We start from the raw sequence: 71679 nt of genomic DNA, 5'->3' as shown, positions 1-71679 counted from the left end.
CGAGGGAAAACATGAGGAGGCCTGCAAACAAGGTGATACAGAGCCACCCGTTAGCCAAAGTCGCAGATATCGTCACTTTCACAGCTAGGCAGAGCAGACAAGATGAGATTTTGACCACTAAGGTGTACAAATTCCTCTACAGTCCAGATACCAGCAGCATAGGAGGAAACTAGAACAATGCTTGTTGAACAGGATTTCACTGCCTTCAAAGCTTGCCCAGCCTCTGTATCACCAGCTGCCCCAACAAGTGACCAGAGACGTGGTTTTGAGTAGTTACACTGAGGGCACGATAAATGCACAGCCCAGCTCCTGGATCAGATTGAAGGCACCCCCAACCTCTGTCTACTCTAACAGTACCCAGTAACAGATATTTGGTGGATTATTAAGAATTCAAGCTCCTCCTTTTGAAATACTTTCTCAACTGCTGGAAGTTAATTAACACAAAGACAAGCCACTTTCAAACACACACAGCAAAACCCAAGTCAGTGGTAAAAGCCTAGACCAGAATATTAAGCTACAGAGTTTAAAAACATAGAAGTAGACTATCACACAACCTAACCTCCCAGCCAGCACAACAAAACTAAACTACCCTCCCTTCTTCTTTACTCTGCTTTAAGTAATTTGCCCAATTAGGGCAATTAGCTTTCGGCTGCACCTTGTTCTCCACACAGGTGGGAGGATGTCTCAAATGAGAATTCCTCAGGTTAATCACTCTTCTCTGTGCAAACCACATGGTTTACATTTTGCCTAGATTAGGCTGATTTCTACCAGTGCATCTCAGGCCTTCCTCCAGTAACGAAAAAAACTTTCTGTTTTTTTTCCCCAGCAATGGTAGCTATGAGCCAGAATTTAATTTCTTCTCAGCGATTCCTTAAACCCTTCAGTTTAAGTTGCAGTCTCACTCCAAGGTAGATACTGCAGAAGTTGGCTGAGAGGTTAGAGGAATGAAAGTCACCCACTGCTGCTTTTGGTCTCTGCTCCTCTGTTTCAGCTCAGACTTCTCTGCTGCCTGCCAGGGGTAAGCCACAAGTAGTTGATTGCCCAGGGCAATCTTAGAGGCTCTCCAGGGCCACTTCATCTCAGAGAGTGAGTTTGTATCATAGTAGAGGGTTGCAAACCCTGTGCTGGGGTTTGCACTGACAAATGATTCAGTAGCAGTTGCCACCTAGGTGTAGGTCACCTCCCAGGGCTGCCGCCCTCTCTGATCTGCTATTACTTGTCCATTCCCACATATTTGCAGGGGAAATTTGACCAGTCACATCACTGATTTGGAGACCCTCTGAAGAATCTAAACCTCTTTTATGTATCTTTTTGCTGTCTTTTTAGAAATAGTTCGGAACTCTTAAGGAGTGCAGACACAGGTTGAAATTAAAAGCATCTGCAAGCCAAGCCTGCAGACAATAAAGCAGTTCTAGAGGACACCTTTGAGCCATTCAGATTGTGGAGACCTCTTCAGCTCTTCCCTCTTGACTGAGTGGGGATTGGACCCTGTTAAGATTTCCAATACTCTCTGAAGTGCAATGTTAGTTCTTTAGCCTCTGTTACACCAGCTGCCACATGTCACTGGTACGTTCCCAGTCTCTGGAATTTCCCTTTCTTCTGAGGATTCACAGTTAGCACACATTTTCTCACCCAGCTCTTTCAGACTCTTAGATACAACTCCCTGAGCCAGGGCAGAAATCACTGAAAAAATTCTTATTACTGACAGAGTTGTTTTCTTCTCTCAGTCCTACTTCTCACAGCAAGTCCTGCTTACCCAAACAATACAGTCTTTTCCAAACTTGGGGCAGTTTTGTTACAAATGCTTGACTTTTTCAGGATTTTTTTTTTTTTTTAATGTTAGCAATGAAAACAAGAATGACCCATCTCTTGGTAAGGACATTTCAGTTAAACAGGTTACCAAAGGCAGAGGAAGCGCAATGGGAGGCTGAAAAATACATCCAGGGAAGACTTATCATAGGATGTCTCTTCTGTGCGCTTAGGCCCTTTGCTTTTACTTAGATACTGAGCACTTTGCTGATAAGCCTACGTAAATCTTTCAATTCACTTCACATCACAGTCAGCCCACACTGATCCCAAGAGACCTGTGTGGCAAATCTTCAAAAGAACTAGGAAAGCTCCATCTATCAGGTAGTTTAATATTACCTTGTTCATCTAAAGCTCTGCAGGGCTACAGCTGGGGGTAATATTGTTGTGGCTAGCTGGTGAAAAGTCTTGACATGCAACACTGGCAATAGCCATCTCTAACTTCTTTGGTCTCAGTCAGATGCTTATTTGGATCTGTATCTACTCTCTGGAGGATTTTACTTTTAAGATTACTCTGAACTGATCTTCCCATTTAACACTTTAAAAGCAATCCAGGAACAGTGTTGCCAAAACTCACTTTGACACAGTCACATTTGACATCTGCATCCACAAGCCACATATTAACAAGTCTATAAATTTGCATGTGTAAAGCAGGGTGTTCATTTAAATTGTGCCTTTCAAACCTCCCTGCTCCAGGCTTCAAGGCTTCCTTCTATTTCACCACAGCCATTCATAAACTGTCCTGACTTCAACTCCTCCCCTGCAGAGCGCTTCCTAGGAGCACCCATCTAGCCATGGCTGCGAAGTGCAGGATGCAAAGTGGACTACTGTCTCAGGCTACAGGCCTGAAAGCCCTGCTCCCTGTCACCAAAGCCCTTTGAGGCTCCTGAGTACCACCAGGAATTTTAGATTGTGGCAATTCTTTGAAGTAGCAGTGGATTAAGACTGCCACTAGAAGCATGCAAAACCCTGTTGGCTGTCCTGTCCCTGTCCTCGGTAACCTCTGCTTCCTGCCCAAGGTAGCTCAATTTCCTGTAGCTGTGTTTACACCAAATAAAGAGGAAATGTTTTCTGTTTGCATCTGCTGTTCTAATAAGCCACAAGCTGTTTATCATAATTGGTACTGTTACACTCTCTTCCAGGTGGCAGAGTGGCATCACGGGATGGACTGCTGCACGTACCTATGAGTGGAACAACCCTGTCACCCCAAAGGTGTCTGGAATAGGGTGGTGCTGTTCAGCCCCTCCTGCACATCCTCTCCTCCTCCCTAGCTGCTGGAGGAGAATTTCCAAGTGTGAAAGAATCACCCTGAGTGCAGAGACACTGCACAGAGGAAGGACAATTCTATCCTGGTGTTGAGCCAGACTCTGGTGTCAAGCAAGAGGATAATAAGGTTGGAAGGGCTCTGTGGAGAGCCCCTGTTCAGCTTGCTGCACCAGGGAGGGCAGAGTGCCGGCATGTGTCAGCCCACCCTGCAGCCCCCTGTTCCTGAGTTCCTGGCCTACGTGGAGCCCAAATCTCTTCCTAGGAGATGTCCTCCTGAGCTCAAGGTTCTTCCAGGGAAGCTGCAAGTTTTGCAGAGAACACACATTCATGCAAAAGCCTCATCCTGTAGCCACAAGCCACAACCTCTGTCTCCCAGCTGCAGGACAAGCTTCATTCCTGGCGTTAAGATAAACCCATGCCAAGCCTACCAGACAGACAAGACACTAGGGTAATCCTTCCTCAGACCTCCAAGGACCCACAACCTACCCAAGGCTAAACGTAGCAATCTCAGGAAAGAATGCCTCCTTGCATCTTAGATCATCAGTGCTTCCTGCCATTGCCAAACATCATGGACACATTTGAGCATCACCTCCCACCTGACAGGGAGGGCAGCGCAGGTTGTCACTGCGGCCTTGCAGGAGGCATGAGACCTCTCCACAGTGGCAATATGCCAGCCTACAGCAGCACAGGGGGAGACCAGTTCATGGGTGCTGGTTGACACCACCACACACCGTCAACGCCAACTGAAGCATCCACCTTGCTCAACAGAAGGGAGGAAAGAGTTTCCAAAAGGTCTTCAGCTCAGCACAGGCCATGCTGCCCCAGCACTTGGACTGGAGAAGATTCCATCACCCTTTATGGAAAGAAGGGCCTTATCTCCCCCCAACCCCTCACTGCTAGATGTGATTCACCCATCCCAGCAGAAGTGTCATTTGCAGAATGCAAATATTTATGAATCACCTGTGGGCCTTGCTGCCTCCAGGCTGTTTTGGAAGTATCACACCACACTCTCACAATGCCACAGTGCCCTGGTGAGGGTGCTAACGTCACAGACCACAAGTCCTGCTGGCAGCACTGTGTGGCAGAGCCAAGGAACACAGGCAGAACACAGGAACACTAGCTTAGTTGAGTGTTACTGGTGCATGTGCCACAGAGCTGGAGCCTGGCTGCCCTAGCTACAGCTGGAACCTGTTGTTCAGCCTTCTTTGTGCCACCAAAGAACTCTTCCATGTGGCTGGAAGACCTGCCACTGTCCATTCAAATCCTGCCTCCAAGCTCCTTCTTTTGGCTAATTCCTTTACTACAGGGTTGTGTGTGCGGCCACACTTTTTCTTCTCCCTGCTCCCCTTCAGCTGACAATGTCCCTGTAACCATGCCCTCGCTCACAAACTGCATGCTGAGAATCAGTTCAGGCCAGTGTCCCTCGGATACCAGGCTCTGAGACAGAGATTGTATCTGTGAACTCTAAGCCCTTATGAAGTGAAAGGATGAGCTCTCTGCTCATGCAAGCAGAGTTTGAAGGGCCCCTAAATAGTCCCTCCCTTCTGCATTGCCAGCCCCCCAAAGCTGCCCTTACCGAGTTCCCATTTCCAGGCAAAGAGTTCACGGCATTTCTCACTGCCCAGCAGTTGCTGTTGCACCTATGTGACCTACACTGCCTTCCAAACACATCTTCTGGCTGCTCACCAAGTCACTTCTCTGTCAAGTCCCAAAATCTTGTAAATACAGCCACTGTGGTCTCCATCTCCTTGAGCTTTCAGGCCCCACCTCATGCCAGCAAAGCAAAATTCTGTGACAAAAGGGAAAGATGCTGTAACCTTGCTTACAAGCTACCTGAAGTATTTTAACAGACCAGCTCTTCCCTCCCTCCAGTACTGGAATGTAGCCACCTCTGGGTAGGATAAACAGCCCATACAATATTAACTTCTCTGCCTTGTATTTTCTTCATCAACAGTGCTTCTTTGGGGGCATTCGTGACTCTTCACACATGTTCCCTGTCCCAGGACAAGGGGAGCTGGAGTGCACTAGCAGGAGACTCTCCCAGACACAAGAAGCTGTTCCTTGCTGCTTCTTGCAGCCTATCCTGCACCCTTCAACTTCAGCAGCCATTGCCCCAGCCTTTCAGAGGAAACAACAGCTCCTCACCTCTTCATCTTCCTCTCCCTCCACAACCAGCCATGTACCCTCCTCTGCCTGGGCACAGAGCCAGTTGTTGTACAAACTGCATGGAGAGAAGCTGCCTTTGGAGATGTTGTATCAGGTTTAGGCACTGTGGTAGATGGGAAGTAGTTCCATTTTAGACAATCACCCACATACATACAAGCACAATTGGCTGCCACCCGCCAACATTTGCAACCGAAGCTATTTTTTGCCCACCACAGGCACAGCATCTCTACTCAAGTTCACACTCCCCTCATCCTCAGTAGCATTGCCAGCTACTTATTCCAATACGTAATATAAAGTATCTCCTTGGAGAGAACTTTGAAATAGAGTACATCCTAGACTTGAATTCATACAAACATTAACAATGGTGAAGGAAAAACAAAACAAAACAAAAGGCTAACATGAAAAATATGAGTCACTACAGATTGCTGAGAACACCTCAGTAACACCTGTAGATATGCACATGCACACACCATGATATATCAAAGCACACTAAATGCTGGCAAGAGGCGCATAAATCATTGAACCAGATAGCAATGAGAATCATCTGTCACTTTGAAAGGCATCAAAAAAATATAACCAGAAATAAAGAGCAAAGAACAATACAAGGCAGAGCGCAAACCACAGCTACAGGTTTCAGCTGCCAGTAAAGGCTGTGTGGGAAAATGCTGCCTGGGGATCAAACCTGTGTTGTGCTGGGTGAAAAAGGAACAACTGCTCCCAATTCCACAGTTTTCTAATTTCAAAGGGGAGACTGGCTCCCATGAAAAAAGCCCAGCAGTAAGAAAAGCTCAAGAGACCTGTCGCCCTGTGCTTTTGTACCTACAGTGTCAAACTCCTGCACGCTCCTGATGTGAAAGGGCTTGGTCTCAGGATGTGTGACAGGGTATTCCCAGGATGTCAAGCCAGAAACAGAGGCAACAAGACTCTAACCAACAGCTAGGAAATGCACTTCCTACCAGGGCTCCATAAGGCAGCATCCCATTTGGCTATGGCTGTCTTCCCACCTTGCACCTCACACAGCTGCTGCAGCCGTTTCAAGTGTCACAGGGGGCAGGCATCAGGACCCTCTGCTGCAGGTGCTGGACACCAGTCTAGGGCATGAGAGTAAGACACCCCTGAGGTATTTGTTCGCCGTCCTATGCTTGATGGTTCTGCTCCATACTTGTCAGGGAGGCAGCAGATCTGAGGACCCTCCATCCTTGGGAGGGATGGGCTTCACATGTTGCTTACTGGCTACTCTCTGCTGTTAAGACTTATAGACATCCACTCCTTAAATTCCTCATAAAGCCTCGTGTAAGGGACTTTGTGTGTTCACCATTTCTTACCTGCTTTTAAGAGGAGGTCAGGTGGGAACCTGTCCCATCCTCAGGGAGGTACTGAGCCTTCCTGGAGAAAGGGCCTCAAGACTTTGTGGGGGGGAGGGAAAGGAGCAGGGTGTCAGGCTGTGGGACAAGGACAAGCCTTGGCGTGACAGAGACCTCACAGGGGCTTCAGGGGTACGTTAGTTTCTGGAGGCAAGTCCCGGGGAGCACTGCAGGGAAACCTTTTTCATAAAATCATAGAATAATTAGGGTTGGAAGGGATCTTAAAGATCATCTAGTTCCAACCCTCCATCAGGCTGCCCAAGGCCCCATCCAACCTGGCCTTGAACACCTCCAGGGATGGGGCATCCAAAATTTCCTTTGGCAACCTGTTCCAGTGTCTCACCACTCTCATGGTGAAGAAATTCTTCCTAATGTCTTGCCTAAATCTGCCGCTCTCCAGTTTATACCTGTTCCCCCTCGTCCTATCACCATAAGCCTTTATGAGTAGTCCCTCTCCAGCTTTCTTGTAGGCCCCTTTCAGGTACTGGAAGGCCACTATAAAATCTCCTCAGAGCTTTCTCTTCTCCAGGCTGAACAAGCGCCCCTCTCCCAGCCTGTCCTCATATGGAAGGTGCTCCAGCCCTCTGATCATCCTTGTAGCCCTCCTCTGGACCTGTTCCAACAGGTCCATATCCTTCTTATGCTGAAGATTCCAGAACTGGACACAGTACTCCAGATAAGGTCTCTACAAGAGAAGAATAGAGGAGCACCTCCCTTGCCCTGCTGGCCACGCTTCTTTTGATGCAGCCCAGGATATAGTTGGCCTTCTGGGCTAGCAAGCACACATTGCCAGCTCATGTCAAGCTTCTCATTGACCAGCACCCCCAAGTCCTTCTCTGCTGGGAAGCTCTGAATCATGTTATTCCCCATCATGTACTGAAAATGGGGATTGACCTGACCCAGGCATAGGACCTTGCACTTGGCCTCGTTGAACCTCATGAGGTTCTCAGAGGCCCACTCCTCCAGTTTGTCCAGGTCCCTCTGGATGATGTCCTGTCCTTCCAGTGTGGCAACTGCACCACTCAGCTTGGTGTCATCTGCAAATTTGCTGAGGGAACACTCGATCTCGCTGTCAATATCATTGATGAAAATATTGAACAGCACCAGTCCCAGTACGGACGTCTGAGGGACACCACTTGTCATGGATCTCCATCTGAACTTTGAGCCATTGACCACTACTCTTTGAATGTGACCATCCAACCAATTTCTTATCCACCATACTGTCCACCCATCAAATTCATATCTCTCCAATTTAGAAAGAAGGATGTTGTGGGGGACCGTGTCAAAGGCTTTACAGAAGTCTAGATAGATCACATCCATCAGTTTACCCTTGTCCACTACTGTGGTTACCCCATCATAGAAAGCCACTAAGTTGGTCATACAGGATTTGCCCCTGGTGAAGCTATGCTGGCTGCCATTAATCACTACCATGTCCTCTAGCAGAGCTTCTAGGAGGATCTGTTCCGTGATCTTCCCAGATACAGAGGTGAGGCTGACAGGTCGGTACTTCCCAGGGTCGTCTTTTCTACCCTTTTAAAAAAGGGGCACAACGTTACCCTTCCAGTCACCAGGGACTTCTCCTGATTGCTGTGACTTTTCAAATATCATGGAGAGTGGCTTGGCAATCACATCTGCCAGTTCCCTCAGGACTCTGGGATACATCTCATCAGGTCCCATAGACTTACATATGTTCATGTTCCTCAGGTGTTCACAAATCAGATCCTCCTCTACTGTGGGAGGGGGTTTACTCCCCCTGGTCACCATCTTGCTGTCTCATGAGCCAGGAGGGGTGAGGAGAACGGTTATCAGTGAAGACTGAGGCAAAAAAGTTGTTAAGTACCTCAGCCTTCTCGTCATCTGTTGATAGCATGATCACCATTCCCAACCATCTGTGGAGGTACGCTCTCTTTGACCTTCCTCTTTTGATTGATGTACCTGTAGAAGCCCTTCTTGTTAGTCTTTACGTCCCTTGCCAAATTCAGCTCCAGCTGCACCTTCGCTTTTCTGACCTCATCCCTACACAACTGGGCAGCATCCCTATACACGTCCCAGCTTACCTGTCCCTGCTTGCACTGCCTGTGCAGTTCCCTCCTCTTGAGTTTAACCAGCAGGTCTCGACTCAGTCATGCCAGTCTTTTCCCTTCCATGCCTTGTTTTCTACATAAGGGGACTGAGTGCTCTTGTGCTATATGGAAAGCATCCTTAAATATTTTCTAGCTCTGTTCCATTCCCTTGTCCCTGAGGACCATGTCCCAGGGGGTCCTACTGAGTAACTCCTTGAAGAGCTGGAAGTCTGCTTTCCTGAAATTTAGTGTCCTGGCTGTACTCCTTGCCTGTCCCACATCCCTCTGGACCTTGAACTCCACTAGTGTGTGATCACTACAGCCCAGGCTGCCTCCGATCCTAATGTCACTGATAAGTTCACTTGTATTGGTGACCATCAGGTCCAGTATTGCATCCCCTCAGGTGGGGGTCCCTATCAGCTGGACTAAGAAATTATCTTCAATGCACTCCAGGAATCTCCTGGATTGCCTACAGTTTGCTATGCTACTTTTCCAGCATATGTCAAGGTGGTTGAAGCCCCTGAGTAGGATGAGAGCTTGTGAGTGTGAAGCCTCCTGTAGCTGGAGGAAGAAGACTGCATCAGTTGGCTCTCCTCAATTGGGTGGCCTGTAGTGTACACCAACCACGAGGTCCCCATTGATTCTTCTGTCTCTAATTTTGACCCACAAGCTCTCAATCTGTTTGTGGCTACTCTTCAATGACAGCTCTTTGCATTCTATCCCTTTCCTGAGATAGAGGGCAATGCCTCCACCCCTCCTTCCCAGTTTGTCCCTTCTGAATAGCCTGTAGCTGTCAATAGCCACACTCCCATCGTGAGATTCGTCCCACCATGTTTCCCTGATGGCAACTAGATCATAGCTTTCTAGTAGCACAGTAGCTTCCAGCTCCTCCTGCTTGTTACCCAAGCTTTGTGCATTAGTGTAAAGGCACTTCAGCTGGGCTGCTGGTTGCATCACCTTCCCAGTGGACCCTTTATTACCTATAAGGTGTTTTAGAGAAGTATCCTCCATGACATCTGATCCCCAACACCTGTCCTCCCACCCCTTGTTACAGGCTAGCTTGATGTTATCCTCCTCCCTCTTCATATCTTGTTTAAAGTGATCTAGTTTTCACTTCTCTTTTGTTCTCCTTCCTTGCTCTGAAGTGTCTCTTACTAAAAAGAGATGTTTCTATTCAGACTTTCCTTTTCAGCCACTAGCTCTGCGTTCACACTGGTAAATTGGTTTTTAACAGACATGAGTCTCCTGGCCCATCCTCAACATGTACACAAAGACTTGGTTCAACCTAACTCCAACAGCTCAGGCAGCTCCAGTCAGGAACACAAAACTGACAGAAGTTCCCCATGCAAGTCCTCTAGGCTGGAGGAACTTGAGTCTTGTTTCATCTGTGACAGTAACTGTAATAAGCGACCTCCCTACCTTTATCTCAGCTGTGACCCTTTCCATCTTCTGTTCTCTCCGACCCTGTTAAGGAAGGGAAATGAGAGAGCAGGTAGACGGCTGTCCAGCAGCCAGCCAGAGTCAACCCACCACACATACTATTTAAGTTTCAAGCATTCAGAGGTGTGTGGAGTAATCACCTAGGAAGTATAAAATGTGTCATTTCTATTTGCATATTCCAGGTGAGAATCCGAGTACTTTACACATGGCTTGGCCTTGTTCAGCAGACAGTGATGCTGAGAGGGGAGAAAGCATTTCTGCCTGCATGTCTGGTGTAGACATGTTTGCAATGCGGCCTTGGGAGACCCCGACCCCACGCAGCGTCATCGGGAAGGACAGATTCCCGACAAACACGCTGCCCTGGTGAATCAACAGCTCAGCATAGGGCTGGGGGGGTTACTGGAAGTCAGTACAGGGCTTCACTGCCTACATACTCTCTTTTACACTCAGCAGGCTCGCATCTCTGTGTTTAATGTGCTCTTCAAGGCCACAGGAAATAGCACTTTTAAGAAGTAGGGCTATGGGGGGCAGCACGCTTGGTCTGTCTGGCTTTTTTACTTTTTTATTTTTGCACAGAGGAAATTAAAAGACGAGTAAAAGCGGTTAAAGACAGACTAAATTTCCAAACCAACTACGTGAAGCATACTGCTAACAGGGGATTTAATGATTTTCACACCCTAAGAGCAAAATCAAACTGTTCAGCAGTGGTACAAGACTTGCAAAGGGTACATATCACGAAAAGATGATCACAAGAGTGCAATTTGGTCACAAGTAAGAGGTCAGACTTCTTAAGAAGGCTGTACAAAGATATAACACTTGCTGTCTATGTAAGATTCCTAGAGAGTCAATGACTTAAGACAATACAAATTGGCTTATTTCCTCTAAGCTCTGTCCCTTGTTAATTTAACCTTCTTTGTCTCTCTCTGGATGGCTTGGTGTGCTGATTCAACCTGGCTGTGGGCTGCTGCAGGGGAGAGGCTTGCCAGTGCACCATTTCCTTACGTGCATTTAATGCTGGTCATAACCCCAATATGAGCACTGCAGAGAAATTAGCAAGCTTTTCTTCACAGTGTCCTATAAAGTTAGGTGCTGAGTATGGTTTACAGGCAATGAAGCACAGAGAAACGAAAGTGCTCCTACCAAGTGCCAATTTTAGAGTTGTTTTCAAAGAATTCAGTGGTCATACAGCTTTTGGTGTGGTCTGCATTCAGCTCTAACAGTCCTAACCAGCGTCTTGAGCATGGCAGCCTTTTGTCACTTCTTGTGCACCCCTTCAAGCAACCTGGCTGTATTTTTGTTTACTTGGTCTGTGTGAAAACAAAGGATAGTGATGATGGGGAACAATTCTGGCTGAAATGTTGGTTAGACCTTTCAGGCCAGTTTCCTACAGGAAGAAGGACTCAGCACATGGAGGCAGGAGCTCACAGTACCAGCACTGCCTGCAGCTGCCGCCAGCCCTCAGCAAAGAGCCTGATGCAAGCAGGGATGGGTGCTGTTGGTGCCCTGCTTGCTGCCAGGACGGGCTTGCTCCTGCCCCTCAGTGCATGGTCCCAAACCCATTTTCAGGTTCAATAACGCTTTCTCTTTCTGTGCCCAACCTGTCTGATGAGATAACAAAAAAAAATTACAAAACCCATAGGATGCCTTCTGCTACAACCTGCATCTAGAAGCTTTCTCAATGACATTTCCTAGCACAAAAGAAAGATGGCAGTTCTGTAGCACAGTTTACCTTGGCCTTGTAAGCAGACCATGCCACCAGTCATCACTGCACTGATGTTGGGTGGAGAACTGAGGATAGGGTTCCCCAGGGTTTTATCCCAGGCTGGGGAACCATCTCCACCTCTTTGCTATCCTATGTGTACTCTGGGAATGAGAATCACTCAGAGCAGCAGCTTACACTAGCATCAAAATGAAAGTCGCACATCTCAAGGCCCAGTGTACAGCACTGCTACTTCTCTTATAGCACTGCACAGACAATGCTGGCAGTCACCTTTATTCCATAACTGGGGGGGCACTAGGTACAGAGACTACATGGGTGCATAGACTGACAGATCACACCATGTCTTACCACTGTACTCCTCCCTGAGCAGGATAAAATGCACATGATGACAAAATAAACACTTGAAGGACAGGGAGGCAGTACCTAAGGGTGATTTGAGCTGAATCAAGAAATTACTGTCTTTTTCTCACCCCCAACAGCCTTACCTGAGTCACACCTTCCAGTCCAGCAAGTAGGGTCTCCACAGGTGCAAGTGGGGAGCTTTGAGTGAACATTCAAAGCCGTTGTTCCCTACCCTCACTGCAAATGCACACACCAGGGTAGCAGAGGAGCCCTCATGCATCTCCTTACTGGAGTCCTTCGCAGCACAGATAAACAAGAAAGCAAGCAAGCTTAGCTGCAAGCAGGAGGCAGAAACACCCCTCCGCCCCCAAACTTCAAAGCCTCTGACAACAATACCATGTTTGCTATGGTCGCAGCTCTGCTAACAGACAGTAGCTGGCTAAGCCATTGTAACTCCTTACCACGTCTAAGCCTTAAATTAGCTCTCAGCAGCCAAGCAGGGCATATGCACAGCTGCACACAGCCTGGCAGGGCCACTCGATGGCTACAACATGCAGTACCAACTTCAGAGCACAACAGCAAGGAATGCTGCAAAGGCTGCAACAGCACACTTCTGCTGCTTGTTTTAAAAATAGCCAGGCAGCCTGCCCTTGCTCAGACTGAGTGCAGCAATGCTATTTGTCTACTGAATATGGTGAAATTCTCCTGATTCTTCTCTGTTGAAATTGAGCAGGGATCTAGAGCAAATTACGTCTTCATTTGTAGCTACAGCATTTTTGGTTTGGTTTTGGATTTCTCTTTCAGGACTTTCATAGAGTCATAGAATGGTTTGGGTTGGAAAGGACCATAAAGCCCATCCAGTTCTAACCCCCTGCCATGGGCCGGGTCACCTCCCACTGGATCAGGCTGCTCAAAGCCCATTCAGCCTGGCCGCGAACACCTTCAGGGATGGGGCAGCCATGACTTTCCTGGGCAACCTGTGCTAATGCCTCCTCACCCTCATAGGAACACATTTCTTCCTAAAGTCTCATCCCAGTCTCCCCTTTACCAGCTTAAAACCAATCCCCTTCATCCTATCCCTGCACTCCCTGATCAAGACCCCCTCCCCAGCTTTCCTGTAGCCCCTCTAAGTACTGGAAGGCTGCTACAAGGTCTCCCTGGAGCCTTCTCTTCTCTAGGCTGAACAAGCACAACTCTCACAGCCTTTCCTATTATGGGACGTGCTCCAGCCCTCGGAATTGACTTCAGAATGCCAAATCTTGGACACCTGTTTTCTATGCAGAAACCTTAGCAGGGAGCACAGATAGAGAGAATGGTAGTGAGCCACTCTGTCAATGTGTCCAAAGAGCCTGGACTAAGGATGGGCAACCCGTATCTGTGTTTTGATTGACCTCATGACAGCTGAAAATTGTACCAGCCACAAACAAATTGCGCCCTGCTTAGGGAATTTCATGTTCATCAAACCTCCAGCGTGAACAGCTAGCTTGTAGACAGTTTCAATTAGGAGAGACAAACCTCCCTCTCCGATACCCTTTTCTGACATCTTCTGCCTCTGCGTTGACATGAACCTCACTAGCAATGCCAAGAGAAATGTATGTCCCCGGCACAGGGCTCACACAGTTCGGTTCTGATAGTCATTCAGACAGCTCAAAAGGCCAGCTACTTCCCTGGCCAGTGCAGGTTTCCAAGTCAAAGATCCCAGGGATTTAGCTGACCAGAAGGCTTTCACTCCCCAAGACAGACCTGGCAAAGGGGAATCAGAGGAATACCTAACGATAAAAGGAAATTAGGCAAGGAGACTTCTTCAACTGCTGTTGAAGGAAATTGGTTGTGGAGCACGGGAAAAAGAGAGAGACAGGTAAAATGCCTATGATGGTTTGTAAGAGGGGGAGAGAAGTTGAATCTCTGTAGAGGGGGCTAAGTCATACAGAACATGCTGAGGAACAGTGACACCACTGAGGCAGACGAAAGCATGGTGGGGTCTGTTATTCCACCTAGAGATTTTTGTCTTTTTGCTACCTAAAGCAAAGAGCAGCTTATTTTCCAAACCCCGTTGAGTTTTCACAACAGAAACAGGCACATTGGCTTTCTATGACTGCCAGTGTCCTTCCTGGCAGGGATAACCAGCCAGACTAGTGCCTCCTCGAAAGCTCTTAAAGCAGCACTGCTGGTCACACGGCAGGTAGGGCCAGGGAACACAGCATCTCTTCACACCTCTGTCTGGCAGAAGACACTGTTATAGACACTGCCAGCAGTCCCGCATCTCCTCTGTCAGAGGCTGGGTCACGTGCAGGGCACAGAACATTTGATTCTCTGTGTTGCCCTGAGAGATAAGTCAGCAACAAGTTGTCAAGCTTTTCTTCTTCTCCATTTTTTTTTTCTTTTCATTAAAATCAACAAGAAATTCACATGCAACTTGCCTCACCTTGCATCAAAGCTACCCCTCTCTCTTTACTCACTTCATCCTGTCTTTTGCGTTAAACCTCAGACACTTAGTCATGCCTATTTACACTTCTGCAACCATGACGTAATATGCCCACATGTCGGAGTCCTAGAAAAATAACCGCAATATTTCAGTTTACCTCCCTTCCCTTTTCTCCCCTCTCCAACCACTAGCCAATGCTCCTTCCAACGCGGTAAAGATTTGGCAGAGTCTTTACAGCTCCATGGGCTGGAAGAGGCAACACCACAAGACATCGTAGCAGAACCTTAGAAAGCCCAAGGCTGGCTTCAGGGAAATGAATAAGCAAAAAAAAAAAAAAAAAAAGGAGAAAATAAATCAATGCCCCCGAACTCAGGATTTGAGTGGCTTCAGACATATCAGTTCTTCCATTTTTTACTCATGCTCTCTCTTCTCCTCAGAAGGGCTTCCGAAACAGTTGTATAGAACATACCTTGACAGGGACAGTTCCAGCAAATCACAGCTACTAAGCTGTGAGGTTTCTGAGACAAGATGTGTTTCCGAGCAAGCCTACCAAGAGCTATAGTCTATCTTGCAACACTACTTCTTGTCTCTGACACTGCCAACCCAGCAGATGCTGGGGATCAGCTGGAGATCAGCAACTGCTCCTACTGGTTTTGAATTGTAGGTGCCCTTCAGGCCTTTGCTGTGCACCAGTCACCTTCCTCCCCATCATGAAGGAACACAGACCAGTAAAGAGTCAGGACACAGAGATGTAGTATGCGGTATTGATGTGAGGGACACTGGCCACAGCTGTCCAGGGGACATTTTTCCCTCTCTGACCGGGGTTTGTCCACTGAGGAAAGCAGAGCTCTAGCAGGCACTGGCAGGCTGTTTGCCAGCACACCACCTGCTATCTCCGAGGTTCTCTGAGAAACAGGACCAGCTGTACAGCAGCACCCATTGCACAGCAGCCCTGCTTGTTGCTCATCCTGCCTCCCTATCTGCTTCTGCTCTGTCTCCCAGAGTTCACTGCATGTCCCTTTGCTTCCACTGCACTTCCACTGTAGAAGCAGCAATGACCCTATCCATATAGTTCTTGCTACCATGCAGTTCTTTCTACCACCTTGGTTACTGCACGTGCAGAGCCTACCCAAGGTTTTTAAGACACCAGCAGCATACCCTCCCCTTTCCTCCACTCGAGTGGGTAAATAGATGCAGCATCTGATACACATCAGCCACAAAGGAGTCCATATCTCTGTCAAGCAGCTCACTGTGCTTACCACATAGCAGCACAAAATTTTCTATGATGTCATGCAGAGCCCCTGTTCGGCCAGCTGCACACCCCAAGTACACAAGAATGCCTGGAAAGGGCTCAGCTGACCACAAGAGCTGTCTGCAGCATGCCAGCTGTCTCAGTGCTGGCCATGTCCCTCAGGCAGAAAGCATGTAAGAAAGCATGCCAGAACATAGGAAGAAAGGACGGAACTCCAGAAGACCGCTGGGCAGCAGCAGCAGACCAGAAACCTCCCATAAGGAGAAGACCTGGGCTTGTCACTTCTTGTCAGCCACATTCTCCACAGAGAAGGGTCTTTCTGGAGCCCAGTCAAACAGAGCCCAAACCCTGGAGTAGCTCCACACACAGCCCAGGCTGCTCCATCAGGAGAGAGGAGCTCAGCTCAGACCACTGCAGTCCAGAACATGACCTGAAGGGAAGAGACGTTTATTTCCCTCAAGATAAGAAGGAAAAAGTACTTTTTTTTTAAAAAAATGCCAACAGCCAGGACTGCTGATGGAGCTGGGATATCCTTTTGAGTGCAGCTACCCTTCCCTTGCTGGGGAGGGAACAAAATACTTTTAAAAGAAAATGTTAATAATTTGAATACTTATTAAATAATTTAAAATATGCTCCCTGAGCTATTAGTAATGTCAGCATTAAATATTCATTAAGTATTTAATGCTAACAATAAGCAAGTATTTCACTAAATGAACAGCTCGTTAGCTAGATAAACAGACTATTACAATAAAGCCGTTGTGGCACAAGCAGCCTATAAATTAACAGTGTGATTTGAAAGGGTATAATCCTGTCATGGCCTTACCTTGAATCTTTAGTCAGAGCCCACAAGCCAAGCAGTGGATTTGCTCTTGGCAGTTTAGAGTGAGATTTAAGGAAAGGATCACAAAGAAACATGCCTTCCTGTTAGCCCTGCTGCTGATTCAATGCAGCCCCAGCTGCTCTCTGACTTGGGAGCAAGCCTCCAGCACTGCTTTATCCCACATAGATAAGCCAGCTCTGTCTACCTTGGGAGATCCCAGCACTATTTGTAATGCTCACGCCACTGTCTCTGAAATTTGGAGTTCTGCCTTGCCTTTAGCATTTCAGACAGACTAACAGATCCTTGCCCTGAGTCCTGATGTGCAGCGACAGCAACTGCTTCAGAGCCCCAGAGCTGACTTGCAGGCATGGTCTAACCAAGCTATTGTGTGCTGATGGATAGAAACTTCTAGGAACTTTCCCACCCTTTGCTGATACAGTACTAGCAGAGAGTGTAACCCCAGCATGAGCTTCCTCTGGGCACTTAATGACCTGTCTCTCTCTAAGCTGCTTGCCAGTAATGAAAGGAACCATGCAATGTGCTCAGCTAGTTTAGCTACAGAAATAGCTGCAGGCGTGCAGGTATGTGTGTATACGGGTGCACCCTCCCCACTGGGATGTCTTCCCCACTGGGAAAGCAAACACAGCACAAATAGCAATCAGAAGGGTAGCTTCCAGCCTTTCCTGGCAAGGTCTGGACCCAGCGCCTCCACACCTCTGCTATGTGGTTTGCCCCTCTGACACTAGAAGGGGGTGCAGGCAACAAGAGAGCATTAATCCAGCAAAAAGGTCCCTAAATTTTGACCTTTTGTGGCATTTTCCATCCTGAGGAATGCCACAGAAATATCTAAGTTCAGCAACCACATGTGAGCAGAGGTGCTGTGTTTGCCTCACACTGGCTGCACTAGTAGCCAGTCCACTTCAAAGTTTTGAAGAAATTGGTATCCCCAAAGCAAGCAACAGCAAACCACAGGCCACACACCACTGAGCCAAAAGCAGCACTGTGGAAAAGGAAATAAATGCTGGAGGCTGAAGAGCCACTGTTCACTGTGACCAACATCAGAACTGCGAGAAGGCTGGACCACAGGCAAGGCTGATGATGCAGCACACCCACACCATTCAGGTACTGCCTTGTGGAAACGTGGCAGGTAGGCCTGGGGTTAACTATTGCAAGGGGAGAGCTCTGTGGATCAGGCGCTAGAGTGAACAAACAGGGTGTGTTTTATAAGATCAAAGCACTACTTCCTTTCCTTGCCGTGCAGACTGCCACGTGGGAAGTGCTGCTGGGCCCAGAGGGCACGTGGAAGAGCGTGGTTTCTCTGGGGATGGCAGTGCAACTGCTTAGCAGCAAGTGTTTTGCTCCACTCAAGCTCAAGCCTGTGTTTTGAGGTCAATTCCTTCCTGATGACCAAACTGGGCTTTGGCTGCTGCATCTGTGCTGCCCACGTCATACATCCCTCATGCCCAAATCCTGATGTTTTGATGCGGGAGCCCCAGAGCTCCATGGCAGGGACCTTGCACCCCACTGAGCAGACAGAAAAGCAGGGTGAAGCTTCCAGATTTCTGCCATGCTGCTGACCCCTGATCACAGATGCCTTCAGGGCTTTGGGCACTGCAGAAACCTGCTGCCCTAAATGAGGAGAGGACTGTACCACTTACTAGAAAAATATACCTTTATTCACCATCTGTGTTTTGCTCAGGAGAGAATATCCCACAACAAGGGGGCCAGCCAAAGCTATGCCTTTGACGTTGGCTGGCACAGTCCACCTGTATCTTGCAGGAGGTGGCAGGACCAGATCTCCATGGAGGACACTGATATGTCAAAAAGGTGCAAAGAGGGTTGGAGATGCTGCTTTTATCCTGGGCCTCACTGCCCTCCACTGCTGTGTTGTTCAGGTCCTGTCAGCAAGGCACATGGCCTTCCCACCAGCCGCACAGTGTGGCTGTCATTTCTCTCCAGGGTTGGTACCTCACTCATAGCACTGCTGCTTCTAGCACGTTCCTTGCAAGGCAGTCAGGATGTGTTAAATAAAGGGGTTGGGGGACATTTTCCAGAATGGGAATGATCAATAACTTAACTCAAAAGAACATAGGTGGTTTGTTACGTGTGATAACAGACAAGTATCTGTCGTACAGCAGTCACAGGGCTGAATGCCCTGGCAGGGTGGCCAGCCATGGCTTTGGGCAGGCAGTTGAAGCTTTTGCAGTACGCATTATCACACCACTGCCCCCAGTATGACACAGCACGGCCCAGACACTCACAGCCTTGGCTCAAGGGACCTCCTCAATGTCCACCAGCTGTCCCCACATGTCTGCTGGCCCAAGCTCACTAGGGCTATGACACCATGTGGGGCCACCAGCACCAACATCTTCTCAGGTATCAAGTAGTGAGTTCCAATGGGGTCTTCACCACATTGCATTTTGGAGTTTGCTGGGTTTTTTGGAGGGGAAAAATGTGCGATTCTCTTCAGGTTGACAATGTACAGCCCCAGTGCTTCCCAGAGGTCCACTTTTGAGCCTTTACCAGTTGTTTGAGCCCTCTTCACAGTGAAGGCCAAAACATTGTTTCTTGATGGACTTTGGGGTCCTGGCTTGGCTGCTGCCGCTCAGGCAGCATTCACCCCTCATGCATCCTCGTGGGGAGGGCTTCCAGTCTCGCTCCAACAGCCCCATTTAAAGCTTAAACAAGCCAAAGAATGTATTGGATTCCTCAAAATTAACTAGAGCGATTTTGGAGACATTGACGTGCAAACTGTCCATATTCCTGAGCTTGAACAAAGCACCCAGGTAGCTTTTATGGGCCCATATTTTCTGACTTGTACAGTAGTTGATGCTTTTGTCCTCCATCAGCACGTGGCTGCCTGGCAAGGATGGGTTTTTCTTGTAGACGATGTGGGTCAACACCTGGTTGCTGCAGACACTGCCCCGGAAGAGCACATTGGAGTACACAAAGTACAGGCCAGTCTCATTGATGACAAGTCCCTGATCGCGATACTGAATGCCACTGGTGAAGGCATGGCCAGAGATGGGTTCCCACTCCAGAGGAAGGTCCTGCTGGGCCGGGTTTCCTGGAAGACGAAAAAAGGGAAAAAGTGCAGTGCATACAAGCGGTTGTGTGTTTTTTCCTCAAGTCACAGCCCATGTCACAAGTCAACTGTTCTTCAAGTCCTTGACAGCAGCATGGAAGACCCCCCCTGACCTTGCACTGGTAGGAGCTCTCACCTTCATCTCACTCAACATCCACTGCTTGTGACAGCCATCTGCCCTACACACCCCTGATACAAACTAAAATCCAAACTGAAAAGCAGAGCCCGCACTGAAGAACCTAAACGAGGGGAAGATTTTATTTGAGGAGGAACTTCTCATTGTCAGAGCACATGTTACCAAGGGAAAACAGGAAAGCCTATGTGTGGTGGGCTCCTCACCACTACAACAATGCCACCCTCTCACCGCAGCCATGTCTCCCTGTCCTCTGCTCCCACATCTTGCTGGCCCCTCAGCACATACCTGTTAAGTGTGCTGCCTTCCTCGGTTCCTTTTTCATCGCCTCCTCCTTCTGCCCTGTGCAAAAAAAGCAAAGACATCAGTCGTGTGCTCCATGGAGAAGACAGCCCAGAGAACACAAGAAAGACAACCATGAGGCTGAAATGGAGCAGATTCAGGGGAGCACAGGGCACACAAGCATCATAAGTTAGCACGAGGCAGAGCAGTGTTTGGGCGAATACTGCAGGGCAAGAGGAGGAGTTAGAAAGGAAGAGTTGCAGCAAAGGATCCAGAGGCAATTGAAAACAAGGGGCAAGAGCAAGGAGAGCTTTCATCTTAAAATGGCTCAGTTGGTGAGCTCAAGCAGAGGCCTCTCACTCAGGGCAGAGGAAAGGGACAATACTGCAAACCACCACACAGACCATCCCACAGGCCAGGCAAAACTTGTCCTCAGAGCACAACTTGGAAAACTCTGCCTTCCCTGGAGGGCTCATTTCCCCTTGGACAGACAGCCTGGTTACTGTGGCTTAGTGTTACAAACCCATCCCACCCCATCCTTCCCTTCTCAGCATCTGCTTCCAATCACCACATTCACAAATTTTAAAGGCAGCTGTCTTTTCTCAAGCCAATTAAATTTTCCTGTCCTTCTCCCCTTCTCCTTTACATTATACCCCTGGCTTTATTTTTTTATCCACCACCATCAAGAAATTCAGGGTTACTGTTCATGACTCGTATTCAGCTACTGCAAAAGTGGCCTGTGATCAGAGCACTGAGCATCCAGTTAAAATGTCAGCTCTCCCGCCCCTAGGTAATAGATCAAAATTTATTGATACAGGAGTTGATGGGAACCAAGACTGCTCTTTCCAGAGAATTTGGCTGTTTCTGAATTTGCTTTCATTCAGTATCAGAACAAACTTGAAAAGAAATTTGCTTTCCTACTAACCAAAATCCTCAAGAGAAAAGGAATTTTCAGATCTAGTAAAAATTATTAAAAGAGTTGAAAATTTCTTTCTGACTTAGACATCTTTAAAAAGGGATATCCTCATCAGTAAAATTAACATGGAACATAAGAGTAAGTTTGTTCCGTTCAGATTGAAACTCCTTTCTTTTTTCCTAAATGAAATCTGGAAAAAAAATCAAAAGGTTCTCATGGAAAGTTTGAATTTCACTGAAATGACAGATCTAGAAGAAAAAAAAAACCCACAAATGATCAGGTTCTTCTCAATTAGCTCTGGCTGCAGTGAGACTCTGTACCAAAGAAGTTCAGGAAAATATAAGCTGTGTTCTGAGGAGTGGGAGTGAATCCTTCACCCCCAAAGAAAACAAAACCCTCTGCATCCTCCCAAAATCTTAAATGTGTAAGGAGAGAAAGAAGTAACAATTTAGGTGCCCATCTCCATTCTCCTCCTTCAATTCTTGTTGCTCCCTGTTAGGACAGCTAGGAGCACTCTTTGGCAGCAGGGTACCCCCAGTACTGTGCCCCACAGGGACTGGGAGTCCTCATGGTGGAGGTCTGCTGTCCCAGGCCCCCTTCGGTGACCCTTCTAAACACTGCAGCAGGCAGGGTGCAGGACCCCATCCTCACATCCCAAAGATAAAGCGTTTTTTCCAGCCAAGCAAGTGAAATCAGGTACTTTCAGAGCATTGAGCTGACTTTGCCTTTGCCCCTGATGAGGAGAGGGGAGAGTTTGACAGGAGCACTCACACATGCTAACACAGAGGAATTCCTTCTCTCTGCACATCAACTCACCTATGAGTTTCTCCAGAGCTGGAGGAATGTGTTCGGTACTGGCAGACTGTCAAAAGAGAAGAGTAACAAGCTCTCTTAGCAGAGTGAGAGCATAAGGGCACTGTCTAAAGCAGCCAAGGACTATCCTTGACAGTGGCAAACTGTGGGTGCTCATGGGAAGCTACAAAATGTTAAGAAATATACAGGGAGAAAGAACTTGCAGCATTCAAATACCAAGACATCCAGGTATATCAATCACTGACAGAGCAATCCCCTGCAGTAAGAAGACACCCGACTTTCACTAGCATAGACAGACATTCCAATGCCACCAGCTTGCTCCCTGGGGAGCTCTGAAGCACCTCAGCATCTCAGACCCAGTTTGAAGTTTTTCCTTTGTTCCCCTGTTTCCTCAGAGCGTCTGTGACCCACCAGGTAGACCTCACCTCTTTGAGTTCAGCCAGTTCCTTCTCCAGGTGGAAAATCTGAAACATGCTCAGGCCCACTCCAGTGAGGGCCAGCAGGATCAGCAGGGACATCACCAGGAAACCAGTGCTCCTCCTTTCCCTGTTGTTCCTTGTTTTTTTCCTCCGGTCAGGTACAGGTGGCAGGAAAGGAGCAATGGGGGGTGCTGAGGGGCAGGAAGAACTTGTGTTGGCACAGCCATCCACCCAAAAGATCTGGGGGTACACGTAGTTCAAGTTCTGCTGCGTGGCTGAGAGCGGCATAGGCTGGACATGCTTGGCGTGATTCTCCATTTGGCAGCCAAAATCTGGCAGGGTTGTCCCAGATTGAGCCCTGGGGGAAGACCCAGCTCTGCTTTTATACGCCTGCATCACTCCAACAGTGAACACCCGCTCAGATGCTGCAGCTCTATGAAAGCCTCAAACATCGACACCAAACCCCAAAGAGCTTCCGCTCTTGGCTGCAAGTTTGGGGCACCCGACTGCTCCTCCCACACCGAGGAAGCATACACATAGCGGGACTAGCCCAGCAGCAGACTGCGCTCACACAAAACTATGCTCAGCAGCCAGGCTTGGGAAGCAGCTGAGCTCAGCAGTGAAGTGCACACCGGGGCTGTGCTGCCAGCCGGGGGCTGGTTTATCAGCCCAGCACACATCCACCAGCAAGCTACCCTTTCCAGCAGCCCACTTGGCAGAGGCAGCTGCTTTTCCACGGCGGTCTCCTGGACTACAAGCAGAACAAAAGGAGTATCAAAATCTCTGGTGTTCTGCACAAAAGGGAGAAGCAGAGCTGAGGACCTGCTTCTCTCAGCAGAAGGATGAAGACCTGATCCCAAGTGTAGTTTTGGGCACTGGGGAATTGCTTCATTTTGTACAGAATAAATTATTTACCAACGTCTACTGAGCAACCCGCTTTTTCCTTGGCTGCTCCATAGGGCAGAGATCCTGAGTCAAAGAACATCAGTCACAGACACCATCCCACCATGATAAAAAACAGCCTACCTGCGAGGAGGCATTGTCATCAGTGCTGAAGCCTCAGCAGAGTTGCCTGGTGTTAACAGCCAGGCAGAGCCAGCTCCATGGGCTGCCTGCTCCCACAGCACATCCCTGCAAGGTACTGGCCAGGCTGCACCAGCAGCATGCCACCACGTGGCATAAGCACAACACTCAGGACACAAGCAGGCTCTTCTGTGAGCTTCTGCTGCCCCTCTTATACCTGCAATACCATCTCCAACTCCACTGTTCCCTTATAACCTGAAGACACATTAGAAAGGCAAGGACTTTTTTATCATCCCTTCAAGACTACGTGAACCACTGCAGCAGGACCTAACCTGGCAGAGTAATGTGTGATTAAAGTCTGGGGTAGACACTGTGCTACTCATCTTGGATGGCAATAGAAATTCTATCAAGAAACAGTCCAGAATTCAGGCCAGGCTGCAAGGACCAGCACTCATAGGAGCTCATGACAAAACCATGAGGAGAGACAGGAACATTTCCATTCTTCAGTTTAAAGCTCTCTAATCTACAGATTTCTAAGTGGTAGTAATGAGATTCTTCCTATGTATATACAGATGCAAAAGACTGTCCACAGCATTTTTTGCTTCCATTTTATAGACCTGGCGTTGAAATGTGTATGGGGCAGCGTTTAAAAAAAAAGAAAATTCTTAATACAAGATCAAACCAGAGATTTTTCTCCTCTGTGGCTGAAAAAAGCTATCCCAATGTGCAGGCTTTGATCTTGAACATCACAACTAGTGTCAGAGAACAGCACATTTTAACAATATATGCACACTTGTTTCTCCAAAGCAAGGGTTCAGCTTCGCCTCCGACCACACCAATAAGTCAGATGTATCCTCAAAGCCTTGCCTGCACCACCAGACACCCCACTGGTTTTTGAAGATGCTCACCACAGCAGTGATCCACAGCGTGAGAGGTTTCAGCAGCCTGTCTGGCTCTTCCTTGTACTTGTAGATTTTGTGTCTAAAAGTCACAAAAGCAACATAAATCCAGCTCCAGCAGTTCAAGTCTGACTATGCCTCCCCTCCGCATTCCAGCATGGTGCTTCTCAGCCAGCACAAGGATGGGTCCTCATCCATTCCTAGGATCATTACAGGAGAGGGCCACATAAAGGGCTGGGCTCAGCTCCACACCTCCCACTGCACGTGGCGAGGTCCAGCCTTCTGGCCAGCGGTGGGCATGGAGCAAGCGAGATGCCTCCAAGGCACAGGGAGCTGAGAAATGCAGAAGGATGGGGAAGCATCTTATGCCAGCCTACCCTCCAATGCTCCAGCTACCTGTGTGGCACCCCAGCCCTGCTGATGCCATGGGCACCTGAACCACATCAGGGGCACTCCCCACCTACCCAGGATTCTTGCTCGGCAGTCAATGCCTGCACTCCCTTGTTCTCAGAGCAGTGAGCACAGCCTGCTCAGGGATATGATTCAGTAGTGAGCAGCTACAGTTGAACTCAATTTCAAAGGTCTTTCCCAAACAAATGATTGTATGATTCCTTGCAACACTGATATGCGTGCCAGTTTCTATTTCTTTAATACTTTCCGTGGCCCCTTCAGCTGCTGTAGAATACAACGATGGCTTGGGAAGCAGAGTCTGAAGCCCAGGACTTCCTCAAACTTGGAGGTACTGCTGACAAACATGTCAGAATCCATTGAGCATGCTGCTCTGCGTAGAGAGGATCCACTCAAGTTTTTTCTAACACTGACTGTGTTTAACACAGGCAGCTTATGTTGGTGGGATTGCAGGCACAGCGGCAGTGTCCCTTAAATGTCTAGAGGTGTACTTATTTCTCACCCACTGCTTCCTCTTTTCACAAAGATGCTTTTTTTTATGGGTGGGTGAAAGCAGCACCATTTCAACACATTTACAACAGAACTGTAGAAAACCAGGCAAAATATTACACCAGTAATATCTGCAGATTAAAATAAATGGTAAGAGATCCTAAGGAACCATGAGAATAGAGATTTTAATGAGAAGAAAACGAGTTTAGAAACAAAGGCTGCAGATCAAACTCTTTAGACGGAAAATAATATCCTAGACAGAAAACACAGTTCTGAAACTGACAGAGAAGCTTTCCACCTGGACATGAGCTTCCAGCCGGGAAAGTCCACAGGCTCCCATAAGTGTAAGCTCAGATACAGCCCTAGACAGCTACAAACAGGACGAGAACCCACATTGCAAGTTTATGTTCAACATCAGAGGGGCTCAGCAAGAAGCCATACTTGGAGGAATTTGCACAGAGATACATGGATTTCTGACTGAACAGTGTAATGGATGCTTGTGAGAACTGCCTCCAAACGCAGAGGGTTCTTCACTGAAGCCTTTAAGGGGCATGGAAGACACCAGATCTGACCCAGCCTTTGCAACGTGTGCTGACATCTTAGTGTCATTTCTGTATTACAGTTTTTGTAACAGTTGTTTTCCCAGGCAAGGGCAATGCTTTTCATTTCCTCAACAACTGCTTTTTGCTAGAAGCATTTGCAGCACACATGTAGAGCCATGTCTTGGTGCCAACAGCTCACAAGGGAGACCTTCACATATTCACACTCAAGAGTAGGTTTCTGGCTTGGCACTGCAGTGCTTAATACAGCCCTCTCCAGGGAGCAAGATGCTTTGTTCTCTCCCTCACTGTGATCCCAACAAGCAGGCAGCAGCCCTGGGTTCAGGGCTCTGACCCAAGGCAGGACCAAATCCAAGCAGCTGAGAAAAAGAGCTGAATGCAGCAGAGTAAGATTTTATTTCTTTTGTGTCTGTAACAAAAGCAAGGAAAAAAAGATGTAGTGATTATGAGGTAATGGGATCTATTGCTTGAACATCTCAGAAAGAGAGAAGTATATAATTTCTTAACATACAACAGCTTAGTCATGGGGGACAACGGAACAAGGTGTTGTGGCCACCCAAAGGCTGTGAGGAAGCCCACAAAGAAGGCACAGATGTTGACTTCCCATCCTCCCCTGTGATGGCCAAGAATTGCAGTCATAAGCCCCTCAGCAGGATCCACACCTTGCCCAGGCTGCCAGCACAAATTCAGCCTTGGCCCTGGAAAACACCTGCTGGGTTTGCTGACTTGTGTAGCCTAGTCATTATTTTACAATTTTATTCCTTCTTGGGAGCATCACCCATTACACCACAATCACCCTGACAGCTCTGCTCACTTCAGCTGACCTCCCCAGACCCTGAGGGGCCGTCAGCCGACTGCCCTGGGATCCAGCTTTGAGCTATAGGTGGTTTCAGGGCAAGGTACACAGCCGTGACATGCCAGCAGTAACTATGTCACAGAAGATGTTAATAGCTGCTTCCAGTTATTTTTCTAGAAAGAAAAAAAGTCGTAGGTATGGATTCTTGTTTGGTGCCAGTTCACGGCAGGCCCAGCAGCTGGATGCAGGCTCCAGCCACTGCAGCTAACAAAGGAAAACAAGCCTTGAAGTGGCAAACAGTTCCATTTCTAGGTTAATAAAGAGCAGAGTTAACTTCATCTCCGTTCCCTACTAAGAGTCCTATCTCTACTCTGTGATTTTCACTAGCAAATTTAATGACAAGCAGCACAGGCAGGAAGAGCATTGTAGCTCCCAGGCTGTGTCTCCAACATGAGACAGCAGTATGGCAGAAGAGAGTTCCTTGGTACCTTCTTTTAACATTGCTATTCTTAAATTTGAGAAGGGATAGGCAAGAGAGATTCATGAGTTTCACTATCCTTTGCTAAGTGAACACATTTTATCTAACCAAGCCCTGGGAACACCAGTTCTTGTCGAGCCGTTACAAACCCCAGCAGCCTCTTCAGCAGTACCTGACGCTATGTGACACTCAGGGTTTCCAGGAGATGAGACATGCTGCCTGGTGGCCTACCCACAGCACTTTGTGGTCAGGGCTCTACACTTTAATTGTTCCAAGTGAAGCGGAACATGTTTCTGCCTGATTAAGTGGAGCATGCTAAGCTGTTCCATCTTGTTTCATCTCACAATAACTTGACAAAAGCAGAAGCCACACACAGACATCTTGTACTCAAGTTCTCTCCTTACCAATACCATACAGCTGGTAGAGTTTGCATACTTTAAAAACATTATATTTCCACTCTGATGCTTAATGTATATAATCTGAATACCTTAGTCTGGCAAACATGGCTGGTAATTCACTTAATGTGTATATTTGTGACTGTCTTCCCATGGAAGTCTTCATGTTGCTTGGGCTCCTGACCTGCCCAAGGACAGCAGCAACATAGTCCTCACTGCTGCATACACATGCTGGCTTCTTGGTGGCATTTTGCATCTACAGCAGTCCAATCTGATCATGCAATATCAAAAGACAGAGCAGGCTCTCCCTTTAAGTATCCACACCACCATAGGAATTTGTCAAGATTTATAAGCAGTCTTCATTGGAAACTATTATTTCTCTGCAAAGATTAAGACAGATTTAAGAGGGACTTGGTTTCACCAAAGAATCAAGTATTGAAAGCTAAAGCCAGTGTGAGATTAATGAAACTGGAAGTAAAAGCATGACTCAAGAGCCCACATTAAAGGAAAACATCAAGCAATAAGATCTTGACATTAAGAATCTTTTTTTTAAAAGTGGTTACAAATAACTAAAAGCAGCAAGGAAGCAGCAGGCAGAAACTACAGTTCAATCTCCAGCCTACAGCCAGAACAAACACCCTCAAGTCTGCAATAACAAAAGCAGCTCTGTTGGTTCCTTCAGATGCCAGCTGCCTCAGCAGCTGAAGCATAACCTGTGCTTTGATGGGAAAGTTTAGGACTGGCCATAATTGAAATGGTTAGAGAACACACCTGGGAGAATATGGGAGGCAGTGACTCCAATACTCACTCTGTGCTTTACTCACAGCTAACAGCCATCTCCACTCATTCAGCACAAAACCACCAGGCTGACATTTTTCACCATATTACTCAAGTATCCGTTGGCCAAATACTTCAAATCCTAGAGAAGTCTATGCTGCACGCACTGCCTTTGCTCCATCATACTGAATTCACACAAACTCCTGTTGACTCAGAGCCTAGAGGAACAAGTAGCTTTCAGGAGAGTGAACCTACACCACTCATTAAATAATTTATTCTTTATTTTGATTTTGGAGTACACTTTCAGAAGTGGAAATGCTGTGAGGCATTCTCTGAACAGCCTTGGAACGTGGGAGCCTGAGTGAGAAGAGTTTCTGGTCCAGTGTTATCTACCACTTGAGGCATCTGCCACTTCTCCAGCATGAACTGGAAGCCACATGGGCTCAGGCCATATTCTCACACCAGAGCTCTGCTCTGTCCACTTAGGATATGTGCTGTTCCCATGGCATGTTTCCTATGTGTTCATTACTTGGTAAGCTTTAGCACTGATTTTTCCACAGAATGCAGCAACTCGTTAGATGTAACTCATGCCCATTTTTTTAATCTATATATAGACAGCAGGGTATTAAAAAAACCCAACATTCTAGGAGGCACATAATTTCAATTATTACTTGGAAATTTGAACAAGTTCTTCTAACTTAAACATGCACAACCTACTCAGACTCACCAACATCTTGGGTATAAAACAGATTGTATCAGCAGAACACCAGCAAAAAAGCATTTTGGTCCAAGGCCAAGACAAATTTTGGTACCACCTTCCCAAGAGAGCAGGGAAGTATACGTAAATGCTTTTAAACAAACACAATTCACTCCTCTTGTGTGAGCAAGCACTGAGGAGCGTTGCTAAATTCTGAACTGTAATTTCCTAGTCATCATCAAGGAGTGCTCACCAGTGCTGTGAGATAATCCAGTCTTGGAAGCAAATGTATGCAGGACAAAGTAAGAAATTGTTCATTACAGCAAAACAGAAAAGGATGAGGAATGTTTTGAGGCATCCACAAAACCCTTGTTTTGAGGAAAGGCAAACCTCTTTGCTCCAGAGCTTTATGTGCATGCTGTACAGTTGATAAATGTGTATAACCACCACCATCTTTGGTTTAACTTCAGTTTCACAAACAAATTTGCTTTCATCCAATGCTCACAGGCCTGCTAGGATGAAACAAAAATAAACCTCCTGTCAGCAACACATTTGTTGCCTGCATATTACATCATGGCCCACTTGGCCTCATTCTATACACATCAGCACACTCTAGGTCTGTCAGCCTTCAGTTTATAGTCATGTAGTGAAGATGGCTGTTTTGAGAATGTCATGTCCAGCTTCAGCCGATTCTCATTAATGATCTGTGATTGCTAGGTCAGTGAAGGAAAGCATGCTCCTTTGAGCAATGTATCAAGAGGAAGGCCAGTAAACTAAAAATCCCACACCACAAAAAAAAAAAAATCCTACACCTCCAGCAAACCCTACATTCAATTGCTTTTTAAATCATAGCACTATGATGAAGTGGAGAGCCTTGAGACATTCAAGCGAGAAATCAGCACTGGGGAGATCTCATTTGACAAGTGAAGTGGATGCTGGAGAGCCAGGGAGTTTGGTATTTGGCTGCGCACTGTGCTGCTGCACTTGCTACAAAGAAAATAGGAAGAAGGGACCAGTCAAGGGCAAACGTCAAGCTGAAACCTCTGGAATGATAAATTACTATCTAATGATTTTAATGGCCTTTTATAGCCTTGACAAACCTTAGCTGTAAGTACAAGAGGCAATTTTAGGCAGTCATTCTCACAGACTATCACTTCAAGGATCCCCAGGTCATAGAATGGTTTGGGGTAGACAGGACCTTAAAGCCCCTCCAGTTCCAATCCACCTACCATGGGCAGGGACACCTCCCACCAGATGAAGATGCTCAAAGCCCCATCCAGCCTGGCCTTGAACACTTCCAGGAATAGGGCAGCCACAACTTCTCTGGGCAACCTAGGCCTGTGCCTCACCCCCCTCATCGTGAAGTATTTCTTCCTGATGTCTAATCTAAATCCTCTCCCTTCCAATTTAAAGCCATTCCCCCTCATCCCATCACTACAAACTGCTAGTAAAAAGTCTCTCCCCAGCTTTCTTGTAGGCCCCTTTCAGGTACTCAAAAGCTGCTCTAAGGTCTCCCCAGAGCCTCCTCTTCTCCAGGCTAAACAAGCCCAACTCTTTCAGCCTGTCCTCATAGCAAAGGTGTTCTAGCCCTCTGATCATCTTCGTAGTTCTCCTCTGGACTCTTCCCAGCAGTTCCATATCCTTCTCATGCTGGGGATTCCAGGACTGGACACAGGACTTTAGGTGGAGTCTTGTGAGAGTGGAGCAGAGGGGGAGAATCAGTTCCCTCAAACTGCTGGCCATGCTTCTTTTGATGCAGCCCAAGATATGATTTGGCCTTCTGGGCTGTGAAAGCACATTGCCAACTCATGTCAAGCTTCTCATCAATCATCACCCCGAAGTCCTCCGCAGGGCAGCTCTCAATCACATCATCCCACATCCTGTATTGAAATCAGGGACTGCCCTGACACAGGTGTAGGACCTTGCACTTACCCTTGTTCAACCTCATGAGGTTCTCACAGCCCCACTTCTCCAGCTTGTCCAGGTCCCTCTGGATGGCATCCTGTCTTTCTGGTGTGACAACTGCACCACTCAGCTTGGTGTCATCTGCAAACTTGCTGAGGGTGCACTCCATCTCAATACATGAAATGATACTAGAAGCTCTTCCAGTAGTTTCACAAGGCCATGGTTCCTGGGCTTTCAGACAAAGCACCACTCAGCCTTCAGTTTCTCTCCTCACCCCACTTCTCATTTTTTTTAAATAGGCAAACATACCTAGGCTGACAAATAAGTTTATGAACACCTTACTTTGGCCCAAAGGACCCCAGCCCTAATCCTGGACTGAAATTTAAATGCTTGTGCTTCTCAAAGAATTAAAGCCACAAGTTTCATTTTCAAAGGAAAAATGCCAATAAATTAAAGACAAAGTGTTCAGATTTATTTGGAAATTCACAGTTTCTAATGGCACTACAGCTCTGCAGTTACATACTCTTGTTCCACAGCAATGTATGCTGCACTCAGGTGGTATGTGATTTTTTTCCTCATCCAGGTTCGAAACCCTTCTGAATTCATGTTCGACACGTCTGGCTCATCTGCTCCGACTGGCTAATTGTGCAGATCAACTCCAAAAGTACATCATCATAAAGAATTCATGAACTAACAAGAAAGCAGCAAAAAAACCGAAGGCTTTAAATAAGTCACATTACATACAACACCCAAGAAAGGCATTAGATCTGTTAAAGGGTACCACTAAAAGTGCTCAATAAGTTAACTTATTTTTTCCAATGTGAACCTGTAACAACTGTCAAAAGGAATAACCTTTTGTTCCACTCACTCAGATACACACTCAACATTTTAGCAATCACACGTCCTATAGTATCCAAATACACAATCACAGTCAAAATAAAAACACTTGGATATGAAAATAACAGCCATACGAACACTGCACATTTGTTAGCCAATACAAAAGCAAACGTTATGGAAACACCCACTTTGAACCAGCCTGACTGGTCAGACTTCCAAGGCTTTGCAATCTCAGCATATCCAGAGCTGGCTCGGAGAACAGTCCAGCTCATGCTCCCATTCCCTGGCCGAGACCTTTCCTGAACTCTCAGCACAGAAACAGCAAGTGTTCCCCATCCACTTTCTTCAGAGAACTACAGCAGTCAGCTTAGAGAACAAATGCATTCATCAGCCTAAGATCCCATCACAGACAGGAAATCCTAAAGTGCCACTGTCATTCATTCATCAGGCTCCAGCTCCGATTTGTAAATGAAGGTGGCAATAAACAGGATCACCATCCCTAGTGAGGTATTTTCCTCAATCGAGTTTGCAAATCCAGAATCTAGTCAGGCAAGTCCACCTATCAGCATTTTTACAGTATCCAGTCCACATTACTGAGGCCAGCTGAAGGCCAACACATGTCCCTTTACAGCACTGTAGTGTTGCATCTTCAAAAAAAGCTAGAGAAATTACAAAATAAATCAAATGACAAACAACTGTATCTCCCCTCTTCCAGTGGCATTATAAATAGACAAAAGGCACATAAATATGGGAAGGTGCAAGAAATAGGAACAAAGCTCAAGGAAGAGGATTAGGCTTTTATCCCTATTCCACCCAACAAACTGGGTTTTGAAAAATCTGTCCCAGGAACTGTGAAAAAAAAACTTTATAAAACGAACCCTGCCCTCCCACCCCCAAGCTGTTCTCATAGGAAATTATCAGCCGTGTAAAGCTGCAGCTTATAGCCAAGATTGACACAATCCCATCTATTTTAAAAGGCAGAAACCAAATTTCTGAATACTTTCCAATTAGTTGAGCTCTTCATCTCCCACTGTCCTCCCACAGAATACCACAGACTGTTCTCAAATGAACAAACACTCTCCTGTTTGAGAAGTTCAGCTAGTTTTAGATGTGTCCAGAAACTGTCGTGACACCGAGTGTTCCCACTGTTATATCTTTGTTTCCTTTGATTATGTCATGCAGGCTTGGCATTGACCCTGACTTAGTCTGTATTAGAGTTTTTATAAGCTTCCCTTGGTCTGAAACTTTAGACCGTCTTCGTTTTATACCCCTCTTATCAGTTTTTGTCTTTTGGGTCTGTCCATTGCACAGACTTGTACATGCTGAAATGCCACAAAAATAGGACTCTTCAGACTGCGATGATGTTTCGGAGCTTCCTTCAGATGGAGGACCCTTATACGAAGAGTGATAAACTTCCCCAATATTAGAGAAGTCCCTCTGGTTTGTAAACGGCTTCCTTCCTTTAATTTCCCCATTGGCTACTGGATGCAGAGGCTCTGTTGTTGACTTAACAGACTCAGTTTTTTCAGTTTTGTATTTACAACGTTTTTTCTGAAACCAAAAGTGAAAAGAGAAACAGTTAGGTTCTGGAAGGCAAGCAGAGTGTAAAAACCAAGCTTTGAAACGAGACATGCACCACCTGCCGACAGAAACAGGCTCAGCTCAGCCTGCCCTCCCACAATCACTGTACCTTCTTCTCTGGGGAGAACTTCAGGGGTTCGACGATGTACAGGTCCCCTGGATCCACTGGAAGAGAATGATCACACATTTAGCAGCCCTGACACAGCCAGTTATAGAATACAATTCTAAATAAATAATAGCATGATATAATATTCCACTTATCACACACATTTTTGCTTCTGTTCTAAGTTAATAGAAACACAACACATGAACACGAGAAGTGAAGTCAAAACACACAGGAACACCCCATGACAGCTGTCAGTGACAGACACTTGAAAATGTTGCTCCTCCTGATAGATTAGGCCATAGAGGAGGTGCAGAGAACATCCCTTGGGGAAAAGGAGCAACAGTCAGCAAAGGTTAGCTTCCACAAAACAATCATTATCAAAATAAGTGTTTAATGTGCAGCCTGCCCATGACAGGGCAGATACTAGAAGCATGTGTAACTATCAAAGGCACGGATCTTCAGACTGAAACGAGACCAGCCTGGCATTCTCGTGCCAGGGCTCAGTAAATCATTCTTCCAAGCCAAAGCAGGGGAGAATCTGGAAACAGTTTATGCCTTAGCTAGTGTCTACTGCAACACATTCTCAATTCAATCCAAGTTTTTTCATGCAGTCTTATTCACAGTACAAAAACCCAAAAAGCAAGTTTGCTGCACCCAGAAAAGCAGTATCAGCTGCATACTTGGTACTTACTATAATCTGCACATTTTTGGTTTTGCATGATGATGATGGCCTAAGAAACCAAAATTCAGTTCTCCCAAGTGAAACGTGAATACTGAAAAGATTTGATCACTCCTCCTAACCAAGCCAAGACAGATTGAACTTTCTTAAAGTTGATAAATATGGATCCTAAACATCTGCCAGTTCCAAAGATAGGCAAATCAGCACTTCTCAGAAATAGGACTTCCCATAACTGGCATTTAAAAAAAAAAAAAAAAGCTATTTTCTGCCCCGAAAAAATAGCTTTCTAGACCTGAACACCTGCATGGTTTGCCACTAACCCCAAGAAAATAACTGTATATTATAAACGATAGCAAAGACTACATTCAATGTTTTAGCATAGTCCTGTAAGTGTCTGGTAACTTGTTCATGAACCACCTTGTCCTCCAGAACATATACGTGAACTATGATAATCCAGTGTACTTTGTCTCTGAACCGCAATTCCCTTTTCATACACTCATAGTAAGACACACTGTGTATCACCAACAGAGTAACATTTGAGCCTATATGTATAATATATGAATAGTACCTTCTTTACCAGCTAGCTGAAAGGACTGTGATCTGACCAGTGGAAGAGAAGTTCTTCTTTTCAAATTCATATCATCATAGGAGGAAAAACATCTAGGAAACAAAATCCACAAAGCTTTTTTAAACACAGCTTCCTCACTACTTTGTCAGATACATTTTTCACTAAGAAAAATCCTTGGCAGAAGGACAGAATTATTCAGGAGGTGCCCAAGAACTCCTAGCAGACAGACAGAGTGCTGCATTTGCAACAAGCTATCAAAGCAAGTTAAGTGTAGAAGCCCCAGAATGCTCCTAGGAGAGCGTTTACTATAGAGTAGTAGTGGCACTTCGCTATCTTTGAGTTTGCAGAAGGAAGACTTGTGGGTTTGTCAGATGCAGTGGATTTAGGAAAAATCAATAAAAGCTGTAAAAACAAGCAAGTTTCAAATACAAACATGTTACCTTTTGGGGCTTGGGTAGTGATTACTTTGGGGAATTTTTGAGAGGTAATCTTCACAGGACTGAGAAGTACCTCTGCACCGCTGCACACAAAACATCAAGCCCAGAATGACACAGAGAATCAGAGCAATCACAAGGTAGGTCTGCCATTCAGAAACCTGGAAGAGTTTGATGCAGTTGTTAAACACTAAAATAACAGTTTAACAACACTATTATTCTTTTGTTTTAAAGGCTAATATCTTTAAAGGAACACAACTGACACATTTTCAAGTTGCTTTCCTTCAATTTCACTAAACACTGCTGAACTCTGAGTATTTTTCAGAAGTTTGATGCAGTCTATTGGCTACAAAACATTCAAGAACTGAAGGCCAAAACCCACCTGCTGGTAAAAACACAAGAGATTTCACTGACAATGGTACTACCATAGCCACCTCTTGCAAAGAGCATTCAAACCTGTCTTTCCATAAGAAAGCATATTAAGGAAGTAAATTCTCTGTTTTACAGTTGACATGGATGTGATACTATCTCAGTTCTATGCGATGATTTTCATTAACTGACATTACAGTGTTTCATGGAATAGATAACACCATATTCACTTTGTTCAATGGGTTTCATTTTGCTGAATAGTCTTCCATTTCACAACCTAGTGGAAGGATTTTTTCTTTGAATATGCATTTTTTGAATATGTACAGACAAAGCTTACTACAATTTTTATGGAAGCTGAAATCTATGAGTATTTTGCAGATACTATTTTAAAAAATGAATTGCATAGTTCTTTCCCTATAAAAAAATATCTTAAACACACTGAGAGAATCTAGAAGTCATTTAAAGACTCCAGAAAAGATAAGGAACACGACTTGCCATTTTATAACAAGCAAATGTCTCACACTACTAGATTCAGCATCCAGAGCCAAGTTCAGGAAAGCTATGTGTTCAACTTCCAGCACATGCATGTAACATACCCTTCTGATCGCCACTGTCAGATTCTGATTAAAACCACACCACCATGAACAGGAGCTTAGCTAGCGAGGCAAAGGAGGAGCCTCACTAAGTGTCAGAAAACAGCTCAAGGATCCTCTTTGGCAATATGGACAAAAAAGGGTCATGTTTATGGTACTGCTTGAAATCCCATCCCAGGCTGAAGAATGTAAACATTTAAGAGAATGTGTTCTCAGTATTGCTGCCAAGATTCCCCTCATCTCCAAAGATTACAATAGCCAACGAGGAAAGGAGAAGGGTGTCTTAGCCATGAGTCTGCCATTCAGTAGCTAAAAGCGCAACCCTCCACATACTCGGATATCTGTTATTACAGCTCAGCCCTAACTGCAGTCAGTACGCTCTTAAACAGAAAACCTCTACAGCAAGAGTCTGTCAGTATTTAAGTGACTACAAATGCTGCACACTGCAAAGCACCTCATTTTATAGAAGCTGTGTAACAGATAAAGCCGTGCAATACAACTGGCTACAGAACACAGCAACTCCCAGAACAGTTCATGAAGCCTGAACTCTACCATTTCCCCTTTACTGTCGAATGTTCCATATGTAAAACAAATCCCATTATTGCCACTACAAAGTCAGTGGTTAGTCTTCTAGTTTCATTAGGAACAACTTCACAGAACAATATTGATTCCAATACACCACAGAAAGGCTGAGATATTAAGCTATTCCAACTAAGTTTTTATCATTTATCATTCCTGGGTTAAACAGTGCTGTACCCATCTTGCCGTACACCACAAGGTCAAGTTACTCCATTCCTCCTCTCCCTTGGCCAGCTGCTAAAGTAGTTGAAAGCAACACTACAGACATCTTCCCAAACCAATAGTCTCATTTGAAGACTCCAGGCCTCTTAAAACACATTTATGCATCTGTTTCCTTTGAGTCCTCATGCCATATTGCTAAATTATAATTACCTCACGTTTTAACTCCTCCACAACTGTTGACAGATTGGAAGCTAGCTGTGTCAAGTTGGTGAGTTGTGCTTGTAACAGCTGGATTGCTTCTGTTTGCCGTTGATCCTGCATTAAAGAAAGCCATGGCCATGCTATTTAATTAGGTTCCAAATCACACAAGTACTTAGTTAGCAGTCTGACAGAGCAAGGCATTTTTCAGCCATGTGACCTATTCAGCATTGTTTTCAACCAAACAACCATTTAACAGTTGAAACTGCTTAAGCAGCACTAGTCACATACACAAAAAGATCAATATTCTGGGTTTCATTACACTGGCTTCTGCTGTCTTCACTCAAGGCAGGTGAAGAAGCCAGCTCCATGCAGTGACTATCGGGAAGCTGAGTACTGTCATGTTACAAACTGCATATGCAGATGAACGGGCATAACTGCAGTCTAAGGGCTGATGCACAGCTTCCCTGGCCTCACCAGGGAGCCAGCCACTTAGTGATAGGAGCCGAAGCCAGCCAGGAACAAGTTATTTGCAGCTATCACATCCTGGAAAGAGCCCTAACCAGATCCTTAATCCTATGAGAAATTAGGAAACACGAGCAAAGTATCGCAGATGTTAACCAAGAGGAGCACCTAAGACTGACCACTGCTATCACAAAAAAAAGAAAAGGGCGGGGGGGGGGGCTGCAATTTTCTTCACTGTTGCTGGATGAGCAAACTACAAGCCTCAGAATGCACTGCAGAAATTTTCAGATAGTTTGGGGTTGAGTCTATGGCACAAGCACAGCTGCTTTAGTGATTATTCAGCACTGTAGTTAGTGCTGAATTTCACAGCTCATCAAGAAAGCTAGCACAGCAGAGAAGGAAAAACATCTCCTTAAGCTCCCAGTCCCTTAAGTCACACTTTAAAGAATTAACTAAAGCTTCTGTTACACACACAATACACTTTCAAATTCTAATTTGGTGTAAGCTGTTACTGTACCCCATCCCTTTGTAGAGGGTAGGTCTCTTCGGCAACATCAGGGCAATTATCTACTCCTACTTTAAACCAGAGATTAAAAACAAACCAAGAAAAAATGATTGGAAAAAAACTAGATAACTTTATCATTTAAAAGACATCTAGGAGCTTTAGCCACTACCATTAGACAACTGATTTTTCAAACACAAAATCAGAAAATAGAGCTGGATTACATTATTCTAAAACAACTGGGAACATAAAAAACTTATTACAGAGAAAAAAATCAGGAAGCATGGAATGGATGCTTTTAAAAAGCAGACATGCAGCTAATAAAAATCTTCAACTGAAAGAATTTCTGCACCTCCTGTCAACTCTTTCTTAAAAGTAAGCTCTCCAAAGCAGGAAAGCAGATAAGTGCTCCAAGAAGCCATACCTGCTCTTCTGCTATTCTTGAGGTGTTCTGAAGTTTTATTATTGTCTTATTGAAAGCCTTCTGCATTTCTTCCATTTGCTTTCGGTACCTAAAACAGAGAGCATAAGGTCAGTAAGGCTACTGCACAAGACTTCTAGGGCTAGATTTTTCTTTTGGATATCCCACTATACAACAGGAAAGCTTCTCTTTGTCCAAAGTTTTACTAAAACATCACTGTATTTTGTCTTAAATTTCAAGCATAAAACAGGTACGTGTCTCTTCCCAGCTTTATGATGGGTCTTTCACCAAGGTTTAAGTCAATTCTATTTCAACACTGTCCTGATTCTCCTATGGCTAAGAAGCATCACAGAAAAACATTAAATTACATACATCCCGCAAGAAATCATGGGTTCCCTTCTTGACACTCCTTTCCTCAATCAGGTAATACAGTAGTTTAAGTGGAAACAATCAGTTTAGTAAAAAGGCTGTAGCTCTGTGTCATTCAGTTTAAACAGCAGCAGAAGGATGTGCCCTTTTGTTGAAAGGATTAAGGATAGGATTAGCACTTATATCCTGGCAACACTTTAAAATTTTAAAAAACCTACAGCAATAGTCCTCAAAACCAAAATAAATGCGATAGTATCTGAAAATAAATCAAGGGTACTGCTGCTACCTGTGGACAGCTAGGTCTCCAGTAACTACCTAGGATTAGGTACTTTTCTCAATTTTCCATGAAGCTTTATGCTGTGATTTACATTATACTCCACTTCCACTGCACTACCTTCTGTTGTGTATGTTCCTTTGTATAGTTGGCTAAAATCATGTTTACATACTTACCAGCCTTCCTCAGACTTACCTCTGACTAAGTTCTTCTAAATAACGGCTGCTGAGAGACATGTTTACTTCCAGGGCTTTTATGCGGTTATTAAGACGCATGAAAACAGACTCCTTTTGATTAGATCCATGAACAAGATTTCCATTAGCATAGCCCAGATCTGTGGAATTCTGCAATTCAGCATAGAAGTCCGTTGCTGTTCTCTGTGGTCCCCCAGAGACTGGAACTGCCATTAAAGCTTCTTCAGTTGCCATATCATCCTCTTTTGTTTCGGCAGACACAGAAGACTCAACAAGAGGCAAAATGGGTTTCTGCACTTCTGGAGTGCTTTCTTTTCCTTCTCCAGCATCACTGGCTAACATGCCCCCTGTATGTTCAGGCTGCAGAACAGTCTCTGTAGGCTTTGAAATCACCAGTGTCGCAATAGCCTCTCTTGTGATCGTCTCCTTTACCTCTGTGGCCACACTAGTCTCAGAAGCTATAGGGTTTTCTTCTGCAGTAGAGATCTCAGCCTTTTCTGGTTCTGCACTGATCTCAGTCATATCCAGCTGGGGAGTCACCCTTGGTGCTACTGAGCCTGCATCTTCATTTGCAGGCTTCAACACCATGTCTGTTGTCGGCAATGGCTTAACTTCAGAAGTAACTTCTAAGAGAAGGGATTGAGATACAGTTTGAGGATGGCTTGGTTCCAGTTCAATTGAATCTGTGGTCTCATTACTGATCTCCTCACTGCTGAAGTCAACTGCAACAGGAGATCCAGATGGTTTCTCAACTTTGCTATCTAATTGCTCAGGTAGAGGTTCATCTATTGAGGTATGTATAGATTCTGTCTGAACTGCCTGAGGCTGTGGAACATCAGCAGAGTAATCTTGCCCTTGTTTACCTTCAGTTTTACTATGCTGCTGATGCATGGCTTCTACATCTGAACACCATTTAAACAGATATTCTGAAAAGGTGGTAATACAACATGCTGTTGCCACGTTGTAGCAGTATTTTTCTGTCTCAAGTTCAAACCATGCCGATACTTCTTCTTCCTGATCATCACTGGGCAGTAAGGTTACTGTAGACTGGATGGAATCTTCTTCATACTCTTGTACAAGCTGAACAATGGGACTTTCTTCTGTCAAACCCACAGTTAACCGCTCTTTATCCATCCGTGGAATATCTGTTGTAACAAGTCTACAAGGAAAGATTAAAGGCAGCATGTTACCTCAGAAGTTGTACATGCCTGGTCTGGAAGACTGCAAAAGTAGGGTATTTCAGAAAATTTGCAAAGTTTATTCCAGCGACTAAAAGCCTGTATGGACATAGCCAGAAATCCTTTAAGTCAGTGTTTTCTCTTGTGGCTTTCAATCCGGACTGGTAAGCAAATTATTTCACTCTGGCTTCTCAAGCAGCAAGCTTTCTCAGTCAGATTACTGCCCCTTATCTCACTCCTGAAAAAGCCACAGTTCAAATATCACTAAATCCTTACACAGCTAGCATCTTACTCCTCTGCTACAGTCCTCAACTGCAAACGCAAGAACCACAACCTTCCCATTGATCTTAAAGCCGCTAAATACAGCGTGAGTCATGTCTAAACATTTAAGAGCTAGAGCTTCAGCATTAAGTAGCCAACTTGACCCTAATCAACTGAAAAAACCCCACTGTAGAATATTTATGTATGAATCTTCCTCCCAACCCAATTCCATATCTTTGCATACATATTTTCATCATGGAAAGCCTAGCAAAAAAAAAAAAGCTCCTAAACCAGAATTTTTGTCCACACAACTTAGCTGAAATTTCAGCAACAAAACTTACATCCCCAATCAGTCTCCCTTGCAGGAGACAAACTGCAAAACCTGGAAGAGTATTTTACCATCCACACAGGAAACCTGCAACAGCCAAGAGCAGTAGAACAATTCTGCTACTTCTTCTAAGCAAAGTGATACAAATAAGTAAGAAATAAGTGATGCACTGACATTTAATCAAGTGTTAAACCAAAACATATAATGGAAATAGCTATGAATAGTAACTAAAGCCATACATTTCTCTGGCTTCACCATACAATACATTTCAACAAATACTTACCTTTTTACTTGTTTAAGGCAGTGAGCCCTATCTGAACATGTTACTACCAAGGACTCCAGACTATTCATGTGAGCTTCTGCTAGGAACACACTGAAAAAACCCCAACATCCATTACTTACTCTGGTGAAGGAGCAGGAGTTGGTTCAGGCAGTCTGGGAGCAGCTGTTGAAGTTGCAGGGGTGGCAGTGACATTTTCAGACACACTTTTGTTCCCTGCTGCAGGAGGGAGAAAAATGCAAACATAAAACCTCAAGACCCATCCTGGTTTTCAATGAATTTTGGGGCTTTGGATTTTTTATTTTAGATTGTTAACAGCACTACCAAATGAATGTGCTGCTGACAGTTTACATATATGATGTTAGGGACAGTATCAACATATTTCCAGGAAAATGCAGCACGACAGACTTCACAACTGACATCGGGTACTACAGGTAGTGAATATCTCAGCATACAGCTTAGTAAATACGCATTATCTTTGTATCTCTTCTTTTTCTATCAAATTCAGCATCTTGTTCCATGTTTCAGTCAGTAGATAAGAAATCTACAGTACTAATCAGGTAGGCCATAAAAGGTGAAAAAAATCATTTAAACACAGACCATACAACTCCTTGCAAAAAAATTAAACAAAAAATAAAAATATTAAAATTTCCAGAATGCTTTTCATCTAAAAAAACCCCATACCTTCAGCTTCAGATGACTCCTCAGTTTTGGCTCCAAGCATATTTGCAGCAATATTCACCATGCTTAGGATTGCATCTAAAAGAGAAAACAGCTACTCAAAGAAGGCCCAGGTATCAGGACCATGCAGAAATCTGCTATTTTGTAACACTTGATTGAGAAGAATCACAGCATAAGGACAAAAAAAATGGTCATTCTATTATAGTGGATGCATCTGTTGCTTTTAAATAAATTTATAAGCTAGAAACCTATATTTGAAAACTTTTATGTAACACTTAACAGCTAGACCTTCTAATGCCAGTGAGAACAACTCAATGATCATTAGGCCACTGAAACCAAGGAAGAGCAAGGCAAATAGAAGAATATTAAGCATAGAATTTTCTGACAATCTGGGTGTGTGAATGACTGAGGGTGGTCCCTAGAGAGAAATTTAAAGCTTGGACACTCAAACGGTGGAACTCTAAAAAAGAAAAGTTGGATCATTTTCATAATAGCCCTAAATCAGTGAGTCAATAAATATCATTTGCTAAATGAGCAAGACAAAATTCTGCCTTTGAACATCGATGTCCACAGCAGGACAGATGGAAAACTGAAGCTTCATTCAAAGTAAGCTTGAGTCTTTGTCACACTGCATCATACCTTCCTCCTTAATACCAAATCTAACTTTCAGCTCTGGTTTTACTGCAACATAACAATTCTAAATATTTAAAGATTTGAAGAAGAAAATCTACAATCTATTCAGTCAAAATCATAAAATAGCCACAGCCTTGGCCTAGGTATGATATTTTTTTGAGCATCTGTTATATAATCATAGAATCATAGAATAACCAGGTTGGAAGAGACCCACCCGATCATCAAGTCCAACCATTCCTATCCAACACTAAACCATGCCCCTTAGAACCTCGTCCACCCGTGCCTTAAAACACCTCCAGGGAAGGTGAATCAACCACCTCCCTGAGTAGCCTGTTCCAGTACCCAATGACCCTTTCTGTGAAAAATTTTTTCCTAATGTCCAGCCTAAATCTCCCCTGGCAGAGCTTGAGGCCATTCCCTCTTGTCCTGTCCCCTGTCACTTGGGAGAAGAGGCCAGCTCCCTCCTCTCTACAACCTCCTTTCAGGTAGTTGTAGACAGCAATGAGGTCTCCCCTCAGCCTCCTCTTCTCCAGGCTAAACAACCCCAGCTCTCTCAGCCGCTCCTCATAAGGCCTGTTTTCCAGCCCCTTCAGTATTCAAGGAACAGTCTCATCAGTGCCAAGGTACAGAGGGAGAATAACCTCCCTGGACCTGCTGGTCATGCCATTTCTGATAGAAGCCAAGATGCCATTGGCCTTCTTGGCCACCTGGGCACACTGCTGGCTCATGGTCAGTCGGCTGTCAACCAACACCCCCAGGTCCCTCTCCTCCAGGCAGCTTCCTAGACAGACTTCTCCTAGTCTGTAGCACTGCATAGGGTTGTTGTGCCCCAAGTGCAGGACCCAGCACTTGGCCTTGTTAATTCTCATGCCATTGGACTCTGCCCAGCGGTCCAGTCTGTTCAGATCCCTTTGCAGAGCCTCCCTACCCTCCAGGAGATCGACGCTTCCACCCAGCTTATGTATGTCTATTCATTCGTGTCCAGTGTTCCTGAATAAGTGAAGTTCTACAGCACTGCAGTACCGGTTATTTTACAACCTTATGCAACACTCGTATTAACTTAAGGGATCAGGATCCTTAAGTACAGAAACTCAAGTTTCCAAAAAACAGATCTGGAAAGTTCTAATTTTATAACACCAAGAATGATACCACAACTTTGAAATGTTACTATTTATTCCCATACAATTAAATAGGAATGGCAATAAATTGTTTTATCAGAAAAATACGGAAGTCGTAGCTGTTGCATCACAAAATGCCACTCCATTTTCAAGTAGCAGAGCAATAAATAAATCATACTCACTTGTAGCAGAACCAAGGAGATTTTTTGAAGGTTTTTCTTCCCCTGTATTGTAATCCAGTAGATAATCTATGTAGAAGGAAGAACACTTACGACTATCAAAATGAAATATATCATGGACAAACATATTAATCTCAAGTTTTAACATGTCATTTGACTATATTGGTTTGACAGTGTGAAAATAAAACAGAAATGGTTAAAGGACAGAGATTACATACTGAAATATCAAGCTCTGAGCAATGAGAAACGCGACGAGATCCAGGGTTCAAGCTCCAGTTCCCCCAGTATTCATGACATAGATGCAAACAGCTCGTTTTGCTTCATACATGTATTTCCCCCCCTCCTCCCTGTGAGGGCCAGAGATCAGCATTTTCATACTTTTTTATCTAAACAGTCTGCTAAGCCCAAATACACACGTTCCCAATTGCTTGCAGCATTGATCATATAGCCTCAGCGAATGGGCTATGCACGTGAAGAATAAAGCTGTTGTGTGAGCTGCTTTGATTATTTTCGTTATCCTTTACTACTGCTAGCACAAGAAGATATGATTGCCTTGCCTTCCAAGTGAAACAGACTTAATTCTAGCATTTTAAAGTAACCCTCTAAACAGGTACAAGATATTGTTTAAAAGGACTGTTGGATAAGCCCAGAAATGCTGAAATACCATCAACAGGACTAAAAGTGAATTCAGCCGCCAAATCATCTAGCACATGCAGGAAACAAGGAGCCACCAGGCCAGCACAAGACACGTCTGAACGGCTAAAAACACAGAAGTTACTTGCTTACCATAGTCTTCATCAAAGAGTTCTTGTCGTTCTGATTGGTACTGGGAATCAGCTATTTCTTCGTACTCTTCAACCATGCTAGTACCAAATACTCTGTGAAAAAAGTTTTAAAATAAAAAACCTAATATTAGTCCATCATCATGTAGTTACTCAACACAACTGATAATTAGATGAGCATTATTGTTACATAGTATGTAGCAAAACCAATTAGATAAGCAATAGTTGCCTTCAGTTAATGAAGATCAACCTTATTTTCTCAAACTCATATCCACAAATTCCACTGCATGCTTTAAAGTGCTGCACCAAAACAAGATCTCAATTTTAATTCTAGCAATTCCAAACAGACTTTACCTCCTTTTAAACTCAAGCTGACACCCACACTTCCTTGTCTTACACCCTCCGTGAGCTCTTAACATCTCCACTCCAGCTTCACCTTTTAATATCTTTGAATACCTATTCACAACTACTTCATTTTGCACGTAACATTCTCTTTGACTTGTTCTGCCAAAATCAAATCAAACCAGTTTAAAGCAATCTTGTCAATTGAATATATATTTGGGCTTACAACACTAGAGTTCCCAGGTTCAAATCCTGATGCAACTTTGACAGAAAAATTGACATTGTTTTTAGGAGCAGTACAGAAGTTGATTATTCTCAGTACTACACACAGTTGTTCTGATTTAGATATTCCAAGCATTACTAATTGTATGTACCTGAGGTGCCATACAACACAGCAGCTTCCCAAAAGCATTCACCACACCTGCTCTTCTTAGTTCACCATGTGTTCCTTGTTTTCCTTGGTCAGCCTTGAAATGCTTAGGTCCCTCCTGTAAGGCTGCTCAAGTTTCTGCTTCCTAACACCTCTCCCACAAACTATTCCTTACATACTGGGGAATCAAATCCAGAAATTTACATCTGGTTAAAGAAGCTCTGAAGTATGCTATGCAGCAGGCAATTTAGGCCACTACTTCAATTCACAGTATTTCCAACTAACTTAAACATACTGAAAACTATAACTTGTTGTCCAACTATTATCAGAACATGCTAATCCTCACTGTAAGTAGGTAGAAAAAGCAAAACACTTAAGATATTACCTTATAAGACTTAAAGGACAAAAATGTTCTGATCCAAAGTGTGATATCAACTCCACCTGAAGAATAAAAAGTACTTAAAACAAAACTCTCAAGACCCACAGGGTAATAGTTCATTTAACATGTAAATCCAATCTTGAAATTGGAAGTTTTGTTTACTCAAGGCATTTGTAGATTGCCCATAATAGGAAAGACTGAAAGATTTGCTTTCGCCATGCATTAAAGTGCTGAGTCGCAGCAAGAACACCCCAAGCCCCATGCATTCATCATTCCAAAAGAAGAGGTTGCTAACCTTTATGTACTTGATGAAGATCTAAAGCAAGAGAAAGGAAAAGAAAAAAAAAAATGTCAGTACAAAGGCTGAACACATGCCACAGGCAACTACGAGTTCTGTTGGTTTGAATTCAGTAGTAGAAGTGCTTAAGGATAAAAGCTACAAAGGATAAAGCTGCAATACTACTTCATCTGCCTTAGGCAGCAAGATTTCATTTAGATTTCACACCTTGCCAACAGAAGGTAACATGCAATACGTTTCATTAATGGACTTAAACGGAAATGGGTTACATTTACTAAGTCTATTTTTTCCACTCGAAGAATTCAGATAAGTGAATCAAAAGGAAAAAAAACCCTTCATAACATGTATTTTCTGTACTGCTGCACTACAATCTCAACATAACATGCTCAAATTTACAGAAACGCTAGTGGAACAAAGTGTACAGAGCACCCGGTGACACATTTGGAAACTTCAGTCACCAATGGATTTCTAGTGAGAATGTGACTATACACTGATATTTATTTATTTATCTAAAATAATTTCCAAGTGCAGAATTCATTTACTAAACCATTAGGTAGACACTACCAATGAAGGACTGCAATAATCTGCCACTGAGATCAAGACAACTATTCCTATAAAAGCACTCTTAAAAAAAAAATGCCACTATTTTTGGTAGAAGTTCATTAAAGCCACTTCAAAAAGAATCAAACTTTTTGACAAATTTTTTTGACTCTTCTGTAGACTTGGCACACTTAGGACTTGCTTTCTTTTTGTGCTGTAAAGCAAAAACACTATAAAACCAATTCTTTGGAAATGTTACCTTGCTACACGATTCAAGGCAGAACATTAGATCCGCCAAGGGCTTAAGTGCCAAAGCATCTAGTGTAATTCTGAAACTTCAGTGACAAGCAAGATTCCAGCTACCTTAAGGCATTAATTCAGCCAGAAAGCAGAGTTAAAAATAAATGACATTTTTATCCTGTGAATTGTGCAGAATTTCTGGGTAGAGAAGTTAGATAATCATTCATAGTTACTCTTTCATGGAAGCATAAATTGTAATTCAATAGCACAAACCAAAATGTTTTTGTTTTTGGCAACCACCATAATTGGAAGATCATAGAATCAGCAGGTTGGAAAAGACCTCTTGGATCATTGAGTCCAACCGTTCCTATCTGTCACTAAACCATGTCCTTGAGCACCTCATCCACCTGCCTTTTAAATACCTCCAGGAATGGTGACTCAACCACCTCCGCGGGCAGCCTGTTCCAGTGCCCAATGACCCTTTCTGTGAAAATTTTTTTTCTGATGTCAAGCCTGAACCTCCCCTGGCGCAGCTTGATGCCATTGCCCCCTGTCCTGTCCCCTGTCACTTGGGAGAAGTCAGCTTCCTCCTGTCTACAACCTCCTTTCAGGTAGTTGTAGAGACCAATAAGGTCTCCCCTCAGCCTCCTCTTCTCTAGGCTAAACAACCCCAGCTCTCTCAGCCGCTCCTCATAAGACTTGTGCCCCAGCCCCTTCACCAGCTTCGTTGCTCTTCTCTGGGCTCGCTCCAGAGCCTCAACATCCTTCTTGTGGTGAGGGGCTCAGAAATGAACACAGTGTTTGAGTTGGGGTGTCACCAGTGCTGAGTACAGAGTGGAGAATAATCTCCCTGGACCTGCTGGTCACGCTGTTTCTGATACAAGCCAAGATGCCATTGGCCTTCTTGGCCACCTGGGCACACTGCTGGCTCATGGTCAGTCACTGTCAACCAACACCCCCAGGTCGTTCTCCTCCAGGCAGCTTTCTAGCCACTCTTCCCCTAGTCTGTAGCACTGCACAGGGTTGTTGTGCCCCAACACAAGTGCATTGGACCTCATACCATTGGTCTCAGCCCAGCAGATAACACATCACTGGAGAGGACCTAAAAAGCCTGTGTTTTATTTGAATTTAAACTTCCACTACATCCCAATATTTTCACAAAAGCTTTTATCCTAGTCCATGTACCACAGTATTTATGGAGTTTTATTCTCTTTAAGTCTCCTGAGTAAAATTAGCTGGCTGCAAGCTGTTTTGAAGGTGCAGAGATCACAGCAAGTGCTCCAGTATCCATAAGCCTAAGTTATTTGCATGACTCAGTTACGATTGAAGAACTGCAAAATTGCACCAAAGTCTACTGATGAGAATCAGAATTCAAATGCTTACTCTGTCTGACTCACTTAAAACTTTATAGCAGAGTACTGCACAAAAGTATCAAGAAACATGTGTGTTCTGAGACAAAATAGGTAGATACTACTCAAATTCAGGAAACAGTTAAGTCAAATTAAGACTAGAACATTGCTGAATTTTGTCTTCATTCAGACAGCAACTACATACGTACTTTGACACAAGGCAATAGGTGCTTCCCAATATCCTCTCAAGTACCATTATGAGGAAGGTAACTTGCGATTGTGTGCCAAGGGTTTAGTACACAGCTGATCACACGAGCGCCACTAATGAAAGCAGTGCAATTAATGGTAAAGCATGCTTTGATAATAAGTTTCTCTGAAGTTTTTTATAGAGAGTAAGCCCAGCAAACTCGTCCTTCCTTGAGCAGCATGGGTGCTTTTGCAGTGTTAAGTTACCTTAACATATTTTGCATACATCTGTTCATCCAGAGGAAAGCTTTGGACATTTCTTTCATCTCTTGCATGGAAAGTACCGAGTTTAATCCACTTGTTCGTTGGATACCTAGAAAAGAAACAATGGAGTCAGATAAAATGCAAGAACCTGCTGTTCATTTATGTTCATTTTACACTCTGCCATCTACCACTGAGCTACTGTATAATTTTTACTGCTTCTTTGCCACTTTCAACAACTTTGTCTTCCCATTTTTAAGGTGGCAAAGAAAAAAATACAAAAAGCATGGAAAGTACTCAAACCATGTATTCTAGGACTTCAGCTGCCTTTTCCACGGAAGAGAAAGGTAATAACTGATAATATGCATACACATAATTTCACAAGGCATTACACTTTGCATAGTAACAGCCATACATGTTTCATGAAGCCATTCATTTAGTAATTATTTCACTTTTCATTCAGAAGTGCAAGTTTTAATAACATACCTGTCACTAATAGACACCAGAAAGTCTTTAGGAGTGGAAGAGAACAATTCATGATTTGCAATGTCAAGCTGCTTTACTTGAACTGGTTCACAGAGCTCAATAACAAACCTTGAAAACGAAAAGTAAATCATTTTAAAAAGTGCTTTTCCTTCTACAATTACAATCCTCAATCCTTTACATTGTTACTGCTTCACTGGCTATAAAGACATCACAAAGATGCTATACAGTACAGTTATTCCTTGCTGGTCCCTTCAAAAATCACTAGTGACATTCTAGTGACATTTACCTGCATATCCAGTTTAGTAACTCTAAAAAGCACCTGCAGCTACAAAAGCTTTACCCATCTTGTACTGAAAGGCAACTAAAAGTCACAGCACTAAAAACTAAGGATAGCAAACAATTTAAACAAAACCCGAAATACCAGTTAAGATACGGTATGATAAATTTGGACCATGTGTCCTACAATTACTTGACAGCTTGGGAAAGAAATCAGAAACCTTTACATGAACACCCAGAGCTTTATCTTCTGCAAGATTATAATTATGCAAAACCTACAAATACTAAAGCGAATGAAGTTATCCTCTTAATCTTACTGGTGAATACTAGAGACAAAGTTCTACACTGGAAACATGTAGTGCTAAAACTATCAAGAGTTCCTTGCAGACACATTTCAGGCAGAGACACACCAAGGTCAAGTCAGCCCGTGGGATACAAACAGTCCCATTCTGATGGACACTATAACCATGCTGTCATACAAGCAAACATCAGTAACTTACCAGATTTTAGCACTGCATGGATTTAGCATATAAAGATCCATATTTTCCATCAAAATAGCTGAAGTGCTCTGTATAAAGAGAATCGATATTTTAAATTGTATGATGGATATTAACACAGTAGTTTTGCCCTCTCTCCAAAAATAACTCTGCTATTAGCTATACAGACTAATGCCAAGTTTCACAACAACGTAAACAAAATAATATACACGTGAAATTATGCCATAGTACTTTGAGGCAAACACAGCTTATTCATCAGGGCGAGTTATTTAATACAGCTTTGTTCAGATGATCAGTTTCTGAGTATACTCTGCTCTCCCTCATAAATTTACCTCGAGAGATATCAGCTTCTCTATAGTGACCCCACTTAAGAAAGGGACAGACCATAGTTTATGTTCCATTTAATAAATCAAAAATCATAATAAATCAGAACATAGAAATAAAAGACTACTGTAAAAATCAGTGTTCAGTTTTGAATAAGCGTACTTTGCACTACTTCTTGCTTAAAAGTAAACTGAAATAATGCACACTAATAATTAGTAAATGCTTACCTTTGCCTCTGGATTTGCTGCCAAAATTTTGGCACCACACTCTACAGAGGCATAGTTATTTCTGTTTTTCTGGACCTTTTTTGTGGAATGCTGTGCACTAGCAGCAGAAGGGTGCATTGACTGACCTAGGAACAAGAAAACAGTGCTACCATAAAGCACACAACAAACAACATTTTCACTTTCGGGGAACTTCTGCTCATTGCTTTTATGTAATAAATGCTATCAATTATGTAGTTCATGTAGAACAATGAAGTTCCAGACCACATACCAAATTCAGACAGTTTCACTACTCAAATTGGAGACAAGACAAAAGCGGTCTGTACTTAGACCAAATCAATGAATCCTGAACTTACTCTTTTCCTTCTCCACTTCCATGACTTTCTTCTTCCATTCATCAAATGTTGGAATGTCTCCAGGGTCCTTTGGAGTCATTACTGATGTAGGGTCAATTTCTCCTGTTTTCTTATAGTCTTTCTGCAAAAGAGCGAACGACCAATTGTGAATATTTTTCACGAAACAATGGAACAAAGAAAACAAAGGTGAACTTAAATGCTTTAAAACATTCCATGCTCTTATCAAGGCAACAGCAGATGCATCACTTGAATCCAAGTTAAAAACTTAGTGCCTAAGTACGAACATAAACCCAGAAAAAAATGTGATGACTTCCTCCCAGAATTACAGATTATTTTACAGAGGCATTAGTAATTTTTGTGGCTAAACTAATACCTTTTAAGCAAAAACTAAACCATCTGCTTTTTCTTCAAAATTTTTGCTTTTCTGCCTCCTATGGAGAAAAGGTTTCCCTGTAACAGAAATCTTCCAACATGCATGTTGGTCATATCAAGATTCCAGAGACGCCCTGGAGTTTCTGAGCATCTCAAAACCCATCAGAAAGAAACAATATTTTAAAATGCTTTATTTAATGTTTAGTGATCAAAGAACGTATTGGACTGGCCTGACAAAGTAGCAACTCTTAAGTTAACTATACACTATACCACTTCAAGGCTTAATTTCTCATTCATACAAATATTTCCAGCACACCACCAGATGTGCAAAAACGTATTACTAGACGTTTCAAGTGTAGAGGCTATTTTGTAGGCAACATTTTCTGGTAGTTTCCAAAATGACTGCTCTGTAGGTTGACATTTTCTCTGTACTTAAAGCAAGAATTACTACACATATAATTCTATAGCTGAAAGTCCTAAAAAAGAGGCAAACCCATGTACTTGAACAAAAGTGACAAGTAAATCCTTCACATAACTGCACTGCAACAGAACTTTAGATGTAGCATATGCAAAAATACATACACGCATATTTAGAAGTAAGAGGACCTAAAAACACCCTGTACTTTCCTCTCTCAAGAAAGTTCAAGATGTAAGAGCCTCCTAGGAGGACAATGAAAGTGGCAAGTCAAAAAACTGGCTGGGTAAGCAACGTGAAATCATGCTTTTAACTGTGGCCAATGCCATAACTATTTAAATTGTGGTTTTTAAAGCATTAGGTTAAATAAAGAAAATCTTGGCTTTTTTTATTTTCCATAGTGGTTTACATCAATGTGCTTTAAGTCCTTTAGAAGACTCTTCCTGACTACATGTAATTATTTTAAGGCACATGGTATTCTTCAATAATCACAGAATCCCAGAATGGTAGGGGTTGGAAAGGCCCTCCAGTGCTCATCCAGCTCCACTTCCTGCTACAGCAGGGCCACATCATGCAGGCCACACCAGAGCACGCCCAGGCAGGTTTGGATCATCCTGGACCAGGAGACTCCACACCCTCCTTGGGCAGCTGGTTCCAGTGCTCCGTCACTCTCAGAGGAAAAAGATCTTTCCTCAGGTCCAGGTGGAACTTCCCATGCTCCAGTTTGTGCCCACTGCCCCTTGTCTCGTTGCTGGGCACCACTGAGCAGAGCCTGGCTCCCTCTTCCTGAGCCCTGCTCTTTAGATACTGATCAGCATTGATGGAATCTCCTCTCCGTCTGCTGTTCTCCAGACTGAACAGACCCAGGGCACTCAGCCTCTCCTCACAGGAGAGTTATCCAAATTACTAGTGACAGCTTAATCGTGATTCTAAAATAGCAGAAAAATGTTCTTGACATGGCCTTGGTCACTCTTCACCTATTTAAAAATGTAAGCTTTGGGAAGCATCTCAGTAAAACCAAAAGCAGCCATACAGTTAAGTACGAGAGATCTGTCTACGCTTTTTGGCCCACAGTGACCAACTAAGATTCCTAGGAAATAATAAAAACTCAACAAACATTTTGTATTTCCTCCAACTGCCATCTTTACCTTTAGCCATCTGCTTGCTACTCAGATCTTCCTGACTCAGTCAAGATTTAACTCTCAGACTTCTCTTCCATAAACTTACTGCCTCCCTACCCTTGTTTTTAAACCTATGTGAAAAAAAATCAGCATGTTGAGGGAATCCCCAGCTTACGTATCCATTACACGAAGAATGTTTCTCCTGGATTCTGCTCTACAGAGTTTTATTTTATTTCCCCCAAGTATTTGAAGAAACTTGGGTCAAAAACTTTTCTGTGCCAATGAGTCAACCTTGCTGCCTTTTTCTTCCTGTTCATTACACCCTAATTGAGACAGCAACATTAAAACCACACACAGTGCTCAAAGCGTGAGGGCATTGCATTTATACAGCAGCAATCAGAAAGGTGATAGCTATCGCTCATCTTTAACAATGGTGGTAACCTAGCACAGGGCGTTATGCTCCTGTGCGCACTAAGCAGGTATCAGCACTGCTTACCTCCCTTTTTAAGTTCTCTGAGGCATTCAGAGCAGATTTTTGCTCATCTGCCCCCTTCTCAGCTGTTGAAACTTTTGACTCAAACTCAGATTTTGTCTTCTTTCCCTTGCCATGTGAAGATGATATGTTCTCTATATGTTGACCTGCAAGGCTGGAAGTTGTAAGAGTATTAGGACCTATAACTGAACAAATTTTCAGACATATGCAATATTAAACACACACACAAATATGTAGATAAGCAAGCACATGCATGTTTGTTGCCAGGCCAGGACATAGAAGAACAACTTAACAACCTTTAAATCATTCAGACTCACAACCTACTTCAATACTCACCTTTCTGGTGCACTGACAAAAGAGGAAGGCTCACTCTGAGGATCAGCCTCAAGTGTCCCACCAATATCACAGTTAGGTTCTGACTGCTCAGCTTCACTAGAGCTGACTACAGGGATATCAGCACGGGAATTTTCTATTGCACTGAAGGGAAAGAAACAACATGCTTTTTACCCTTCTGATAACACAAGTAACCCTGCTAATCAACCACATAACTAAAGATATTTGAAATTTTTAAAAAAGCAACAGTCTTACGGAAATAATTAAGGGAAGTGGAATGAGGTACGCTGTGCTTGTGGAACTGTGTTCTCAGCTGTACCCATGCAAGAACAGAAGTTTTTTTTCAAGGCCGCTTCTCTCAAAGGAACTTTGAATTAGTTTCTCATCTCACAGAACCCTCATCTAACATCTTACCAAACACTGAAATAGATAATTTCATCACTAGAAATTAATTACTTCACAATTACCTAACTGCCAGCAATTTTCTTTTCCCTTTCAAAGGAATCAAACACAAGACTAAGTTCCACCACTAAAAGCTCCTATTGCTCCCAAGCCAACGGGCAGTGGTCAGAACAGAACTCGGCTAACACTAGAGGAGAAAAGAGGTGGCATAAAAACATGTAGAAGAGCCACCCAGACTTCCTTTCCACTAGATTCTCTTCTTTTGCCAGTGTAAGAAAAGCGAGGTAATCCAGTAGAGCATTATCCAAGCTGCATCAACAGCTCAAAGTAGCTGATCTGCCCACTGCTGTACTTCCTCTCTCTCAGAAAGGCTGAACACATTGCATCATCTGAAGCAAAAATGTAAAGGAAGCCTCCCTACAAGCTCTTTAGGAATGATGGAATGGGTGGGGAGGAGAAGATGGGCAAAAAATAACTTCAGTGACTTTCCTCCTTTCTCCAATACAGGGACAACTTTCACATTGATCTAGGTTATAAACTAGGTTTAATCTACCCTGCCTCCTAAATTTCAACATAAGCCTTCTTCAACATCAGCAGCAAGCTAGGTTAATCCAATATAGTGATACAGAGCTGCAAAAACACAAACAGTAAGTTGGCAACTTAAAAGGGGATCTTTTTGGTGCTGACTGCTGTAATCATTAACAGAAGCACCATAATAGACACAGGGAGACATTTTTAGACCTTTCATACATTTAAGTTCCCATAGTATTAAACAAGGAAAACTCATACGTATTCAAGACTTTTCACTATGTAGCAAAATCTAAAACACTAAGAATACAATAATTTATTGGCCACAAACAGGAAGCAGTTTCTCCAAATGCTCCAAAATGAACACATCCGAGATACATGCAGTTCACCTCTGCATTTTACACTTCAATGACTGAAGTAAGATTGACCACTACACCTAAAAAGCTGCACAAATTCTTAATCTCAGTAAATAGATGACAACACGAGTAATGATCAACTGAATAAATTACAGAAAAGCATAAACTTAAAAATACTGTGATACCAGGGTGTACCTGCCTGGCCTTAAGTAACTCATTTTGGCAGAAGGTGAATAGCACAAGCCTAAAAGCTGTAGTGCTTCCTCTCCTTTGGGTTCTTTAATTTGTGAGCAGCTTAGCCTTAATTTTTCAAGTGCATTACCAAGCACCCTTTGCATGGCAGCCAGAAGAGGAGCTCAGATTACTTTTCAAGATGTTTCTATATAGAAAAGCTACAATTGGTGCTGTCCTAAAAAAAATATAATACAAAGTAAGTAGTTCGAAATGAAATTACTTCCAGAATATTTTGATTAGGAGGCCCTGCCAGAATATTAGTCCAGTAACACCTAAGGGAGCTGGATGTTGTTACACTGATGGAAATCCACATTTAAATAGGAAAAATGCTGTCTAAAGATAACAAATGCAACTGAGTCTTTCTAAAGATCTTGTTTAACTAGACTGGATTAACAGTTTAACAGCTGGACTACAGCTGTTTTGGATATTGGAGTTAAACAGTACAGAAAGTTTTCCATTTTCTTATGTTTCATAGATCGAGTCTCAGCATTCAGCACTCTAGTAGGCCCTAGCTATGACAGCAAGACTGTTTTCAGCAATTACAAGATACCAGGAAAACTGGACTATTAAAAATTCCAAAACACCAAAGAGAAGTCTACGTCATTTTTAATGTGTTGAATTTTCATCTACCATAGTACTAGATCTTTATCAGCAGACAATCAGAAGAACATATACCTCCTAGAACACATTAAAAAGCCCAGAAGAATTTTGTGGAAGTACCTAGAAGTATACACAGATGAATTCCTACACTGCAGTTCACATTCCATAACACAGCATTCCACAGAAGAACTGAAACAAAATTAGGCACACCAGCTCTGCAGACTGCCTGCAGCAGAGGTAGCTCTGCAATACACCATGAAGTACCTGGATTACAAACTGTCTTGGTTATGTTTATTCTAAAATTTGCCATTTCACCTAGTGTCTTAAAATCAGAACTTATTTAAGACTGCTCTGTTTGAAGTCCTGAAATAAAACTCTGCAAAGATCTTCCTTAACTGAAAACAGGTCACTGCTGAAGCAGCCTTGGTGCTTATCATCACAAGTATGAAAGCACATTTGTGAAGGGCAGAAATCCTACTGGTGAAGACCTGAAGGGTTTTATAGCACAAGTTATCTATCCCCCAAGATACCGGTAATGAAGAAACTGGTAATGGCAATAGTCTGACACTTCATACAATACACAACTATTAATCCACGCACTGAGTAAGTGATGGCATGTTCCATTATCACTGACATCACAAACTAAAGTACAGCAAAAGAACTGCATGTAGCAGTATAGTCTTATCCCTGCTAAACCTGAAGAGTTAACCCTTTTAACATCAGAGTAAGTGACATTCTCTCAAAGATCGAAACAATAAAGTAAAAAAGCTTACTCAGGCTGTGAGACTGGAGGTATCTCTGAGGTAGGTGAACTGGAAATGTTTTCAGTGCTTGCAACTAAGCTAGACGAAGCTTCGTTTAAATCTACTGAGGATGGAATCTCAACTTCAGGCTGGCCCACTTTGCTCATTTCTGTATTCTGTGAGAACATGACAGATGAGAATATGTTTTTCAAAACTTGAACAGGAAAGCATTCGTACAATAATAACATCTACTACTGAATTTTAACATTCAGTAGTTCAAATCGTTGTCATCAATGAACCTGAAAACCGGGCAGCAATACAGCTCAGAAATAGATTTTCTTTCTCTATAAACCCAGGTGTTATTCAGTGCTGCTCTGGAATAGTTACAACTCTCTTCCATTGTCTGCAACAATAGTGTAGAAATATGAATTGGACAAGGCAAACACAACAGCTTCTTCAACCACACATTCCTATAAAAAGACAGCTGCAAGAAAACAAGCACGACTATTTCAGCAACTGAAATCAATGGTTCTATTTGTATGCTCCGTTACAATAAAATTTCCATTCACTATTTTCACCCTAAGCTTAATTTTGGGAAGGCTTCCAAATTTATTACTCCAGTGGAGGTCTGAAATGATGTAGAAGTCTATTCTATGTTGTAACTGAACAAAGAAATAAATGGCTTATCGCTTCTGAGATTCTAGTAGTCTTGAGTCTTATTTATTCTAGGTTTTCAGTTTTCATAAGCCCTTGTACAGCATAACCAAGACACAGCTTTCTAGACCTGGAAGAGTACATAACCACTGAAATGGGTCAGATTAAATCTTGCAGCAAAGAAAATGCTACTAAACCTCTTGTCAATAGCTGGTATATTTGAGTTGCCTAACTGACCATGAAGAGGTCTGGAATGTTTTACTGTAGAATCACATACCTAAACCATGCCATATACAGTCAGAAGTACACCCTATGCATGTTGTCTTGTAATCTAAAAATATCAAATCAATCATGTTTAACAGTGGACTTTGTAAGATTTAACATTGAGCACTAACTTAATGGGAATAATGACACATACTACTGAAACACAACCCTTTTTCCATTTTAACAAAGGAAATGCGACTGACAGAAGCCACGAAGGATCAAAGCTAACATGGACTGCTATGATCACCAACCTTGATCTATATAAAAGACCTCAGCAAGAAGATTTACGTTTTATTTACAAAGAGACACCAGCTAACATGGACTGCTATGATCACCAACCTTGATCTATATAAAAGACCTCAGCAAGAAGATTTATGTTTTTTTATAAAGAGACACCCATGCCTATAATACCCCATTTTACTTTATCTTGGAAAGGCTTATTTAGTCAGTACCTACAAACACTACATTACTCTTATTATTACTTATGCACACAGGAAATGCAAGATCTGTCAGCTCACGTTTTTCTCTTCTATTAGAAAGATGAGTCTGATAGCAAACCTGAGTGCAAGTGAAAAGCAATAGATGGTTACTATGAGCTTTAGAGAACCAAAATGAAAGACTCTGAAATCCAAGAAGCATTTGAAGAGTGTATGGAGACAGTGAATGAAATAAAAGTCTTGCCTGGTCAGATTTTGTAAAGTCATCAAGCAGCTCTTCCGTAGAGTAACTTTGTGTGCTTGAGTCCGCATACTCAGACTCCAGCCTGGGACCAGCATCTTCCCCCTGGTACATTAAAGATAAAACAACAGTAAGCATGCAGCGACACAGGTCTTCTGTTCCAGTAATAGGAGTCACCTTTGGTACAGGCCAACTACTACTACACACACACAGAATAACCAGGTTGGAAGAGACCCACCGGATCACCGAGTCCAACCGTTCCTACCTTTACAACCACACAAGTATCAACAAGAAGTTAAGCTACATCTTCAGAGTTCTGCCCACATATGTTTAAAGCCTCAGCTGTTGTAAGATTGCAGCAAGTTGAATATTCACAGGAAAGACCATTCCAGCATTGTCATAAATTACTGAGTTTGTGTGAAAGGAAACTTAATTATTCTGCTAGGACTTCCCACATTGACAAATCCTTCCCATCTCCTTGCCAACCAAACCAGCAGGAGCTGGGGGAATTCAAAGATGGCTTGCAACCAACAACCATTAAAAACCAACCCTGGGCACATTTTGGTTATAGCAGCCTTAGCAGCAGAGCCAGAATAATTGCACAAATCTGCTGTAACCTTCTAATCAGCTTTCTCTTTTACAAGTTAATATTTCATAGAATCACAGAATGGTTTGAGTTGGAACAGACCTTAAAGATCATTCAGTTCCAATGCCTCTGTGATGGGCAGGGACACCTCCCAGTGGATCAGGCTGCTCAAAGCCCCGTCCAACACTGAACACCTCCAGGGAGGGGGCATCAACAGCTTCCCTGGGCAACCTGTGCCAGAGCCTCACCACCCTCATCATGAAGAATTTCTTCCTAATGTGTAATCTAAATCTCCCTCCCCTCCAATTTAAAGTAATTCCCCCATATCCTATCACTACAGACCCTTGTAAAAAGTCCCTCCCCAGCCTTCTTGTAAGTCCCCTTCAGGTACTGGAAGGCTGCTGTAAGGTCTTCCCGGAGCCTTCTCCAGACTGAACAACCCCAACCCCTTCAGCCTGTCCTCTGATGTACTGTTCTTTTCAGGCAGGACAGCTCCAGCAGCACTGTTAGGAGGAACACACAAATGCTTAAGCTTTTCCATACACTCAAGAGGATTTCCTTTAATGAGCACAAGTACAGTATAGTGTTCAAGCTTTCATATCTTTGGATTTGAGAAATCTGCCTAAAAATGCCGCTGTATTAATAGAGTGAAGGGAAGAAGGTTGCAAAAAAAGTAGGAAAACATATACCAGCAGCTTCCCAGTCTCAAAGCATACTTGATCTTCACAGGTTTTTTTGTTGTTTGTTTCTTCTTAACATCAGCCATTAAACTCAAGCTGGACTTGAGGCAGCCAGAAGAATAGGACTGGATGCTATTTGGCTGCACAAGCTGGCAAAAAAATACAGCTACCCTGGATGCTGAACTGCTTAAGAAACCTACAATATTTAAAGTATGTTTTTCTGGTCAGGCAGCTCTCCACTTCAGCCAACCAGAACGCTCAACACACATTTTATAAGTTTGATGCAGCACATGAAAGCTTTGTGGGAATGAGGCCTATGATTAGCACTACCGCTTATTAATGGAGGAAATGGGAAGACCAAAGATATCAATACTACCTATGCTTATCATAGGAGTGAATGTTTCCCTGTGTAAACAAACAAATGACATTACTAGGACTTTCTGATATGACTCAACAGCTTGGGAACTCGCTATGAAATTGCAATATGCAGAAACCTGTACTGAGTTAATCAGGGTGGGAAGATTACACTCAATTTAAGCTAAAGTGCTGAGCAATGTGAAAAGGGAACAGAAACTTGTTTATTAGTATTTCACATATGTATTTTAGTTTTGTTATATTTTATTAAACAGGAAGAAAACAAAGTGATAAATACTGACTTAAAAAAACAATCTCAAATCTGCTATTTTGCACACTGGGTTTTTAACACAACTGACAAACTGCAGCCCAGATTTATCCAGGCCAATACTTCTTTTTGTGGTCCCCACAGAGCCACATGTGAACCCTGATGATCACTGCTTCTAACATTGCTACCCAAATAAAAAACCACTGAACCACTGGTACTGGTTATTTATCCCTCTCCACATGAACTGCCTAGTTGTATTGTCACATATCTACAACAAACCTGAACTACAGGGAAACAAAAACTTGGGGAGATAACATCATGAATCTCAGAACAAATGAGTACATTAAACATTGTGACCAAGACGATTCTATGAATCAAAGAGTATGAATCTTTTTTTTTAGTTTAATATCAAATCAGGCTGAGTAGCTATTAAACATGATTTATTCGGCATACCTTTTCCTGGACATTTTCCTCATCATTTGCCAGGGCACAAGCATCACCTGAAGCATATTGCACTGCCGATGACAAACTGTCTTTACAAAAGACATGCCAAAAAAGAAGCCTATTTAAAAAAAAAAAAAAAAAAAAGTCAAGGTCTTGATTTGAAATTAACGAATGATACTTCCGAATTCCCTCACCACTGCCTCCCTCAACCTTTTTACAGTTGTTCCCATGAGGTGTCTGAAACGTAAAAATATGCATGTACAGTTCACAGCTACTCATTTATATCGAAACCAACAGAGGACTTAACTTTAAGAAATTAGTAACAGAAAACACACTACAAATTTACTACTTCCAAAAGACAAAAGTATCAGCAAAACCATTACGGGGTGATACCATGTCACAAAGTGGAAGCTGACACAAATTAGTTAAGTTACTGCAAGTTAGAAAGAATGTGAATCAATGATATCCTTCATCATATACTAATGGGATATCTAGCAATGATTATTACTAAGTAAAAACTGAAGCCACAGATTAAAAAAAATAAAGCTCCTTATTTCTCTGCATAGATCATATCTGAGTAAATTATGTATGGTCAGCATTACCAAGCACATTTAAGAGAATTATAGAAAATAAGTATATGAAACAAAAGGCCTATGCAAAACCCAATGAAAACGTAGAGACAAAAGGCAAACCAGGTGCGGGCTTTAGCTACAACCTCCACTGAGATTCAGTCTGCGCATTCAGCTCCAAACAGGTTTGCTTCTCAGTAGGAATAGATTGATTTCTGTAGGACATCAGCCAATGCCTATACCAATACTCGCACCACCGCAGCATCTTCTGTTGCTTACAATGCACAGCCACTAAACACCCTAGATAACATCTGTACAGCAAACTACCAGGCTTGGATAGCCAAAGGTCAGCAAACTTCAACAGTTCAGAAGAATGCTATGCAAATTGAGTTTTTGGTGGAGTTAACAACCCTTGAACACCAGAGTCATCTGCCACTGTGAAGCCTGAAGCATTTTAAGGAAATACTGCTTACATGACAGCTAAGGGATCAGTATGATACCAACTATCAAAAACTTGAAGATCCCCGTTATCAGAAAGACTATGCAGCGTAGATTCCTCCACCAGGGAGGAACCTGTGTTGCAATAAACCACAGTCAAGTACTAAATTTTAAGAACAGTTTAATGCATACACAACACATACATATATACACAAAAAGGGAGAACCTTCTCCATGTTGCAGACAACCACAGAACCATGTTTCTCTTGTAGAACTATAAACCTTCTCTTCCACCTGCATCAGCAAGGAGCATTATTAGCAAGGCACTAACCTTCTCTAAATCTGGGTCTCTTGCCACTAGAAGAGCAAAAGACAGCGGACAATAAGCTTGTGGATTCCGACGTACTGTTCTGTAGATGGACAAGGTGTCCTAAGCCTGTCTCAGCACCACTCCGCTCAGTAATTCCTCTTAGAGGCAACAGCTTTCCTCTAAAGTAAATATAAGCCCTCAAGTCAAGCAGAAGCAGCTGCAGTTACTGGAAACTAAAACACTGAATGTAAAGGTATGAAAACACTTACTACCAAGTACTGTAGCGAATGCAAAGTCTCACATCCCAGTTAAGTGAAGTGTATGCATTCTCATACATCTTAAATTCTCATCCCATCATGTAGTCACTTGTTTGTATAAGGTTTTCCATCAACCCCCTGTCTTATCCTAAGCACAAGATGTACATTTAAGGGTTGGAATTAAATGTTACCTGACATTTATAGCCTTACTTCCTAGCTCCCACTTGGAAAAAAAATTGTTATGCAACTACTTCAAGTCTTTTATTTTTCTGAAAAGAGATTTCAATCATTTTGTTGAGAAATTTTCTTACGTTGTTAATTCCTGTACCTCTGGTCTCCACTTCCAGCTATGGTAACTCCCCGGTTCTTTGTAAAAATACAAGAGAAAGATCAAAAACTGTACAGCACATACTGTAGTTCATCCCACACATTTATTATACATGTATACAAATATGTTGTTTCATATTCTGCTTACACTAAGGGGGGGATCCCCAGTGAGCTATGCAGAGCAACATTAAGTCCCTTAATGCAGAAAAAGAAAGAGATCATTGGCTGTGAATCAGCATTTTAAAATACATGGTGTATTTTCCAGTTGCATTAATAACTACTTAGGCACTTGCAGTCACAAAAAGCACCTAGCACAACAAGCATACATTTCTTGAGAGACTGAGAATTTTAATGCAATAAATCATGCTTTATTGGAGCACAAGCACAGATTTTAGAATAATGCTGTTTGACAGTTCACAGATTTAAGCAATTCCAACATTATCTGCATCCAGTGTCTGATTTGCTTATTTTCAGAAATCCTTCTCAGTCTACTCCCCATCTCAAACATGATGCCTCAAGTCTCTCAAGAGCCCTCTAAGCAAGGGAGGGGACTGAATTCCTTCTGAATGTTTGCATGTACACACTCACAAGAAAACCCAAGCCTGGCAGCAACAGAAGATGCAGTAGGCAGGACATACCATTCAACTGCTGCCATCAAGCTTCAGCACAGCATTGAGAACACAAATCCACCAAACGCAAGGCCATGTGAGACCAGCCACCCTGCGAGAAGTCACACTGATCGCCTCCTTAGGACCACCGTTACTTTTTCTTCTGCCTTTCAGCCTTCTGTATATTCATTCAACAAGCTTCATTAGCCACAGGATGATAAATGATACAGCCCGGGACAAAAAAATATTGCCAAATCGCACAGCACCTCTGTTACACATTTCTCTATATTCAGAAAGGCAGCAAACATGAAGACCTATGCATTCATTTACTGAGAACAGAAATCCCCCTTGAGATTAGCGAATTTGCACAGTAACAGCACAGCAGCTTCTGCATCTGTAGACAGATATTAATATATCCTTCCCTTTCTCATGACAAAAAGATTTGCATTTTAAGCAGATCTAATGCCCAAAGAGTACTGCGGATTAGTCACCAGGTATACTGTCTCAGGTACAAGGGACTTCTTCAAATGTGAAAGTGCTTGAAGAGACTGTTCCAAACTACTAACTAACAGTTACTGACTGACTTGGATACAGAAGGCTTCAGTAGTTACATTTTTGCGAAGCATGACTCAAAGTAGCAGATGATATTAAACCTCAAAGAGCAGAAATTTAAGCACAAGTCTTTTAGTATCATTATTAATGTAGCTTAAAAGCTATTGCCTCCAACACATCTGGAATTTTTCAGATTGATGTGCACAAAAGGAAAAGCTGCAAGCCCAGACACAGAAGTGTGGAAGAGGCATTTTTTTCCTGTTCACGGGGCAGGCACATACTGTGATTCTCTATTGAAGCATGAAGCCTGATCACCCTATCTGAATGGCAAGGTACATTTATTGCTGTACAAATTAGCTATGGTCTAGTGATGGCTGCTAGGCCTTTGAAAAGGGATGCACTGAAACTCAAGAGTGCGGGTGGTTTTGCAATTGCAGTGGAGGTTTCACCTCAAAAATCATCCAGTTCTAATTTGGGTCAAACTCTTTAAATAATTGTGAGGGAGGCTGCAGAAGACTACTGGAGATAGCAAATATACTAGTAACTGTTTTGACAAGCATAAAAATCAAGTAGAAAGAAAACAACTGGTAAGAAAAAATTACAGCTGACCAAAAAAAAAGAAAACCCACATGGGCTAAATCTGAAGGCAAGAGCAGCTTTTCCACAATTTGGTCTTCACAGAGAAAGCTAGGCTAAGCTTTCCTTTCCAAAGACTTCATACAAACACACTGAACTGAACCTCAGAGTGTCAAACATAGTCCTCAATGATTCAAGAATTTGCTTATATTCTCCCCAAATGGAACCTACTTCTGGATACCAGGGAGCCAAGCAATTCAAAACAGTTTACACCTGACACCTGTGAGACAGTAATTTTTTTTTTTTTTTTTTAAAAAGGGGAAAATAAAAGAAAGCTTTCACCAATGCACTCTCCTTGGCCAGGCAGGGTGACTCTCTCTCCAGGAGGATTGCTGAGATTTTCCACACCTCTCAGGGATGTATTACTAACAGGTACACATGAGCCTGACAGGCAAACTGACTGCTGCAGCACCATCTCCCCAGGCACAACATCCATTTCTGCATCTGAAGTGAAAGTAAGTTTTGATAAATGCAACACAGAACAATTAATCTTCCTTAATGCTGGTTAAAAAAACAACAAACCAAACAAAAAAACCTCCCACGCTACTAATTCAAAAGCCACATGCAACACTAAAATAATCTTTAAAGTCATGATGGATCTTTAAGGGAGAAAAAAGGCTGAAGACTAAGATCTACAGATCAGGACGAGGCAAGGACACTACCACCAACACACTGACACCATCTCACTTCCTACCACTATCCACTAACTGGAGTAGTGCTAAAGAAATCCCAAATCAACTGGAAACAGAGACATTTTTCATATCCTTTACCAATCCACTGTATTTTGCAATTAATTTAACTTTTTAGTTTCTTGCAAAGAACGTGTTCTCCAAACTGTCTCCAACTGAATTGCTCCACTTACCCAGAGCAGCCCAACACAAAGACACTTCTGACAACACTGAATTTTATAGCTTCAGACAGTAAGTTTCCAACCATCAGTTTAAAATATGACTTTCAGCATTTTAAATGCATTAACATGCAAAGACTGCAAAACAAGGTTAAAGCTGCACCATATACTTTATCAGTTAACTGATTTGCTGCCTGAAGGGGTGGTCCTGCATCACCCTCAACCACACATTTCTCTGCACCCTCAACCTGATCTCAAGATCGTGGACACACACCAGCAACTTCTGAGGGGGGAAATAAAGTTAGATTTGAGCTGCTGTATACTCAGATATAAAAATCCAAGATGACAGAGGGAGAACATACCATTTAGGACAGCAGTGGACACCCATAAATAAGATGAATAATAGAAATCAAGGCCAAGGACTAATAGTGGAAAACCTCTTCATCCCTTTCTTACAGTGCTACCATCCTCTCATCCTTTCCTAGAAGAGGCTGCTGAAACAACAGCCACTTTCACAGCAGTGTAATTGTGTATGGTTTTGATACAGTGCCCATAAGAGAAAACAGCCTACATACTGCAAAGGGACACTAGAATACACCTCACTCCTTTCTTGAACAGCAGATCCAGGTACCCTATTTCAGGCACTTAAAGCAGGGCAGAAGTGACAAACTGGTCCTCTAAAGGTGTCCAGCTGGACGCACTAACAGGAACAGGCTGTTCCTAGTGGTTTTTGGTAACAGACTTCTGTAATACTGTACTGAAGATTATAGCTCAAGATAAACTCCCTGCACTGTCAAACTCCAGTTACTCTCTTAATTCTAAGAGCTCAGAGAAAAAAGTGCAACAAAACCTGACACTGACCACAAAGACTACAGGGAAACAGTGCAATAGCCTTGACTGGGATTAAACTTTAAGGTCATTCAGAGTCTGCAGTACTGTCTAATTTACACTTTTTTGAATACTTCCCTCAACATTTAGATTCATGAGTTTGCCTACATGGACACGAAACTGCAACAGTAGACTCAGAATCACCATCAGCTGCTCTGACCATGCTCAAGATTCACTGTAAAGGTAACATAGCTTAACATAGTGCCAAGGAGTGGAATTTTAGCATAGATTTAGCAACATGAATTTGCCCTAGATCACTGTAAAGCTGCTATTATCTAACATCCAGACATTTTATAATGTATTTTTAATTCACTTCTTACCTTTAAAGGACTTCAACAATAATTTGATTGCTATTCCAAAATCATCCAAGCCAAGAAGATTCCTTTCCTAAGCTAATTTTTAACTGTTGGAACCTTGTACTGATATTCCAATACAGTGTAAGTAATTAATAACAACATTTTCACTCACTCAGGCAAAAGTTCTTCACACTAGCTTTGCAACTAGTTACTCTGTTCTACCAGCTCAGTATTTTCATCAGGAATTACAAGAAAGTTTTTAGACTGGCAGTTCCATGTTAGCCTGCCCTCAGCCAGAAGTTCTCCTGCTCAGAAATAACACCCTCTTCAGGCAGAGGGCTGTTGGCATCCCAAAGCATCAACTTTATAATACACTGTACAGACTCACCTTGAAAGAAACTCAGACTTCACCAAAAGCTAGATTAGCAATGAAAACTAAAGACCAGAGAGTCAAAAAGGCAAAAAAGTGAAAAAAGAACTATGAACATGTTAGGAAAAGACACTTCAGAAAAAGCTGAAATGAAGGGCTGCAGTAAAACACATCTCATTGCAACAGGCAGGGACTTATGAACTGACACAGCAACCTGACGAGGGGGCAGATGCCACTTCAGTACACCATTTGCATAACAAACAAGCTTGAAGTTTTTAGGACAAATTTTCAAGAAGACACTGCATGAAAGCATTTCACTGATTTTCAAACAATTTTAGAAGGTAAATATTCAATAATTGATTCAGCCAAGCATCTATTTTGCATAAGGCAGCAGAGTCCCTGCTTGCATGCAGCACCTTTAAGCTGAGCAGGCTGTAAGCCAGGCATATTCAAGAGCTCCAAAGCAGCTTTTGTCTCAACCTTAACCTCAGATAAGACAGTTCCAAACAAGATACTCCACATCTAGGAACGTACTCTTCATTCTGAAATCTGATGCCTGGAACCAAAGTTTAGCTTAGATGAACAGCGCCCTGATCACTTCAATTCTTCCTGCCATGAAATGCATACAGAGCACTTCATTCAGCATTAGTCTTCTGAAGGTATTTAAGTAAATGCACAGGATGAGAATCACCAGGTCCAGTCTAAGCCCCAGTAGAAGCGAGTTACACTAGCAGTTCTATCCAGATCACTAGGGCAGTCTCATATACACACTACACTCTGCTGAGAAGAGGATTTCTATGACAAGGTGTATTACACTGGAGCACAAGCCTCTCCCCAACTTCAACACTCAATATCTCTCTCATTAACAGATACAAGCTCAAGGTTTAAGCCAAAGGTCAGGGTCCATAAACGTTCAATTAACAAAATGTCTATTTCTGTGATTTCTGTGACCTCTAATCTGGCTTGTGTAGCTCTTGCTTATATAGGACAGGAGCAGCAGAACACCAGTGATGTTACCACACTGCCAACAGGGCACTGATTTTTCAGAGCTGCTTCTGCACCACAGAAGCTTTCAACAAGCACATCTTCAAAAGTGTAGAGGACTAACACAGACCAAAATTACAATTTTTTTCTCTCATTAAAATCCACATAAATATTCAAATTTGATGTGTTACAGCAATGAATGCAAAGCTGTATCGAAATCTACCCCCTTTCAATGCAATTCTGTCTAGACATTGTTGCTAGCTATGTCACTGGCCCAATCTGACCTATACAATTTTGAGGGTACACTCTCATTATGGATTTCAGTCAGAGCTACAAGAGCAGGGGTTTTCCATCAGAAACAGCACTTCTTGTTGCCCTGTCACTTTGATGTGGGCCTTACTTTGCTGATGCAGCACACTCACAATGTGCCTACACCTGAAGAATGCTGACGTGTACATGCACTTAATCCTCATATCCCTTTTACGCATAGTTGTAAAACCTAGGATGATAAAAGAGTTCATAAGACCGAAGTAGATCAGGATGTGCAAACTGCTTTCTGAAATAGAATGAATGATAGACAGACTAATTAGTGTATGCATGATTTCTTTATTAAACTCACCACTAACACTTTCATAATACAGTTTACGGCAGACAAGAGCCAATGTAAGAACAATTTACACAGGTTATTGTTCAAACAGCTGTCAGAGTTAGTCTCAATTCAGACAGTTCTAGTATCCCTACAGGCTTCTAAATCTACCTACTTATTCAGCTCTGTGTATTGTCAAACTACGAAGCACCAGAAGTTTTATAAGTATTATGATCACCTCCACAAAGAGATTAACTGAGGCATTAAAACCCCCTTCATAAATTCTGGACAATGGGAGTCATTTGTCTTGCACAGTCAAAGCTCCAGTCTGCACAGATGTGTATTATTTTTAAAGCACTACATGCCTGAGCCTTACCTCCATCAAAAGTGTTTCTCTAAAGCCACACAGCCATCTAACTCTTTTGAACTGCTTGGAACAACCTTGCTCGCTCAGGTTTGTCAGAGCTGCGTTCGTTCCATGCACGCTCTGCTCCAGACAGCCTCAACTACTGGTAACTCTGATTCTGCACTCCCAAAGAGCACTATATTACCTTTATTGAAACATAAGGGCTAACAAATCCCTCAGCTCCAGCTTCCGGACTTTTGCACAATTTCTATTACACAGTCACATTTGTTCACCTACAGGATGAGATCTTCTTAAACAGTTTCCAGTTAGAAAATTGTCATACTAATCTTTCTCCCCCCACTTATTTTTACCAACAGATACTTCTCCATTGGACCAGCCTCTTTAGGCAAGCTCTAAAATGCATGATGGGAAATAAAAAATTATTCCTATTTTAAGCTTAGTTTCATCAAACAAAACCAAACGCCTATCCAGAAATAAAACAATGTCCAGGTTTTAAAAATTATATAGAGTTCAAGTAGCCCTGAGAGTGCTCTCCCAGTAATTCCATTTTGTCTCTCTTGCTTTTTTAATTTAATCATCTGTTGACCTCTACTTTTATCTGCATGAAAAGAGCTTCTCTCCTACTACTATTAAATCCTTCAAAGAGTAACGTTTCAAGACAACCAGATTTAAAATCTCAACACTTGCCATACATGCCAACATCTATAACATAAAGCCTTCCATTTGCTACTTAACGTTTCCTAACTGCTTATGTGAACAAAGCTGTTTTCTTTCTAGGAAAAAGTTATGTGCATCACAACTTATTGCGTGATACAGTCCAGCAACAAGGTAGGAATTTCCAGACCTAAGGCTTTCCAGTTACAAATCTGACATGGCTCCTGAAATTGAAGTGAGCCACGATATCATCCTGCAAACAGAGGATTTTAAACTCTCTAATGGGAGTTTATGTCCAGACAGTAGAGAACTAGAGCTGCACCTCTCTCCACATCCAAATTCATCTACTGGTCAACACCAGCCAGAGCAGGTTGCACACAGAGTCTGAACTTCTGCTTCTGAAATAGTAAACAGTTTGGGACATCCCAGGGCAAGCTTCGAGCTCAGTCAAGACTGCTGGGAAGAGAAATCTCTTTTAACAAGAAGAAACTCAGCTCAGTTTGTCTCCTAACCATATCCAAGACCAATACAGAACTTGCCTGAGCTTTACAGAAAAAGTATGTTGTCCACGGTCGTTGAACATGACTGCCTCCTGCCATTGCCAGGAGGGAGCAAGCACCTGAACATTTCCTTAAACAGTTCCTTTCAAATAGCAAACTAAGACACAACAGGAAATTACTCTAACAACCTGCATATCATTACAATGACAACACCATCAAAAATTACCACGAGGCAAAAACAAGTGACCAGCTTTCCAGACACACTAAGGAATAAAAACACTCTTCCTAATAAGAACCCTAACAGGTAAAACCTTCCGTGAGACAAAACTTAGTTGTCCAACAAGGAAAAGAAAAGCTGCCTGGAGACAGCTCCATCAACTTTACAGCGCAGTTAGTTTACATGGCTCAGAGCTCAGTCTTTTTCATCAAATGTAAACGTGGCAAGAGCTTTCAAGCACTTTTCAGACCCACTATACTGTTTCCTACACACAAAACTGTGATGACACAAACCAAATTTGCTCCAGGGCTGTCCAAACCCAGTATGCAAGCATCAGCATCAAATTTGCAACTGATTCTGTACAGAGATATCTAGGCTTCCCCTTGTCCACCCAACAAGAAACAACTGCAAGACAACCCAAAACGTCAAGACTATTTCAGGTTTCTTTCCTTAAAATAGGCTGTTTGAACAATTTGCAGGAAACATATTAAAAGAACACACCAGATGCAGAGTTATCGCTAACAGCCGCCGCTCTTCAATTTCAATATTTGCAATTTGCTGTTCAAACTGGGCAGCGTTTCTCAAACAGTGAGTCACGGAGCTCAAAGAAGGCTTAAGTTTAGAAGGCATATAACTTACTATACAGAAACATATTTCCGAATATGCATTCTAATAAATGCCGTGCTTTAAGGAAGTTCAGAAACAAAGTAAACAGAACACACCGGAACAAAGTATAGCTAAGATAATCACTACGAGAAAGCCTCAAAAAGGTAAGCAAAGCAAAAAATAAAAGGGTTTGTCGGCTTTGAATTAACGCGACTCCAGCCAGCCACACAAAATCGGTTTCAAGAATATGGTACCGCGATCTTTCAGAGAACACAGCCGGAGCTCAACCTGAAACTGATAAATCACCTAAGCCTCGCAGTCCGAAGCACAGAGGGGCCACAAAGCACCCACAGAAGGGCTCAGCGCAGCTCGGAAGCCTCGGGATTCAGGGCACACCCGCAGCCCTCCTTCCCCCGCTGCCCCCGCGGCACCGGCCGCCTCCCGCTGCCGCCCCGACCCGCTGGGGCCGAGGAAAGGGCCGGTAGGACTGCGGGCCGGGAACCCCGCGAGCGCCACTCACCAGAGCACGGCGCAGAAGAAGAGGCACGAGCCCAGGCCCGGCAGCCGGCAGGGCGGCTCCCTCATCGTCTCCCCCGTCTCGCTGCCGCGGCCGGGACGAGGCGGCGGCGCATCCTCCCCGTCGGCAGGAGCGGCGGCGGCCGAGCGGGAGCGAGCGTCGTACCGCCGCGCCCCTTCACGCGCTGAGCTGGAAGGATGCGCGTCACGCGCCGCGCCGCACCGCACCCCCGCTCGCCGCTCCCGCCAATGGCCTGCGCGCCTGGCGCCAGCCTCGCCCCCCGCCCCGGCTGCGGGCGCCCATTGGCTGCGCCCTCCGGCGCGGCGGCCAATCCGAGGGGCGGCCGTCGCATTTTCCCGACCCTTCCGAGGACCCCGCCGAGGTGTCCGTACGAAGCGAAGCCTTTACTCGGAAATTGTCGTAGCGACACCTCACGGCCGCGAGGAGCGCCGTTACCTCCGGGACGAGGAGCGAGTAAAGGAACGGCTCGCCGGCACCGCAGGGAGTTTTCTAATTTTATTTTTTGATCAGGCTTCGTTGTGGGCTGCAGCTCCGCGCGCTGATTGGTGCTGGGCGAGGCTCCCAGCGGAAATCCGCCGTGGGGCAGCGGCATTGCACGGCGGAAGGGGCGGGGCGGGGGGGGGGTGTGTGTCCTGCCGCTATTTTGCCGCCGGCTTGTTGTGGGGAGGCGGAGTCGGCTGGTAACACGCGTTTGTGGGCACAGGAGCAGCCAAAGAAGCCTTTGTGGTGTTTTGGTGCATATTTATTTCTTGAAGTGATACAAGAAGTAGTTGCTGTTACAAAAAGTGGAATATTTTTTATCCTAGCTAAAGCAGAGTTAGCTAAAGCAGAGTGATAGGACGAGGAGGAACAGGTATAAACTGGAGAGGGGCAGATTTAGGCAAGACATTAGGAAGAATTTCTTCACCATGAGAGTGGTGAGACACTGGAACAGGTTGCCAAAGGAAATTTTGGATGCCCCATCCCT

The 71679-nt window shown here is 43.5% G+C and overlaps 2 protein-coding genes across 4 annotated transcripts; both read right to left on the bottom strand.

Annotated features, from left to right (window-relative positions):
* Nucleotides 1-18341: 18341 nt before the first annotated feature.
* Nucleotides 18342-22934, bottom strand: FASLG (Fas ligand). Its single transcript, XM_069862024.1, has 4 exons — nt 22319-22934; nt 21897-21942; nt 20171-20224; nt 18342-19731 (listed from the first exon to the last, which is right to left on the bottom strand). Exons 1-4 carry the CDS (start codon nt 22706-22708, stop codon nt 19337-19339), a joined length of 885 nt encoding a protein of 294 aa, XP_069718125.1. The 5' UTR covers nt 22709-22934; the 3' UTR covers nt 18342-19336.
* Nucleotides 22935-31189: 8255 nt separating this feature from the next.
* On the bottom strand, nt 31190-70869 carry SUCO (SUN domain containing ossification factor). Of its 3 annotated transcripts, XM_069862372.1 has the most exons (25): nt 70695-70869; nt 60173-60281; nt 57835-57936; nt 56266-56411; nt 53376-53516; nt 53043-53193; nt 50639-50759; nt 50286-50410; nt 49738-49805; nt 48962-49069; nt 48482-48587; nt 45897-45917; nt 45608-45663; nt 44515-44606; nt 43732-43797; nt 41802-41876; nt 41240-41336; nt 39072-40229; nt 38237-38324; nt 36858-36962; nt 34951-35105; nt 34511-34602; nt 33955-33994; nt 33267-33322; nt 32969-33127 (listed from the first exon to the last, which is right to left on the bottom strand). In XM_069862372.1, exons 1-25 carry the CDS (start codon nt 70757-70759, stop codon nt 33114-33116), a joined length of 3357 nt encoding a protein of 1118 aa, XP_069718473.1. In that variant the 5' UTR covers nt 70760-70869; the 3' UTR covers nt 32969-33113. The 3 variants fall into 3 exon arrangements, with proteins under 3 accessions (XP_069718471.1, XP_069718472.1, XP_069718473.1); XM_069862370.1 differs by lacking the exon at nt 33955-33994 and having other exon boundaries at nt 31190-33127; XM_069862371.1 differs by lacking the exons at nt 33955-33994; nt 45897-45917 and having other exon boundaries at nt 31190-33127.
* Between the last annotated feature and the right edge of the window lie 810 nt (nt 70870-71679).

The sequence above is a fragment of the Phaenicophaeus curvirostris genome, chromosome 8 (genome assembly GCF_032191515.1).
Source record: "Phaenicophaeus curvirostris isolate KB17595 chromosome 8, BPBGC_Pcur_1.0, whole genome shotgun sequence".
Lineage (NCBI taxonomy): Eukaryota > Metazoa > Chordata > Aves > Cuculiformes > Cuculidae > Phaenicophaeus > Phaenicophaeus curvirostris.
The sequence above is the reverse complement of the archived record's forward strand: the minus strand, read 5'-3'. Positions and strand labels throughout refer to the sequence as shown.

What these genes read in the sequence shown, in the direction of transcription:
- FASLG (XM_069862024.1), bottom strand. Translation starts at nt 22,708, where the DNA reads ATGCAGGCGTATAAAAGCAGAGCTGGGTCTTCCCCCAGGGCTCAATCT. An exon ending in AGCTCTGGAGAAACTCATAG is followed by an intron (nt 20,225 to 21,896) that starts GTGAGTTGATGT and finishes TTTTTTGCACAG; the next exon opens with GGCAGAAGGAGGAGGCGATG. An exon ending in GAAGGCAGCACACTTAACAG is followed by an intron (nt 19,732 to 20,170) that starts GTATGTGCTGAG and finishes TTCGTCTTCCAG; the next exon opens with GAAACCCGGCCCAGCAGGAC.
- SUCO (XM_069862370.1), bottom strand. Translation starts at nt 70,759, where the DNA reads ATGAGGGAGCCGCCCTGCCGGCTGCCGGGCCTGGGCTCGTGCCTCTTC. An exon ending in TTAGAAGAACTTAGTCAGAG is followed by an intron (nt 38,325 to 39,071) that starts GTAAGTCTGAGG and finishes TCTCTGTTTTAG; the next exon opens with GTACCGAAAGCAAATGGAAG. An exon ending in AGTTCTCCCCAGAGAAGAAG is followed by an intron (nt 33,128 to 33,266) that starts GTACAGTGATTG and finishes TTTTGGTTTCAG; the next exon opens with AAAAAACGTTGTAAATACAA.